This window comes from Zeus faber, assembly GCF_960531495.2.
Source record: "Zeus faber genome assembly, chromosome: 14".
In the NCBI taxonomy this organism is placed as follows: domain Eukaryota; kingdom Metazoa; phylum Chordata; class Actinopteri; order Zeiformes; family Zeidae; genus Zeus; species Zeus faber.
In genome coordinates this window covers 21,782,767-21,853,087 of record NC_137200.1, presented here as the reverse complement: position 1 = coordinate 21,853,087, position 70,321 = coordinate 21,782,767, and the positions used below count along the sequence as shown (strand labels likewise).

Below are 70,321 nucleotides of genomic sequence, written 5' to 3'. Positions count from 1 at the left end.
TGTCAGCTCAGGTTTTTTTTTTTTTATTTGTGAGAACCATGCCTGCACCTCGACCTGTTTTGGATTACGGGGCGGGGGGTGGGCATCGGAAGGGGTGGTGGGGCGGGGTCCTCAGTGCACGGCAATCCTAAGTGCCCCCCCCCCCCCCAGAAACCCGGCACTCGCAGGTGCACGGCCGCATCTGGATCGCATCTTTATCACCGCGGTTACGAGACCCAGCCCCGCTCCCCCACCAAAAAAATTTGAAAAGGCTGGGATTCGGAACATCACGGCCGTCTGAACAGCCAACATCTGCTGGACGAGGAACTGAGCCTGATCCCAAATATCACAGTGGTATTACATTTTGTCTGGCCCTAACCCCTAACCCCTAACTGTAACACAAAATCTAAACCCTAACCGAGGACCAGAGTGCTTCTATAACCACAACTGTATACTGTACAGCCAGCGTTTGAGGTTAATTTTATTTGGCAGAATGTGTTAAACAGGATAATAAAGAACTGTAACCCTAACCATACTTACCCTAAACCTACTGGCCCTAACCCTGTCAACCCTATTATCACTTACCCTAACCTTAATAACCCTAACTCTACTAAACCTAACCCTAATAACCATAAGAACCCTACTAAGCCTAACTCTACTAACCCTAACCCTACTATCTCTAACCCTACTATCTCTAACTCTATTAAGCCTAACCCTACTATCTCTAACCCTACTTACCCTAACCCTACTAAGCCTACCTCTACTATCTCTAACCCTAACCCTACTAACCCTGATAAATAAAAACATATAAAAAATATTCAAATAAGATTTAAAAGATTTAAAAGAAGATAACATGACTATTTGGAGTACCATCTGTTATGGTTTACCAAAATATAAAACACATAATCCTGACTTGTAGCTCTAACCTGAAGGCCCATAGTGCGTGTGTGCATAGAACCATATTCAAACATTGCAAAAGGGCCAAGTAAAAACAATTAAAATACATTGGTCCTGGTTTCTAATTATTTTCCAATTCAAAATAAAGACAACGTCCTCTTAAGAGACAATAGAGCGACTTCTAATCAAATCTCAACTTAAACGCTTTTAGAAACTGAAATCTACACAGAAATAGGAGAACGACTGGTTTGTATATTTGACTATTTTTGTTTTCGTTTTTGGTGAGGGGGGGCTACTTTTGTATACAGTTCCATTTACATTACATTTTTAACACACATCACTTTAATTTAGTTAAAAAAAACCTTACAATTTATATTTCTATATAGCAAAAGTAGTTTATACACGTTTTTTTACTATGTATACTATTTTATTTTAAATTGTAATCAGGATATGCAAAGAGGATACAGTAGTACTCAGGGCCGGATCATGGTCCCGTGCGGCCCCTGGGCAAATGTCTTTTGGAGCACCCACCCTGGCCCCGCCCCTACTGCTTTCCTATATTGGTGTCTTTCTTGCCTTCCCCCTCGCAAAATCATCAACTACATCGTAACCCTAACCCTGCGGAAGTCTTGGGCCACGCGCCGCCCGGCCTGATGCTTGGAGCTGGGCCCCGGGTCGTTGGCTCCACTGGCCCGGTCCATAATCCAGCCTTGGTAGTACTTTATGAAGTGTTAAAGAGGGTTATATCAGTGCACTGGAAATGAGAAGTACTTTCACTTTTAATACTTTAAAGTACATTTCAGACTTGAGTAGAAATGTCAATGTGGTACTTTTGCTTTTTACTGGGGTCGTTTTTGGGTCAGGGTATTTGCACTTTTAGTCAAGTACAAGTCAGCTTATTCTACCACTATAGTGATATATTAGTGATAGGGAGGGGGTGGTAGTACTTTTGGGGTACTTATTGGGGTACTTACAGCCATTTGATACCGGAGCAGAGCTGGGAGAGCAGCAGCACGGAGAGTGGCAGGAGGCGGGAGACGCTCCTCATGGTTCAACTGCTTTCCAGTTCAGACGGGGACTGGGGTACTGGTGGACTGGGGGTACTGGTGGACCTGGGGGCACTGGTGGACCTGGGGGCACTGGGGGGTTTGGGGTCTGAAGGGGTCAGTCAGAACTCTGCTGCATGGCTCTGGGTCTCCTGGAAGGACGGAGAAAAACGAATTTGATCACATTTGAAACGAACCTGGTGTGTAAAACTGGAAAATATTTTTTTCTTTATTAACAATTTAAACAGATTTAAATTAAATTAAATTATCCATTTGCGATCCGAAAAATGGGATTTATTTTTTATAATTATAATAATACATGAGCTGCAAGAAAAATCTGACTGTGAAAATTATATATATAACGAAATTGAATTAACAGTTGGAAAAACCATTCCATGAGCTATGGATGAAGTGGGATTCTTTTTGTAACACAATAAATTAACTTTAAAAAAGTTTTTTATACGTTTATAAGGTTAAAAAGCTGACATTGGAAATTAAACCTCTTTACTCGGGATCAAAAATCATTTAGAAAGTAAAGAAAAAATGATAAGTGACTAAAAAAGCATTACAAAATAAAATCAAAAAGTCTTTTTTTTTTTTTTTAACATCGTCTAACTACAGAAAAAGAAATATTGCTTTTTCAAAGTAAAAGCCTATCTTGGTGACCATGCGCGTACAGGTAAAAACCGTGCGTTCGGAGAGGTTTGATAAAGCATCACTTTCTGGCTTTGAATCGAACCACCTGAGCCGCTTTTTCCAGCTTGGCCCTGCACTTCGGACTCTTTCTTTCTATTTTGGACCCTTCCTGTCGTGACTTTTGAGGGGAGGTTTCGGAGGGATGCGGAGGTGCGAGCCGCCGCGTGGCCTCCCTCCAGCGGAGACCAGCGGGACACCTCCGGGCCCGCCGCGGGGAGATGGCGATCTCAGGACGGGCTTTATCGCTCTTCTCGGCTGATAAGGAATCTCTCTGAACCGCGCGTAAAAAAAAAAAAACGTGTCAGTCTGCAGGTAGATCCCCACGTCCTCATCCGTTAGGGTGCGTTTGAGTCACATCTCCCTCGCGATGGGCTGCAAAACCGGTGCTGGCTTTTGGGGCGATGACCAAATTTAGAAAACGCACTCAATCTTTAAAAAATAGAAAAAAGCTTTAAAAAACTTAAAAAGAAAAATGCCTTCAGTCGTAGTTTTGCAATGACTGTGTATAAATCTGCAACATAAATTAATATGTGATCACTTTTTAGATGTATTATTATTAGTAGTATTTTTTATAATAATGATTATTATAATAATAATAATAATATGAAATCATCATAACCAAACAACCCCAGAAAGACTGTGCTTCAATGAATAAAAAATGTCTAAAACGAGAAGTCTACTTTGCGTTTATTTTCCAGTGTAAATGAAAAACGTAACACAGTTCAACTTTTAAATGTCCATTTAGCGGGGATTGATTTGGTCCATGTCCTGCAGCTTCCTCTGGAGTAGTCAAATTGTTTAAATTAATTTAAAAAGAAATAAAAAAAGCGGATCTTACCTTGAACGGAGCTGGAATGGAAGTTAAAACCCAAACAGGGGGAAAAAAAAAAAAAAAAAAAAAAGTCTCAGTTCGTCCAAATATCCTTTTCCATGAAGCTCAGTAAATTAATCCACAGACGGTCCGTTGCTGCGGACAGGCCCCACGCACCGTGCAGAGTCCTGCGGCGGAGGGGAGCCGCGGCGCTAAATACTGTTGTGCTGCCGACGTCATCGCGCGTGACGTCACGCGTGATTAGCATAAGAAAGCAGACAGTGCCGACAGTGTTTCAACAGGAAAAGTGGGAGACTTCAGCACTCTTTCTTTCTCTCTCTCTTTCTTTCTCTCTCTCTTTCTTTCTCCTTTCTTTCTTTCTCTCTCTCTTTCTTTCTCTCTCTCTTTCTTTCTCCTTTCTTTCTTTCTCTCTCTCTTTCTTTCTCTCTCTCTTTCTTTCTCCTTTCTTTCTTTCTCTCTCTCTTTCTTTCTCTCTTTCTTTCTTTCTCCTTTCTTTCTTTCTCTCTCTCTTTCTTTCTCTCTCTCTTTCTTTCTCCTTTCTTTCTTTCTCTCTCTCTTTCTTTCTCCTTTCTTTCTTTCTCTCTCTCTTTCTTTCTCTCTCTCTTTCTTTCTCCTTTCTTTCTTTCTCCTTTCTTTCTTTCTCTCTCTCTTTCTTTCTCTCTCTCTTTCTTTCTCCTTTCTTTCTTTCTCCTTTCTTTCTTTCTCTCTCTATCTTTCTTTCTTCTTTCTCCCTTTCTCCCTCAATCTTCATTTCTCTCGTTCGCTCTTTCTTTCTTCTTTCTGTCTCTCTTTCTTTCTTATTTCTTTCTTCTTTCTTTCTTCTTTCTCTCTTTCTCCCTCTCCTTCTTTATTTCTCTCGTTCTCTCTTTCTTTCTTCTTTCTGTCTCTCTTTCTCTCTTTCTTTCTTCTCTTTTTCTTTCTTTCTTTCTTTCTTTCTTTCTTTCTTTCTTTCTTTCCCTTTCTTTCTTTTTTTTCAGATCCCTTCCTTACAGAACACACAGATAAGAAAGAATGTGTTTTGAAGGATTTCGACTTTATTTACACTTTAATTCAAATCTGAATCTGAGAACAAAGTCAAAATGTGGAGTTTTTTTCCCCAAAGAATTATTCGATTGAACTCAGAATTCTAACGGGGGGGGGGGGGAAAAATCAAAAATCTAGACTTTATTTGACTTTATTTAGACCTTTATCCAATTCTGAATTTGAGAATAAAGACAAAATTCTGATTTTTGTTCCTCTCGTCTCTGAACTATAATACATTTTTTTGCACATGATAATCTTTTTTCTTGTGTGTGGCCCCGAATCCTCTTCCGAAATTTATTGTCTCCCTCGATGAAGCAGTTTACGCACGCTGCATATTTTCTTTGCAAAATAGTGATCCTGTCTTGGAAATAGTAAAATGTTTTTTTGCGGTTTGTACTATTTTATACTATATTATAGTGTGATCTTTCTATCTGTTTGTGTATTGGTGTATCTGCTATGTTATTCCAGTTAATCAATATAAATATATGCTATAACACGTAAAGATATATATAATATAAAGAGATCATTTATCACCGTTACCACCATGAACTGCACAGTTTGACTTGGTTTGACTTACTGAATATATTTTTAATAAACTTTATTTAGCTTTTTCTTTGTTCCTCTTACCTTCTACTGCATGTTCTGTGTAAAAATAGAGAGTGAGTCCAGTTCCTTGTAAGAGTAAGCAATCTTAAGCTTACCACAATAAAGTCTTTACAAATACATCTATGGAAATACGTCTTTAAACAGCACAGGTCATAACTTGAACCTTATGGAGCAAACCGTCTATGATCTGGGTTGGGGAGCGGGCGGTAACAATAAAATAATTATAACCAAATCAAACAAACTACAGCATTCCGCTTCTTATTTTCATCTTGAATAAAATTAACTTTGTACGTTCTTACAGTTTATAGGCCAGGTAAACTTAAAAGAAATGTAACAATGAATTAACAATGTGTTCCACCACATGCTTCTTTTAACTGACAATACATGTTGAAATAAATAAATGAATAATAATAATAATAATAATAATAATAATAATAACATTAAAAAAAACAACACAACAGTAAATCAAATCACATTTAAAAAAAAATGAGACTAACATGCAGTGTTACACACACACACACACACACACACACACGTATACTTGGTTTAAAGGCTCTTTGAGAAAGAAGAACTTTAAAAACAAGGTATATGTCAATTTAAAAGATATCTACAACATTTGGGTAAATCGGGAGATCCATTTAAAATCTTTAAAAACTTTTTTCACTTCAAGTATTTTTTTATGACGACACAAAATTATGAGATTAATTATGAGATCCCGCCGACAATGCCCCACTGTCCTAGTAACTCTGCCGGTGTATGCAGATGTGTTGTTCTGATAAACTATATCTGCTGCACACATGCACACATACACACACACATAGACGCACACACACGTACGCTCACACACACACACACACACACACACACACACAAAATACACACACACAAATACTAACATCATAGACAGATAGACAGATATCCTCTAAAGTATAAATGTGAGTGTGGTCTCCTTTTATTTTCAGTTTTGGGGTGTATTTCCCTCTATGTCTATCCTCCGCTCAGGTCCTGGTTCCACAACCCGATGAAGGTCAGCGTTCAGGCTCGCTCCACTTTGAGTACAGCAGCTGCCAGCAATTAGTGACCCTGCTCTGCTGTTCCCTTCCTCTGGTGCCAGATCGTCTTCGACTACCAACCACGCTTCTACAGTAGCCTCCCTGTGCTGATCCCGTGTTTCCTGATCCCGTGTCACCTGTCCCGGCTGTTCCAGTCCATCCCGCTGCTGTCCGTCAGCCACCAGAATTCCCCCGCCAGCCTATCTGCCTGTTCTTCCTGGATTCACCTGAAGCTGCACCATTCCCCAGTTAGTAGCAAACTTCTGGTGCCTCCCGTGTCGACATTTGGGTTCTGTTGCTAGTATACCTCATGAAAGCACGACCTGGCCAAGAATGGATCCAGCAAACGCAGAGCAGCTTGGCGGTGCGCCCCCTGCTCAAGGAGTTGCCACCGGACGGCAAGAGCAGCAGCTGATTAACATCGCCGAGGAACTCCAGCAGTTGGCTGCACGTCACAACCGTCCTTTAAGTTACCTGATGGAGCAGTTTCGGACCCTGGCTGTCAACATCCAGCCATCTCAAGCCACGGTTCCAGTTACTACATTGGTCGCAGCCGTCTCTCGACCTGTCACTTAAAGATCCAAGTCCACCGATTGCCAGAGAGCGCCGCCTACCTCTGCCTGAGTTTTACGCAGGTGATCCAGGAACCTGCTGCTCCTTCTTCTCCCAGTGCTCCCTGGTGTTCAAGTTGTAGCCTTCCTCTTTCCCTCTTGACGGTTCTCGTATCGCCTATAGTACATCATCACACTCCAGGCTGGGAGAGCCCTTGTGTGGGCCTTGGCTGTGTGTGAGAGTCTTCCGGTCTGTTCCAGTCTCCACCTGTTCACCACCGTGATGAGGAGGGTGTTTGATAATCCAATTTCCGGTAGAGAGGCTGTGTGAAAACTCCTCCATCTGTGGCAGTTAGTGTGGCAAACTACACATAAGCCGCAGCGAGCACGCGGAAATCTGAGGCCCTGTTTTACGCCTTCCACCCTGGGCTGTCAGACTCCATTAAGGATGAGTTTGCTTCTCAAGAGTTTCCTCCTGACTTGGACTCCCTCATCGATTTAGCCGTCCCAATAGACAATCGGTTACGCAAGCGTAGGAGGAAGAGAAGATAGACATTCCCGGGGGCAACATTCATTCCGACTCAGCCTGTTAACCAGTCCAGCACCCCTGGCTCTCCTCACTGGCGTGTTCCTGCCCTTCCTGTCCTGGTTTGGCTCTTATTGATTCTAGGACAGATAAAAGTTTTTTGGACTTTGCTGTAGTTGAGCAGCTGGGCCTGAGCACCATTCCGTTGGAGAAGCCGTTGGAAGCCAACGCCTTGGATGATCAGCTCTTGGCCCTTGTTGGCATCTCCTGTCAGGCAACCACCGGGAGGAGATAAGTTTTCATGTATTTCAGTCACCTTACACGCTTCTTATTCTTGGTCACCCATGGCTTGAGACCCACAACCCACATGTTGACTGGACCACGGGAACCATCACTAGCTGGAGTTATTTTTGCCATGCCAATTGCCTACTGTTTGCTTTCACCCCCTCTGTTCCCAGTCTTTGGTTCCACGGGAGTACCGTGACCTGCAGGAGGTTTCAGTAAGCAGCAAGTGCTGTCCCTGCCTCCGCATAGGCATATGACTGTGCCATTGAGCTGCTTCCTGGGGTACCTCTGCCCAGCGGCTCTACAACATCTCCGGGAGGCGGGAGGCGATAGAGAGATACATCAAGGAGTCTCTGTTTATAGGACTCATCCTCCCCTCGGCCTCACCCCTTGGAGCCAGATTCTTTTTTGTGGCAAAGAAGGGCAAGACTCGCCGTCCCTGCATCGACCTCCGGGAATTGAATCTCATCACGGTGAGGAACAAGTACCGCTCTTAAATTCTGCTTTTGACTGTCTCCAGGGGGCCTCCATCTTCACCAGGCTCAACCTCCATAACGCCTATAACCTGTCCCAGAATTGTAAGGAAGACAAGTGGAAGACAGCTTTTAACTCTCCCCTCGGCCACTATGAGTATCTTGTGATGCACTTTGGCCTCACCAACCCCCAGGCTGTCTACCAGGTCCTAGTTAATGGCGTTCTGTGGGACATGCTGAATCTGTTTGTCTTTGTCTACCTTGGAGACAACCTGATTTTCTCCAGGTTCTCCAGTCTGATCAAGTCCTCCAACACCTTCCACCTCCAAATCCTCGCCATGTAGGAGCTCCACTGCCTGAATGACTCCCACACTGGCTCTTTGTAAAAGCTGAAAAGTTTGAGTTCCATGACCATCTGTCAACTTCCTGGGTTACATCATTGCTGAGGGCCAGGTAAAGATGGACCCAGCTAAGGTGAGAGCTGTATTGGAGAGGCTGCATCCAGACAGTTGCAAACAGCTACAAAGGCTCCTGGGCTTTGCTAAGTTTTATGTGAGATTAACTACAACTACAGCTGAGTTGCGGCTCCTTTAACTGCTCTGACTTCCACCCTCCAGGCAATTTCAGTGGACCCCAGAGGCTGAAGCTGTTTTCACCGACCTCAAGAACCCCTTCACCTCAGCCCCCATCCTCATGCAAGCCAGACACACTGTCCCACCTGCACAGCAAAGAGGAGACTATTTCCAGCCCTGAGACTATCGTGCCTGCTTCCTGCGTCGTTGCAGCTGTCACGTGGGGAATTGAGAAGGAGGTGGAGGTGGTTCGCTCAACAGTCCCAATCGGACCCAGGTACTGGTCCCCCTGGCTATCTGTTTGTTCCCGACTCTGTGAAGACTAAGGTGTTGCAACAGGCAAATTCCTCCAGACTTACCCTTCACCCTGGCATCTCGGTAGACGGTTCTGGTGGCCGTCTTTGGAGGAGGACAGAAAGTCTTTTGTTTCTGTCTGTGCCAAGAACAAGCCTCCCACCAAACCTCCAATCGTTATTGTCATGGACCGGTTCAGTAAATTCTCCCATTTTCTGCCATTGTCCAAATGACCCTCTGCCATGGAGACAACTGACTTCTTGGTTAAGCAGGTTCTCCAGATCCATGGCCTCCCCTGTGACCCGGTGTCAGTTCACCTCTAGTTTGGAAGGCCTTCTGTTCTGCTATTGGAGCCACCATCAGCCGGTGTCTTGGTTCCAGCCCCGGACAAACGGGCAAGAGGAGAGGGCCAACCAGGAGCTCGAGGCTACCGTGCACTGCCGGGTTTCCACCAACCCATCCACATGGTCCCCAGTTAGTAATAAAAACGGAAAAAAAAAGATACCTCTGTCTGCCCCCTGTGTCTGCATTTGGGTTCTGTTGCTAGTATACCTCATGACAAGATGTCATGCATGTGCGTTTTCTAGCCAATGATGAATTCCTCCCTGGATGGACTTAAATGTAAAAAAAGAAAGTAAATTACAACGGAGGAAAATTATGAAACAAATTAAAAATAATAGTTTGATTCAGAATAACCGTCATGTGGATATTGATAAACAGAACGAGTGGTCAACGTTCAACATTTAGAACCGGGATCTTAAAAAGGGGGTGAGTTCAGATCCCGATTTCACTTCTACTGTAGTTATAGAGGTGACTATAAGTATTTACATAAGATTAATAAATGAAATGTAGAAACAAAACATTGTAATATTATATAGAATAAAACACAGAATATGAATTAAGAATGAAATAAATAAAATTAAAAAGTTTAAAACAAATCAGAATAGAACTGTACTCTTTAAGGCCAAACGCTGCCGGCCTTTTTCCACCAAAGTTTGTCAGGTGGAGACCATGTGAGAATGCAATCACCCAGGGGACCCCCGTTGTCCCTCACGGCGGGGTCCGCCGCAGGAACAACAACACCCCTCCGTCTAATTTGTGCCCAACGGCCATTTGGTTTGCGGCCTTTCTTCTACTGTGCTTTGAGGACTTGGGGGTCTTTCAAGTGACAGATGGGAGCTGGGACGGCAGCGAGGACCCCGATGAGGGGCTGTTTATCTCTTCACCGGGAGGAGGCAGAGCTCATGAGGACTGGTGCTTCAAATGGAGGAGACGGCGGTCCTCACCACGTCCCGATTCCAGCTTTCATCGAGAAGCATAATAATCACCGAGAAACAAATTTGGAAAGCTGTCGATGCTATTGATATGCTGATGCTGAAGATATGGTAAGACCACGTTGGATTATAAACATCGACATTATGTTATGTACTTTAATATATATATATAAGCTTCTCTAATCATAGCTAGTGCTGTTATCACTGTAATGCTACTTTCTGTACAAATCCTATGTGGCCCATTGTACATTATTACAACACTGGGCAGGATACTATATATACTATACACTACACTACAAATATATTATAATATATACAATACACTACAATATACTACAATACATACTATACGCTACAATATACTATAATACATACTGTACACAATAATATAATATAATACATACTATACACTACAATATACTATAATATATACTACACACTACAATATTCTATAATACATACTATACACCACAATATTCTATAATATATACTATACGCTACAATATACTATACACTACAGTATACTATAATACATACTATACACTACAATAAACTATAATACATACAATAGACTATAATAAACTATAATACAGGTACATACTATACACACACTACATGGTGGCACATTGTTTGTTGATACATATGTTATTTTAAATTTGTATTCAATCTCGTACTGTTTTTGTTTTTGCTGCTGGAACATCTGAATTTCACCACAGGGATTCTTTAATTAACTTATTTTATTTGTATTTTTTATTCCATTTTTAGTCCAAATTGTTCCACATACGGAGCAGAAATGAGCAAAAAACTGAATCAATTAGATCGCTATCACAGACGCACAGACGTTCAAGATCCAGCGAGTGCACATAGCAATGACATGAGTTTGGTGTAAAGTAAAAAATGAACGGTTGTTTTAAAGAAACGTCGTGTAAAGACCGTTCCAGTTTGAATGAAAAAGACAGAATTGAAGAATATCCAAAAACCACAAACAACAATAATGAATTGATGTGCATTGATAATATTGAAAATGCAGATTTTAAGTTGAGAAGATGAAAATGTTGATGAAACATTAAGTGATAAACAACAACATGGAATGTTTATGAACGTGTTTCCATCAGTAGATGTTGTGCGTAGAAGGTATTAGAGCAGCACTTTGATGACATGTTGTCTGTAGCACCAGCAGAAGGGAACAACCCTGCACCATTATTTGGGAGATGAAACCACTGAAGCAAAATGTTTCCCAGTTCTTTTCCCAAACAACCATGGGAACGTTTCATGCGCGTTGTCGTGCAAGTTTGATTCACACCGATCTACATTTGTATCAGGAAATATTGATAAAACTTTACAAACTCACTCAAAAGTTGAAGAACATTGGCGTTACAGAGAACACAGTCACTTTGTGACATCATGAACCAACGCTGTTTAAATCCACGGTTAGTTTCTGAGTGGTCGTAAAACCTCGAAAAATTGTAACTAAAATTGTAAAAATTGTAACCCTGAATTCTGTGCTACGTTGCACAGAATTCAGGGAACTGTAATACATATCCAACACGACTAAACTGGACCCCGTGTATTGCTTCCTGCAGCTGTATTTATTTTTGTTATTGTTATATTTGTTTTATTATATACACATAATTTATCCTCTCCTCTCCTCTCCTCTTCTCTCCTCTTCTCTTATGCTGTAAATGAAATCCATCCTTCTGCTTCCCAAAGTGTGGAGACCCTCCAACAACTAAACAACTTTGAAGGTTAAAGTGGAAAATGGGTGTTGGGGGGATGACTCCATAAATCCCAGAATTCCATCGGTCTGTCGGTCACTTGAGGTGATGGGGATATTTCTTTCTTCCCTTTGGTGAATATTCATCCATATCATCAGTTTACTGACCACAACGAGCTAGGCTGATTTATCTAATTCACCGTGGCGGACCCAGCCACCATCAACAGAAACAGCATATTGATTAACACGTGCAGAACGCAAAATATATTTAATGGCTGTTTCTTGTGAAGTAACAGCTAAATAAAGTATCAGAGAGGGGGAGAGAAGTTTTTCAACAAAATAATCTCACGGATTACCACTTTAAACAAAGGAGCAGGGACTGGGCAGATGTAGTCTGGACAGAGACTGCTCTCTGAGGGCGTCGCTGGCGAAAAAACAATAGAAAGATTGTACGACGACATCTGTTTCTGATGATTCAGAGCTTTGAATGAGGTTCTCAAGCAGAGATCTAAACCATCTCAAGGTTTCATCTCAATCTGAGCAACAATATCAAATAACAGCTCTGCATACTTGTTGTTGTGTGTTGATGATACTACATAATTCTTGTTGATATACAGTATACTGTAATATTTATGTACTGTATGTCAATATATAAATGAACAAAGTCATTAATTCATTCCTCCTTAATTTGAGTCTCAATTTATCATTGAGGTAACCTTCATCTGCAATAATGTTATGATGGAGAGTTAGTTACAAATAATAATAATAATAATAATAATAATAATAACAACAATAATGATCAAATGAAAAAATGTTTTTATTATTATTATTATTGATGATAATAATAATAATAATAATAATAATAATAATAATAATAATAATAATAATAATAATAATAATAATAAATAAACAAAAGTGAAACACTGGATAAAAAAAATCTTTTGAAACAATGACATGCTGAGATGGGAGTCAAAATTGATCACAATCGACCTCCAATCATCGGGCCGATATAGTACATAAACTGAAAATTCTAAATCGGAAACACCAGGGATGATCTTGGCGGAGCATGCATGAAAAGCGTGTAAGAGGAGCGACTTCCACGTCTCAACAGAACAAACAAACCGAATGGCGTATTGAATCCCTGCTCCTTGCGGCCATCTTGCCCGTTTCCCTTCCTCCTCCACGGACCAATGTGGAGCTGAAAGCCTCCTAAGCCGCCCTGTCTCCACGCGGCCCCGGATCCTGACTCCCAGCAGGAAGACCTGGCTCACGGGTCAACGACAGGATGGGAACAGCTCGTAGGCAGAGAGGTCCCCCCTCCCGCCTCCGTCATCCCTCCATCCCTCCATCCCTCCATCCCTCCATCATCCCATCCGTCCTAGTTGATAAATCACACTACAGTCTCTCCCCCTTTCCTCAGACAGATGACCCTGAAAGTGGAAGAGGATTTGCGGTCCACCTCATCCTGGTAGGGGGGTCGGGGGTGTGGAGAACGTGGTCCGGGGGCTCATGGGGAGGTGGGGCGGACCACCACAGCGGGGACGAGCCTTCACACTGAGCTGAGCACCGACAATCAGGCCTTTGTCGTAGGGGGATCTGCAGGGAAGGATGCAGGACTACAGGCCTCTGAGTGGACCGGGAGGAACCGGAGGAGGGGTCAGCAGGCCGTGGGTCCTTCACTATTTAGGGAGAGGTGTGGAATACGGATACTTCCACGTGTTATTTTTGTTCTTTTATTTAAATATTTGTTATTATTTAAATGTTTGCATTGTGGTTTTATTTTGATTTTATTTATTTTTATATATTTTTATTCAAGTTTTTTTTAATTATATATTACATATGTATTTATTTTTTAACTTTAGATACAGCATATATGTATATTATTATATTATTATAAATGTGTATATTTTTTTCCATCAAACTTCTTAGGCGTGTTTTTTTGCTGCAGTAACACCTGAATTTCCCCACAAACAAAGAGGTTGCGGCATCGCGTAACCATGGAAACCGGTGAAGGCGATTTTTGGAGAGACGACGGATCTGTATCTTGCAGGAGTCTCTTTCGTGGGACGAGGAAAAGGAAAAGAAAAATGCAAAACAACCGAGCTAATTATTAAATGTGAAAACAAAGATGTTGAGATGCCGTGTGCCGAGACGGGTTTTCTGTTGAAATGGTTCTTGGGGAGATGAAAGATCTGGGAACAAAAGAGAAGTGAAAGGCCAAGAATATACAGTATGTCTTTGGGAGAGTGGTTACTACCGTGGACCAAAAGGAAAAGTTAAAATGTAAATGATGAAGCTAATTATTAAATGCGACGACTCGAGCCTGCGAATGTCGCTGGAATTTTGGCAAATTATTGCCGGCGGACAAAGACAGTGCAATACATTAGAACCAGATTAAATATTAACACTGGAAAAGCGGAAATAAACTTCAACTGAGCACTGGAAAATAGACCCCATAAAAAAGAAATATGGCATGTGGCACCGGGAGGTTTTCAAACGAAGGAAAAATATACTGTACACGCATCCAAATTTGGCCAGATATACTTAAATTCTACACTGGAAATGAATATGAGAATAAACATAAGTAAAATATATACTTATATCCTACACTGATATGAGTATTCATTTAAGTAAAAAATATACTTATAACCCACATTGATATGAGTATAAACATAAGGAAAAATATACTTAGAACTCAAACTGATTTGAGTATAAACATAAGTAAAAAATATACTTATAACCTACACTGGATATGAGTATATAAGTATAAACATAAGTAAAAAATATACGTATATCCTACAAATATAAGTAAAATATATACTAATATCCGACACTGGATATGAGTATAAACATAAGTAAAAAATATACGTATATCCGACACTGGATATGAGTATAAACATCATTAAAAAATATGCTTATAACCTACACTGGATATGAGTATATGAGTATAAACATAAGTAAAACATATACTTATATCCTACACTGGATATTAGTATAAATATAAGTAAAAAATATATACTTATATCCTACACTGGAAAGGAGTATAAATTCAAGTAAAAAATATACTTATAACCGACACTGGATATGGGTATATGAGTATAAACATAACTAAAACATGTACTTATATCCTACACTGGATATGAGTATAAATATAAGTAAAAAATATACTTATCCTACACTGGATATGAGTATAAATATAAGAAAAAAAATATACTTATATCCTACAAATATAAGCAAAAAATATACATATAACCTACAGTGGATATGAATATATGATTATAAACTTATATCCTACACTGGATATGAGTATACATTTAAGTAAAAAATTCACTTATAATCTACACTGATATAAGTATAAACATAAGTAAAAAATAACCCTATATCAGACACTGGATATGAGTATAAACATAAGTAAAAACTATACTTATAACCTACACTCAATTTGAGTATATAAGTGTAAACATAAGCAAAGAGTATACGAATATCCGATACTGGAAAGGAGTATACAAGCAAAAACATAAGTAAAAAATACGTATATCCTACAAATCTAATTTAAATATAAACTTAAATCCTACACTGGATATGAGTATAAACATAATTAAAAACTATACTTATAACCTACACTCGATATGAGTATATAAGTATAAACATAAGTAAACTATTTAGGTATATCAGACACTGGAAACGAGTATATGAGTAGAAATATAAGTAAAAAATATACTTATATCTTACACTGGATATGAGAATAAAGATAAAAAAATATATACTTATAACCTACACTTGATATGAGTATAAAGATAAGAAAAAATATACTTATAACCTACACTCGATATGAGTATATAACTATAAACATAAGTAAAATATATTCTTATATCCTACACGGGATATGAGTATACATTTTATTAAAAAATATACTGACAACCTACACTGGATATGAGTATATAAGTATAAACAGAAGTCAAAAATATACGTATATCCTACAAATATAATTTAAATATAAACGTATATCCAACACTGGATATGAGTATAAACATTAGTTAGAAATATACTTATAACATAGACTCAATATGAGTATATAACTATAAACACAATTAAAAAATAAACGTATATCTGACACTGGATAGGAGTATATGAGTAAAAATATAAATAACAAATATACTTATATCCAACACTGGATATGAGTATAAACATCAGTAAAATATATTCTTATATCCTACACTGGCTATGAGTATAAATGTAAGTAAAAATATACTTATATCCTACAAATATAAATAAAATATATATTTGTATCTTATACTGGATAAGAGTGTATGAGTGTAAACATAAGTAAAAAATATACTTATAACCTACACTTGATGAGTATAAACACAAGTAAAAAACTAGTTACATCCTACACTGGATATGACTATATAAGTTAAAACATAAGTAAAAAATATACTTTAACCTACACTTGATAGGAGTATAATCATAAGTAAAAACTATACTTATATCCTACACTGGATAAGAGTATGTGAGTATAAATATAAGTAAAGAATATACACATATCCTTCACTGGAGATGAATATAAGTATTCTACATTTAAGTATACATAAATGTAGGCTGTTTTTGAAACTCTAAAATGTAAAAATGTATTTAAATCTTTTACTTATATACTTAAGACATTTCTACTTCTGGATGAGCAGAAATAATGTACAATAGGCGGTCGTCTCCATTCAAAGTTCTAATCCGGGTCAAGCATTGACGTAAGTATAGTGCAGAATCAAGGTATTTGTTGAGCGTCTTCACCTCATATCCCATAATACTTAAGCCTCCACTGGCCCTGATGGATTCCTCTTACGGTCGGCAGAATCAAACTTAAAAGTTAACGTTTTACAAAACGATTGTATTGCTTGTGCGAAAAAAATTTTTTGCAGTAAAATCACTATATATTTATACAGAATATAGAGCTGATATGGCACATTTACATCTAGTGAAGACAAAGAATAAAGCATTATTAGCATAGTAAGAAAAACAAAAAAACTTTTCTTCACTATACATCATACATTCTATTGTTCGCTAATAAGTGCAAGAATTTATTTCATATATTATTTTACATAATTGAGAATATCAAATGAGAATATATGAATAACCAACTTAAATCAGCATTTGTCCGTTTACGATTTAACAGATGATATTTGGCTAATTAACGCCGTATGACCCTGGTAATCCATTCAAAAGCGCAATAAAAAGCGAAAATATTCTGGCTTGGAGACAAGCTCGACAAGCTATATATCCTAGCTCATAAATCCAAAGGATCTTTCTAAAGATTACTCAAAATATATACAAATTCAAGCGCTGAACCTCCAAGGTGGGCCATGCTGTGGAGTACCATGCAGGCACAGTGCCATCTACTGGACAGTAACGAAACAAAAAAGGGAAGGGGAAAAGTCTTTTAAGGAGTATTTTATTACTTTTTTGACAAATATATATATGAAGGTTTTCCTACACGGAAACATTCTTTCAGAGAGAAGGTTACAGCAAATTCAATTTCCTGTGGCAGCAGGAAGCCACATCATCGCCCTAACCATGTCTATTTGTGCCCAGGAAGAGAATGGTGCATTTTTATTTATCTATATTTCATGAATTTATAATCTTTGTGATTTTTAAAGTAAGTCTAGTCATTTTTGGTAGTGCTAAAAACAAACTCATGTTTAATGCCTGATGGGATTTTTCTTTTTTTTTAAAACATCTGTATGATAATCCAATGATAGTTCAGTAGGTTTTGCATAAAAAGGCACACAAGCATTGATAAACCTCAGTTGAGCATTGCTTTTTTTGGCAAGACATTGGTCCCAATGGGCAGTACAATTGTACAAACTACAAGGAAAAAAATCTAACAAAAAAAGGATTCCTTTGCACATGGCATAACAAAATAAGAGTTCAAAATATTTAGATTAATATTGTACAGAGATTTCTGGTTCAGTTCAAAACTTGGGACCTAAATAAGAGGCTGAGGAACGTTGAGTCAGGCGTGGTACTGCACAGATCCTCTCAAAACCGTCGCTACAGGTTCATACTCTTGAGGGGTGGAGAAAGGGGGGGGCAGGCTTCAACTATCACAGAGGGTGGAGTTCAGACAGGGACCTCTTCTCCTGCTGCATAAATCCCTGCAAGTTCCTTTTGCCCTGCCTGAAAACGCTCTCTTTCCTCGAGAACGCCAAAATGACCTGGAGTCTGAGCAGTGTCTCGATGTTGCCGAAGCTCCTGATCTGCGAGGTCTTGAGCGTGTCGAGCACTGTGGTGGGGAGGTAGCCGGCCATGGGGTCCAGCCACTTCTCCTTCCAGGACTTCACCTCGTTGTGGAGGGAGGCCTTGTCCGGTAGGTCCTCGCTGTACAGACGGAACACCAGGCCGCTGACCACGCTGGTTTCCACTTTGGACATGGCGTAAGGCACGATCTCTAAACACCTCATGGTGTCCAGGACCTTCTCCTGGAAGAGGTCGCTGACCTCCGCGATGGAGTGCTCCACCACCGTGGAGCTGATGGACTCTCTGTAGAAGTCACTGAGGGGCTCCAGCAGCACCGGGTGCAGCGTGGTGATATGCAGCCTCGAGGCCAGAGCCACCGCCTCCTCAAACCAGGCCTTGTGGTGGCCGTCCAGGTCGCCCTTCAGAGCGTCGAGGGAGGCCTTGACGCCGGGCAGGGTGTTGACGGCCAGCAGCATATCCAAGGGTTTGCCCTGAAGAGACTGGCTCAGTTTATTGGTCAGGGCCAAAACGTTCTTCTGCACAACCGTCGAGAAGATGAACTCCAAGTTTCGGACGGCGTCGAAGAACTCCCTCGCCTTCCGCCGCTCCGAGGCGTCGCCCTCGGCCCGCAGCTCATTGAGGCACAGCACCACGGTCTCCAGCAGCTCCACCATGGTGTCGTGCAGATCGTGGCTCCTGTCCCAGTTCTTGACGAGCCGGTCCCTCAGCTCGCTGCCCTTCCCCTCGTCCCGCTGGAACACATGGAGGATCATGTCTTCCAGCTTGATCATCCGCTGCGTGTCCGCCGTGAGCCACTGCAGGACATTCTCGATCAGAGCCGCTCCCTTGGCCACGTGGGCGACCGGGGAGGACCTGGCCAGCCAGACGTTGAGGGACACCGCCGAGCTGATCGTGCGGAGCGCCTGGGGGTATTTGTTCGAGATCACCAAACACACCGCCCTCATTTGGATGCCCACCTCGCCCACACTCAGCAGGGCCTGTCCCCGGCAGTACTCCATGTTGAGTCCCCATTTCTCGGACAGCACTGTCTCAATGGTGTCGGCCAGGACCGCCGGGTCGGCGTCGAAGGGGATGAAGGCCAGCGTCTCCTCACACTGGATGTCCTCCTTGTTGAGGTAGCGGATGCACAGGGGCACATAAAGGTCGCCGTTGATGTCTAGGGCCTGTTCGGTGATCACTGTGAAGAACTGGGTTTCCCAGAGCTCCTTGAGGATCTCCTCCCGCAGTTGCGGGTCGTAGAAGGACATCGGTTTCCCGGGTTCTTCATGGTCCAGGATCACATCAGCATTGGCCGGCTGCACCTCAGCATTGGTTGCGTTTGATTCTGCATCTCCCTTCAGGTTTCCCTCGTCAGTTCCTAGTTAAAAAAAATAAAAATAAAAAATATATAGGAGTCAGGTAATGTGAGTATATTGTTCAACCAGGCCAGCTTGTTTATTTGCTCATAATTCCAATTATAAATATAAAACTTGCTCATAAGTGCCTTGTATTGCATGAGTGTAGAGGTATATTAATTACACTTGCCTTGGTTCAATTTTAGTCCTTGGAAGGTTTTCATCACCTAAAACCCAATTTAAAAGTATTAAACAAAACAGCGGTTAAAAGTTTTCACATTTGTAACATAATTTCAACAAATATATTTTTATTACTTTGGCTTGACGCTCACCTGAGAGAGAGACAGACCACTTTCCGGATCGAGCTCAATGCACTTTTCTACGACCTCGGGCAGCCTCTGCAGCGCCTGCCGGTGCGTGAGCAGCAACACCCGGTCAGTCCTGTTGTACCAGCAGACGGTGTCCTCCAGGAGGTCCCTCATGGAGTTCAGGGTGGACTTCATCAGGTCGCACTCCATGCTGACGCTGGGCAGGACGGCCACCAGACGGAGCAGCAGGGTGACGGTGGGGTGGTTCTTGGCCTCGGGGTGGAGCAGCGTCTCTGATATAGATGTCGGCAGGGCCGCGTCCTGGTACTTCTCTCTCCAGACGGCGGACCAGGTATTGATCTCCATCTCCGCCGTATCCAGCTCAGAAAGATCAGTCAGGTATAAGCTGAAGGGCTTGTCCGTGGATTCGGGGAGGATGGGCTGCGGATTACAGGAGGGCAGCAGCGACAGGACGGACAGCGCCTTCAGGTGCTTCTCCGAGAAGCTGTACTTCATCTCCTCGATCAGACACTTGAGAAGTGGGACGCTGAGGTTCTCCCTGTAGTAGATCTCCGGCGACTCGTAGTTGTTGGATTCCTCCGGGAAGCAAACCTGCTCGGGTGCCATCTTGGTGGCCAGCTGAAACGCCTGCTCGAACCAAGGGGTGTGCACAGCACCGAGGTTCACCAGCATCTTTTCCAGTGTCTCAATGATGGCGGGGATTTTCTCTGCTTCGCAGATTATGTCGGCAGGGTTGCCGCAGCGGAACACAGTGCTGCAGTTACGAAGGGGGGCGCAGGCATTCTTCAAGATCACCAGCGTGACTATGAAATCCATGCTCCTCACGGCCGTGGAGAGGACCTGGGCGTGCAGCGCCATGACCCCGGGGGTGCTGGAGCTCACCGAGTCCAGGCAGCTGAGGATCCCCTCCAGAGTGTCTGCCAGGATGTCAAAGAAGTCCTCCCTCTTCTTCCACCGCGAGCAGCAGGTCTCGGGGACCCCTTCTAGGGCCTCCCTGGGGGTGTTCAAAAGCCCGTCCGCCACCTGTGCCAGTTGTCCCTCCAGGTCGGGGGACTTGTCAAAGAACAGCAGCAGGTCTTCCGCTATGTCCAGCATCTTGGTGACTGAGGAACAAGGCACACTTCCGGCCAGCCAGCAGGCCAGGCCGCAGGACTCGCTCGGCGTGACGACAGACAGAGGGTAGCGCTCGAGGAAATCCAAAGACATTTTCTTGAGACTTTGGCAACCTGAGCCCGAGCGCATGTACGCCTGTCCGCGGCACTGAGACATGGGCAAACCCCAGTCGTCTGTCAAGGTTTTAGCAAGAATCTTGGCCTGTACGTCGGGATCGCAGGTCTCGTCAAAAGGCAAAAACCCAATGAGCTCCACTTTTGGGGTCGACTCCCCGACGTACCTGACAAAAACTGGCAAGTGGGTCTTGTCATGAATCCTGATGGGTTTGTCCGTGATAAGGGAGAAGAACGGAGACTCCTGGAGCTCCTGGAGGATGACGTCCCGGATTCCTTTGATCAGCATTTGGACTGTCTCTGACTCGCCGATGCTGGGTTTGCCTTTGCAGTCACCTCCGAACCAGTGGCACATTCCAAGTTCCTGGAGGAAGAGCTCCTGCTCCTCTTCGGGGATCTCGGACAGAGCGGCCTTCTTCTTCCCTAGGAGCGCCGCCAGCCGGAACATGGTCTCCAGACTCTGACTGTTGTCGCCCGTGTGGCCGTTCTCATCGGCCGGCCTCACGTCCAGATCCTCGCTCTTATCGGCAGATTGCAGAGCCGGGGCGTCTATTGCTTCCTCTTTAACTGGGTCAACTAAACACGGAAGGAAACAGATACAAAACCTTTCAGTTCTGTGAAATCTAACAGTATATCTGTTAGCAGGTAATGTAAATTACCAAAATTCAGGATTGTCCAGAAATGTGCTATTTGTGTATATAGAACCTGAATTTTAAATCATTACATCTCCTCCTCAAAAGAAGTTTATGAGTCCTGGGACTTGTCTTAGACGTAAACTAAAAAGGTGCAATTCCACAAAATGCATGAAGTACTTTACCTTCCATGTTGTTTTCAGAGTTCCTCATAAGACTTTTGGTTTCTTTGTCCTGTAAAAGAAAAAACAAAAACTTAATTTTCTTAAAATATGCTCCCACCAAAAAATCTAACACTGAATTACAGGAAAACTCAGTATTTGTTTTTAACCTATAACATTTTTTTTGGCCATTAGAAGTCAACCTGCATAATTGCTATCAGATTTTTTTGTTAAATTCATCAGTATTGACGGACCAGCTTCAATGCCCGATCAATTCATATGATTTTGTTATCAATCACTCGGGTTGACTCCCAATAATGGAAAAATAAGGTTGAGGGCGAAAAAAAAAAATCCCCATTGTTTTCCTGAAGCGCATTGTGTTGCCCTGGTATGAAATGCGCTCTATAAATAAAGTGTGACTTGAGTGTAAGATTTGAAAGCAGCAGCACGCACCAAACAAATGGCCTCCAGGGCCTGAGGGGTGATCTTCAGACACTGGGTCACCATGCGGTCCAGGTCCCGGCTGAAGTCTGTGCCCACCTGCAGCATGGCCAAGCAGGGGCAGCGGTCCTGGGAGCTAGTGTTCCTCAGATACTGCTGGAACATCTTGTGCCGCATGGCGACCCCACAGTCCTCCAGTGCAGTGCTGGGCAGCACCGACATGATCCTCAGAAGCGCATTGATGTTCCCAAAGTACTGCATGAGTGGCATCCGCAGGGTGTGGAAGATGGAGTCCGGAATGGTGACGGACGCCACCTTGGTCTTCCAGGTCACCCTCCAACAGCAGAGCTCAGTGAAGAAGTTGTCGGCATCGGGAAGGTCGCTGCTGTAGAGAGGAGACTTGGACTTCAGGCTCTCGAACATGTAGCTAACTGTGACAGAGCAGGGAATCAGCGACAGGAAATTTAGGGCCTCTTTGTGGTCGTCGGAGAAGTGGTCCTTCACAGCCGCAATGAGGTTGTCCACCAGGGGGACGCTCAAGCCGTCCTTGTAGTAGCCGACCGGCTTGGTCATGCCATCCCTCGGCTGGGACACGTGCTCAGGCACCTCGATGGGGACCCGCAGGCTCAGCGCCATGGCGCACGCTTCGTCAAACCAGTTCTGGTGGAAGACCTTCATGTTGGTTTTCACTCTGTTCAGCGTGGCTACGATGCCGCCAATCTGGCAGAGCTGGGAGGCGGCGCTAAAGTGGTCCTTCTGGAGGCCCGAGCTCAGCTCCCTGGTGAAGGACGAGGCGTTCTTCAGGATCACCATGGCAACCAGGAAATCAAAGTCCATGATCTTGCGGAGAAGAACACCGGCTTGTTCAGACAAGGCCCTCTTCCACCGCTGCGGGTTGCCCTGGATTCTCTCCAGGCATTCTACCAGAGGCTCCAGCATCTGCACGAACACCTCGTAGGAGTCATGTTTCTCCTGCCAGAGGGAGCAGAACTTCCCCTGTAGCTCCTGGACCTTCTCGTAGCTCTCCCGGAGACCGTAGGCGATGACATGGTCCAACTGTTTCTCCAGAGCAGCACTGCTGCCGAAGAACATCATAACTTCCTCAAATGTGTCAAGCGTCCTCTTGATGGTGGGCACGGGGATGGACCTGGACCACCACGTGTTGAATGAGTAGCAGGAGCTGTGCGTGCTGATGGCCAGTGGGTACTTCTCTTGGACGTGGCAGGCGAACGCTTTGAGCTTGTAGGAGACATCGGCGGAGCCCAAGTAGGCCTGGCCCCGGCAGTACTTCAGGTCCAGACGCCACTCCTGGGTCACCACCTCCAGCAGGCGCTTCAGCAGGGCGTCCCAGTCCAGGTCGGCCTCCACAAAGCCCATCAGCTCCAGCCTCATGACGTCGAAGCTGTCCACAAACCTGAGGAAGAGCGGGAGGTAGTCCTTCTGTCCGAGCCGAACCACACGGTCGATGAACAGGGAGAAGAAGGAGGTTCCGACTTCCAAGAGGATTCCCTCCCTCACTGCGTTCTCACAAACGTTGAGGACTTCCCTCATCTCCGACTTGGACACGTACTCCACCTCCACTCCAACCTGTTCGGCTGGAGCCTCGCCGGACGGCCTGCTGTGGCTGCTGTATGCCACAGTCACCGCAGTCTGCAGCGCTGATTTGAGGGATTCTTTGTCGGTCTCCGCACACTTCATCTCCACTAGCCTCTCGGCCTCCATTTCTATGGTCTGGACCTCATCTTCGGCGTGGAGTCCGTCATTCTCTGAGGTTTCGCCTGGAATGCAGAGTCGAAATTTAATATCAAGACAAATGAAGAATCATCTGTGCCATAGCCAGCATCCAGTGCTCATAGAGGACAATCACAATCAGAATCTATTTATTCAGCCCAGTACATATAGGAGGAATTGTCACTGTAAGGACTGGTGTGTTGCTGTTCAGACAAAGTAAAGTGTCTGGAAGAAACAAAACAAGAATAGCCAAATAATTCAAAAAGCCACACATACAAAAAGCAATTCTATGCAAGTTAGGTTAAAAAGCAATATCTGGAGATAAGTGGCAGTATGGTTGTGGGTATAAAATATAAATATAGATAGTGTACAGGGTGAATAAATGTTTACAATAATATGGGCAATACAATTTGTTTTATTCATAATAATAATGGATAACAATGAATGAGTAGGTATAAAAAAGGAGTACTAGAAAAGCGGTAGTTTATAATAAGTAGTAACAATTTCCTGTAAGCTGCCACCCCTCTTGTTACTATGAGAAACTTCAATTCTTGCTCTGAAGAAAAAAAAAGTTTGGGAGTAGGTGAATCTACATCTGAACAATAAAACATAAAATAACAATAGTTTCTCACCTTTGAGTAGTTTCTCCTTCACAGCATCTGCCTATGACATAGAAAAACAAAGAGAATTCTTTAAAGCGTGATCTCCACTTCGTTAAGATGCATCGAGAAAACTGAATTCAAACTCACCTTCTGCAGTAGCTGCAGGATGTCCGGGTGCTTGTGCACGTAGCTCTCCACCATCTGCTCCACGTTGAAGTGGACGTCCTGGTTGACGAAGATGTAGGCCATGCTGCAGCGCCTCTGGTCCTCGGCCGTTGCCCCGAGGTAGGAGCGGCACCGCTCCAGAACCATGTTGTACTGACCGTACACGTCGGCCTCGGCATTGACGCAGGGCACAGTGCCCAGCACCCTGAGCAGGCTCTGCACGTTGGGGTAAAAGCCGATGTCCAGGATCTTCAGCGTGGCGAACACGGTGGTGGGCAGGATGCGCCGCTTGCTGGCATGCCTCCACTTCACCTCCCAGCAGCCCAGCTCCTCATAGAAGGTGTCGGGCCGCGCCAGGTTGTTGAGGTTGGCGTCCGCCACCTTGTCCCGGCGGATGCTGAAGTTGTGGTCTGCCATGTAGGATGGCACCAGCGACAGCCAACGGAGGATCCTCACCATCTCGATGCTGAACACCCTCTTCACCTCGGCCACCAGGTATTGCAGGACAGGCCGGCTCAGGGTCTCGCGGTACAGGTCCTCCAGGGGGCTCTCGGCTGTGGCCGGGGCCCCCTGGTCCATCACCTGCACACTACTGTCCGGCCCCGTGACCTCCACACCGAGCTTCTTGGCTCTGCCCACGGCGTCGGCGAACCACTTCTTGTGGAGCACAGCGATCTCCATCTGGTACTTGCTGACCAGCTTCAAGGCGTTGGAGATAGTGTACTGCAGGGTGCTGCTGATGCTGATGATGCCCTTCAGGCTGGAGTTCAGGATGCTCACGCAGCACAGCGTGTTCTTCAGGATGACCAGCGTGATGATGAAGTTGAAGTTCTTCAAGACGGGCTTGAGCTTGGCCAGCTGCTCGGCAGTGTCCTCCTCCACCTTGGAGATGATCTCATTGATGCAGTTGAGGAAAGGCTCCAGAATGTCCAGCATGGTCAGGAAGGCATCAGTACCGTGCTCCCAGTTTCCCCGGTATGACTCCTTGATCCGGTCCACCTCGCCCTTAATGTGCCCGTACGTGGCTTGGATCTTCCCGTCCAACCTCTTAGCGAGCTCTGGCGTTCCCCTGACAAGCGCCGCCACTTCCTCAACGGTGTCTGCAATCTTCTGGATAGAGGCCACCGGCATGCAGCGGATGATCCAGATGTTGAAGGCATAGGGGTCGCTGGGTGACAGCACCACCTGGGGGAACTCCTGCAGAACGCGGCAGGTGAGGTCTCGGATCTTCTGGCACATGTTTCCCGTCACCAGGTAGGTAAGTCCGCGGCAGTGCTCCATCCTCAGGCCCCATTTGTTCCTCAGCTCCGTGATGAGCAGGCAGAACAGACTCTCCGCATCCACATCGCAGGGCAGGAACCCGATGAGGTGCTTCTGAGGGAACCCGGCTACTGTGACGGACCGGATGAAGACCGGGATCTGCTCTTTGCCCTCGATGGTCGTCGCATCCTGCAGCAGAACCGAGAAGAACCTCGCCAGCCGCAAGCTGTTCTGGATCTCCTCGCGCATCAGGTCCTCGCTGAACTGGAGGATTTCCTGCTGGTCAATTCTCTCCACACAGACCGGGTTTAGGTTCTGCCGGCCCCTGGCGCCCCCCAGAGGCTCCTCTGTGTTGGCCTCGTTGATTGAGAACCCGGTGAGGGCCAGGACCTCCTTGAAGTAGACCTTGAGGATCTCCTTTGCTTTGGCGACGGCCGGGTCCTCCTGCGGCCGGTCGTCAGGCTGCGCTTCGCAGGTCATGCTGTTCTCTCCGGAGAGTTCGGACTCCTGGTTCTTTGAAGGTGTTTCAGTGTTTTCTGATTCGAAAAAAGAAAGGTATCGGTGAAAATGATATTTAAAGCCAAACATGTTACTTGTTGTTTATTTGCAGTTTCTTCAGGTTTCTTTTGTGGCTTTGTTGAATTTTTAGGTTTATATTCATTGTTTATCATCAGGTGGGCATATAATGGCCATTTTTTTATAGTTCCGTTTATTATAGGTTATTGTTTGGCTTATTTAAATTGTAAGTTTATATTTCGAATGCAGCTTTAGGTGTACAATGCAATTTTTCGGCAAATTCTAATGTTCTCTTTATTAATCTTTTTTTTTTTTACTTTTTAATGTGTGCTACTCTGACACTGCAACTTCCCTCCACGAAATAAAGCATTTATTGATCATTTTAACCTACATAATATATGGGGGGGGGGGGGGGGGGAGACAAAATATCATATGAAAACTTTGCTATCTAAAAATATGACGTTATATATGGTATAGGAAAAGTCACGCCAAGTTTATTTCTATAATTCCAAAATTACATGCTAACCCCTGGCCTTGACCTCCCCCTGGGGGAAAAATAAAGTTATCCACGGCAACTGCCAAGGAGACAATAGGTGTAATGTCCCTTTAAGGAGCCCGCTAGAAACACTAGACAGGTAACAATGAGGTTTAAATATTCAATGCTGGAAATATGATTTGAACCAAAGCTAAATGTATTTTAGGCAGTTTGCAATGCAGTCAGATCCTCCCACATGAATGACTCTTGGGATCCACTCATCTGAAGCTGTACCTGACATAGAACTATATATATATATATATATATATATATATATATATATATATATATATATATATATATATATATATATATATATATATATATATATATAGAGAGAGAGAGAAAAATATGTAACTATAGAAATATAATAGTATAATGTAACATAATCTACACAACACAAGTAACAATGCATTAGCAACTTATTATATTAATGGAAACCTATCATCTATTTACAATGTATATGTAACTTGCGAACTTGGGTTCAATGTAAAGCCCTCTCCCATACACATTATAATGGATATAATGTGTTTGGGCTACTTTTTACCTTTTGTTTTCTTCACAGAAGTGGGGTCCTCTTCCATCTGAAAGGATGAAGCAAGAGAGTTGAAGAAAAGTGGCCAATTAAAACAAAAAGTTATGTTGCATACATTCTTTTGAAAGACGTGCTTTAAAGCCCAATTAAAGGTTAATAATCCAATTAAATATCCCTTAGTAGGTGAGGCTTTAGGGTTTAACTGGGTTTCTGTGTATGACTGGCTTAATAATCAGTACAAAGGATTCAACATAAATAACAAACATCCAGAGTGCTATTGTATTATACTAAACAAATGTGAAACACTTACAGCTTCTTTAGTTCGTTTCCTGTTATAGGTCGCTGGATTGTTCGACGGCGTCAGAGAATCAAATACTGTTGGAATGGCATCTTCCTTTAAGACACAACTGGAAGTTCCCTAAAAACAAAAATATATATGTATTTAAACACTGAGCCTAAAGGTCACCTTCGGCCATATTCACATCCCTACTTTCCCGTTCACCGCAGGAAATGATGGTGTGGTTAGAGATTTGAAGTCGAACATTAGCATCACCATGGCAGCCAGTGATACGCTAGTGAACACTACTAGCTAGCGACAATAACACAGAATGAAAGTAAAAACAGGGATAGCTGGATAGCAGATATTTTATTCATCCATGGAGGGAAATTGCAGTGTCACAGCAGCTCGCATCAAAAAAACAGGCATTAATAATAAAGTAAATATAGCTGCAGGCAGCAATACACAGGGTCCATAATCGAAACCAATTACAAATTTTGGAGTTCCCATGCAACGTAGCATCAGTTTGTGCTGTCGCTCCTCTTACATAAGCATTACATCTGAAAAAGTTAAATTTTCCGAGTTTCCCTCAGCACCGACGCAGCATCAACTCACGTAAGGATGCGGTGAGTCCTGGTGACACACAGAATTACTAATAGATGAATAACACTTTTTGCGTGTCTACTACTAGCCGTCTAATACCTGTAGTCCACAGAGTCCTGCCTCACGGTGTCTCTGTGGAAGGAAATCACTCCGTGTGGAAGTTCCCAACACGGTTCTATTCGAACGGCTTCAACACTGCATGCCCCTCACAGATCCCAACTTTTGGGATTCAAATAAAGCTGCAAGCGAACTCCATGTGTGAGGACACAAACACGGAATATGTTTGAGACTGTTTTTGACCCTTTCAGCTACGACTGTCTCGAATGCCGCAAAATAAGGAGGGACACTGTGTTAGATGTGAGCAGGTAAGACCACACACACACACACACACACACACACACACACACACACACACACACACACACACACACACACACACACACACACACACACACACACACACACACACACACACACACACACACACACACACACACAGCCATATTTCCTCCAAAACAAAGCAATTAAAATCTCTAGATGTATTTAATTTACACTGTTTGCTGCTGTGTTCCACTGCAGAGAAGACCACCCCTGAAAAAAAAAAAAAAAAAAAACATCCCACCCACGTTCTCAAAGCCCTGTTTCGTTACAAAAAGCCTGTCGCTTCACGCACGGGAAATAATTTGGTAAAAAGTGGAGGTATGTGTGTAAATACTTTACTTCTAAAAAATAAATCTTGCTCTTATGTAACGGGGAGACTGCATTTTCCCTGTGACATTACGGCAAGGCCATAACCAATACACTTAAAAAGTAACAATAAAAAGAAACCTAAAAAATAACAAACAAATGTAAAATCTGCCAGAACTCCACACTGATTTGATTTATTTTTTAATCGTGGTATTGTTTCTCACCTGGCAGATCAGCGATGGCTCAAAGTGTTTTGCACAAACTCTGAACATGTTGTTGTTGAGCTGTTCTGGAGCTTCGGACACCAGGTCCGGGCGACTGCACCTCTCCAGCCACTGTTTGCACCTGGGAATTTAAGAAGTACAAAACTTTATTAAAAATATTAATAACTAAAACATAATGCACCATATCTTCCAGCTAACTTTTAGGTTTGTTGTATATTCCCCAGATTCTTTTAGGCTATTTCAACTACTTTTTGTAAATGTTTAGGTATATATGTTCTGTTTATCATTAGGTTTGTTGTATATTGCCAATTTTTTATTGTTCATCAATTACTTTTGATCATATATTTAATTTTTTCTATATTCTAGTTAATTTTGAGGTAATTTGTATTTTGCTGGTTTTAACTCAAACCCTATTAGGACTTCAATCACAAACCTGAACATTTTATCTTCTCACCAAATATTTAAAGACCAGTGAAATTATGAATAATGCCTTATCCTGTATGCTTTAAATATGATATATTTAAAAGAATATACAACGGTATATAAAAATGGCTACCCTCAATACAGTCATTCAATATCAAAACATACTTGCTAAGAAGGTAACTTATCAGGGTTGTTCCTTTCGCAGACACGTGACTTTTTCCAACTCAATTCTTAATAAATCATTACTTCAAATTTGTTATTTCTTAATATTCATATTTGGAGGCGGAAAACTGGATTAAAGACAAGAGTTTTTGAGGACCTGCAGACACAATGTGATGTCATGGGTTAGGAGATTTTAAGACCTTTAGTTGATCAGCAGAGAACATGGATACTGTGACTGTTAATGAAATGAAATTTTAAAAATGGTAAACTTCAGATTTAAGACGACTTATGGACTATTAGATATTAAAAGAAAACGGAAGGTAAGGACATTTTAAGACTTTTTGCCAAATTGCCAAACATACTTTGTTATGTTAAATGTGCAGGGTTGTAGAATTTACAGAACAGACATGGAAGAAATGGAGCACCCTTTTTATAAGCTGGTTTTATTTAGTGATAAAAGCAAGAATCGTTGCGTTGGCTTTAGCTTAGAACCGGGTGTTTTTATCTACATAGGGAGCGGGTACGCTCGACGGAGTCCGCCATGTTTCTTGTACAGTAGCCCAGAGGGTACAAACCGCTGGCAACACTGCCTCTAGGGAGGGCCTTTTTTCGCGTTTTTCGCCGCCACCGCCTCTTGCACGGGGGCCGCCATGTTGCGCCACCATGGGGAGGGCTATTCAGTTGGTTGCGATCCGCGACCTCGCCGCTAGATGCCCCTAAACTCTCCACGCCGCACCTTTAAGGACGTTAACGTTTCAATGTGGGTCACCAACCCGCCGCAACCTGCTAAGACGCGATTCTAGAAAATAAACACGCACCATTACTATCATCATTGTTGTGTCGTGACAAATCGCTGCAGGCTGATGCATCACCCACTCAAACTGGAAGCTCTGTCGGCTTCAGTTTGCCCAAAATGCGAACGTTGTTGCGGGGGGGGGAGGGCTTGGTTATTCCAAGGTTCCAGGTGGAGATTAGAACGTTTCTACCACTGCGCTTCTGGGAGCAGAAATAACAACAACCCGTCTCGCTTGGACTTTTCTTTCTCTCCCGCACACTCTGCGCCATTTTCCGCACAGTTGCTGTCCTCCTAGCGGCTAATGGAGGCTGGCTCGGCTCGGCTCCCGCTCCCGCTGCGGTGGATCCCCTGCGACGTGTGGGTGTAATGGGAGCTAAAAAAAAAAAAAAAGAACTGAAAAAGAACCCGAGTAAACCCACTCACCGGTCCGGGTCCAGGGGGAAACTGAACAGGGCCGCCTCGGAGCCCGGCTTCCCCCGCTGGGAAGCGCAGTCTGCCGCGGCGCAGCGCTCCGTCATGTCGGGCTAGTGTGTGTTCCTAGCAAGCGAGCTAGCTCGCTCGCCCTCTGGATGGAGGAGGGAGGCTGCTGGAGATCCTACTGCGGGTGAGCACGCCCGGCGGCCCGCACAGTCATGCCCGGGGCGCAACAACAGGCCGAGGCGTCGATGTGAACCGCGATGGCCGCAGAGAGGAGCCGAGCGGCGACTTATTTCATTGTTTCAGAAAGTTGCTGCTGCGCGGAGCGGCCAGCGTGCGAGCGGAGCAGGAAGTGACGTGCGGCCCGCCGCCTCCAGGGGGCGCGGGAGAGCCGCCGCCGGGCTTCGTGCTGCGTTCGCGTCAGCTGGGAATCTGCGGCGCTGTTTTTTTTGTCCAGGTCCACCCGCAGGTCGTTGCGTCGAGCTGGGTCTCGCGTACATTTTCTGCATTATAATTCCCCGGTTGCACTGTCATCGTACTGTTCCATTCATAAGTGCATACCCACAACGGCATACAGCATGGATTTCCCTGTACACGCAAATACATAATGGCTAAAATAGACGGTTTGTTGTACTGTGATCGGTCTTATTTTCACCTTCTAACTTCTGTTCGGAAGCCTGTGACTCATTTTCCTCCAAAGCATTGAGAATTGCTCTTGGTCGTCTGCATAGTGTTATGCCTGAGAACTCCGTAGCTTTTCCATTACAATGCATATATGTATGGAAGTATGTGTATGTATGTGACAAATAAACCTCTCTTGAATCTTTAAACGCAAAAAAAAATGAGGGTCTCAAAGGACCAGCCCACAAATTGGCCCATAAATGTATTTTAACGGCACAAAAAAAAATTGATAAGACTTTTATGATTGCTTGTCTATTTTAAAATACGTACCATGAGGTAATTCCCTAATGAGTCAGAGCAAAACAATGGGACATACCAGACGCCGTAATAACTTTTGGACATTGCTTAAAATAGTCATTTATTTTATTGAATGCCAAAAATATAGAACTTATGAAATTTCACTCAAATCCATACAAACCAAGAATAGTTGTTGGTTAGATCCTGCTAGGTTTCAAAACAGTCTGTGCCCAAATTCAACAAATTCAGATTTATAATACTTGTTTGAATGTATGTCAAGAAGTGGCTGAAATTGACTGTTTATTGTAGTCTGTATGACTTTTATTTTCTAACTTATTTTCCAAGGAAAACCTGAGGAAATAGTCAATTGTTTCTCCGAAATATCAAGCAGTTTCAATATAAATTCATGGTCGGTGGTACATGATGACATCAACTACCCAAAAACACCTTGTTTTCTTCCAAGTTAAAATTGCTGAAATATATACTGTGCAACATAAAATAAAAATGTATGCTGTTGCCCCCTCAAAGCACAAAACGTATCTCGTTAAATCTAGTCTAAACATTCTCACACTCAGGGTTAATATCTCCTCGTACAGCCACATACCACAAATGGAAAGTTTCAAAGTAAAAGTACTTCATCAGAAATCCAGTATTTTCCCAAAATACATAGATATTTTTCTAGAAGTGCCAGGGACAGAGATTGCTGAAATTGAAGGCGCTACATTTAATCATATCTACTGTCTAAATGTCCTCCCCCCCGGGGTAGGACTTCATGTAAGCCTCTACCATGGATCCCAGATCACGGCCAACATCTATGTTTACATTGACTAGAGCCAGACTCCTGGACCTGAGGTTCTCTGGTGTGTTCTCCAAATACCTATGAAACCGTCTGTATGCCAGGCTGCAGCTGTCCTCCAGGACCAACGACGGCAGGGTGCCAATCACCCTCAGCACCGCAAACATATTCGGGAAGAACTTCACGTCGGCCATTCGCAGCGTCTCGTGGACATTGGAAAGCGTAGGCTCCCCTTTGGCCTTCTGGCTCCACTTGACCCACCAGCAGTGCAGCTCGGCGGGAAGAGTCCCCATGTTGGGGATGTCGGCTTTGTGGATCTGCAGGCTCTCCTCCTTGGGTTCGGTGGTCTTGTTCTGTGCCAGCACAGCGGGGACCAGCGACAGGCAGCTCAGGGACTTCAGGTGGTCCTCGCCGAAGAGCTCCTGCATCTCCTTGATGATGTGGTTGAGCACGGGGACGGAGAGGTTCTCCTTGAAGTAGCCCTGAGGCTGCAACGCGGTGGTTCCGGATTCGGAGGGACACCTTTTCAAGGACGACCTCGGCACCCTGACGGGGATCTCTAGGGAGGAGGCCAGGTTGACGGCTTCGTCGTACCAAAACTCGTGGTAGACGTCAATGTTCTCAGAGACCTCGGTCAGCGACTGCAGCATGGGCTTGAAGTTGCTCGCCGCAGAATACGCTTCCGCAGCCGACCCCTGCAGGTTCTTCCCGAAGGCCCGTGTGAGCACCAGGGTGCTCTTCAGCACCACCAGGGACATGACAAACTCAAAGTCGGCGAGCGCTTTGGAGATCTCCAGAGCTTGCTGCGTGACGTCATCGCTCCACCTCAGGTCCTCGTTGTCGTGCACGCTGTCCACGCAGAGCAGCAGGGACTCCATCAAGTCCAGGGCCGTGTCAAAGGCCTCCGGCCTGGTGGTCCAGCTCGTGCGGCAGAGCTCCTTCAGTTCGTTCGCCTTCTCCTCCTTGTCCGGGTAGAAGATGGAAATGGCGTGCTCCAACTCCAGCTGGAGCGCGGGAGAGTGGATGAAGAACGCCTCGATCTTCTTGAAGGCCAACATGACGAGCTGGACTCCCGACAAAGCCGCGCCACCGACCAGGGAGATGTTCAGGGCGTGTGTTGACCTCGGGGTGAGCACGGCCATGGGGTACCTCTCTTTCAGTTTGGCGGCGAAGGCTTTTATTTTGGCGGACTGTGAGCTGGAAACAGCGTGGGCCTGACCTCTGCATTGGTCCATATCCAGGCCCCACTGGTCGGTCATTTCCGACAGCAGTCGCTCTGCGAGGGAGTCTCCGTCCCCTTCGAAATTCAGAAATCCCGCAAACCTTTGCTGCTGGAAGTTCGTCTGATCCATGTAGAGCAAGAAGACGGGCAGGTGCCACTCATCGGCGATCTTTGCCACATCACCGGTGACTAAGGAGAAGAGTCTGCTCATTTTGACTTGGTCCAGAATCTTACTTCGCGTCCATTGCTCGCACACGTCTATCAGCCGGGCGAGCTGGCCCGGGGAGCAGAACTCTTTGTCTTTCATTTCCTTGCTCTCGGGGTCGGCGTCGCACCTCCTCCTCAGGATCTGGTCGCCGGCGCTCACGCGGTAGTCCAGCAGCTCCAGCAGGTTGCTGGAGGCCAGGCTCTTGGTTTCGCCGTCGACGGGTCCTTTCACCGCGGGGACGTTTTGCTCCGCCAGCAGTAGAACGGCTTCAAACAGGGATGTGAGGAACTGCTTGTGCTCCTCTTCCTCTGAAGGTGCTTCAGTGCCGTCTGCCGTCGTCTCTGTTTGGCTCTTCCTGCCTTCTGCCCAAAAAAAATACAAATTGTTGCCATATCAGTCACTTCCTGTCTTTCAACAACAAAAGGTGCATGCTTTTTTTTTTTTTTTTTTTTTTTTTTTTAAATCATTCATTTTCGTTTATTGTTCATCTTTTATATTTAGGTTTATTTTTCTATTGCTCATTTTTAGGCGAATTGCATATTGGCTTCTTTTTTTTTTTTTTTATCCTTTTGATCCCTGGTATATTTAGCTGTTTTTTGGGTTCATTTTGGTAAGTCATTATACCAAATATGTATTATTCATTGTTAATTTGTAGGTTTATTTACATTTGATATGGAATTCATGTGAATAATTGAAACTGTATGAAATTAATACCCACTTTTCGTCACGTCATTCTCAGTTTCATCACCCTCGACCTGGCGTAAAAAAAAGAAAACAGTATAACTACGTGTTAATATACAGGTAATTCAATATTAACTGTATTGAAGGACTACCATGGTCCTGCTCATGCTGATTTCCTTCATTAAATCAAATAAATATATGGACCCCTGGACCCACCGTCTCTTTACTGCGCTTCAGCTGAGTGGCTTGAGGTGGGTTTGGCGCGTCGAAGATGGACGGAACAGCATCGCAAGTCAGCACCAAACCGACCAAAGTGTCCTGGAAAAAGAAAAACCATCCAAATACTAAATCTGGAGAGTCACACGGACGGACGCTGAAGAGGATGGAGAATAAAGTGAACCAGAGTCGACAAGAAATGACGTTAGCGCACACACCCCAAACACCCCAACCATGGTAAATGAAGAACCCCTTTCCCACTTGCGCTGAAAACAGTAAATCTACTGGCAACGTCCTGTGTTGGCGTCATGTGGGAACAGGAGCCGGCGACGATGTTTTACGGGAAAATGCCGGAACAAGTGTGAATGGAAGTGTGGGAATAGAAGTAGTAACATTTCCGTAAAATAGGGGTGGAGCAGAATCCAAATGAAGGACAAATAGTTGGCTTTTACGAATATTAAGCCGGGCAAAGAACGGTGGAGAACGTTGCTTCCCCAGAGGCAGAGAGTGTAGGACAGGTTGAAAATGATCACACTGGTTTAATAACTTTGGGTTTAGGATTATTGTGTCTGGGGACGGGGGCTCTGCCCCCTCTCAGTCAGCGGAGGGAAGAGTTTGCGGGGAGACTAAAAACCGATTTGGTTGCCTAGTCGTGCGTGATATTAGACAACTCTCACGTGAGAATTATGTTAATGTATCGGTTATAGTCATCTATGTGGGAACAGACTCCATACAGAACTTTTCTGTAAAGGAGGCTACGTCAGAATGACTACCTACTGCCTTTAATGGATATTTTTTATCCAGCAAAGTTAGTGATTCCATGTGGGAAGGGGGCTATGAAGAAGCCTCATATATATGCCCTGGTCTAAACCATTTAACTAAACAGTCACAGTCAGATTTCTTAATCTGGGTAATGATTAAGGACATTTTTGAATCAGTGTTGTAAATGTGAAATTAGCGCTGTCAATAACGCAACCCTCAAGATCTTTCCAAAACTTTCCACTCGGCTGAAATCTGACAGCAACACAAACAGAGGTCATCAATGTCTGCGATTAATTTATGAGAAGGGTATACAAACAAAGTAGACATTATACATCTTCAAGTGACAGTTACAAAAAAATATCTATCTATATATTTTTTTGTGATTTATGCAGCTCGGGAAGTTACTCACATTATTCTCAAAGGAAGCTTTTCCAAAGTGTTTCCCACAGAGTCTGTAGTATTTGAACAGCTGTTCGGGGGATTTGTCCATAAGATCGGAGCGGTTGCAGTTTTCGACCCATTTCCTGCATCTAAACAGAGGGGAAAAAATGGGACGAAGCCAAATGAAAATGTCCGTCTGATAAATTGCTAAGAAGGCAGTCACATGTCGGAATTGTTGATAAGCTGTAAATACATTTTTTTTAAAGCGCCGACTGATTGACAATGCTTCCTGTATGATGCTGAAGTGTGTCCTTAAATAAGTCAAAAACAAAAACGGAGACCAAATGTGCCACATGAGACATTCACACCGATAATTGGATCCCAATTAGGTCGCAGACCCTTTCATTTCGTCCGATGTCGTCTCTGGGATCCCAAATCGGAGAAGATTTGTATTGTTCGATATGATTCAGTGTCTATACTGTGATTAGGGAGACAGCAGTGGAATTAGGATCATTAATTATCCTCGCTACTGTAATGTCACATTCTTCGACAAGTGAAACAATTCAATAAAAAATTAACTATAAATGGGGAAAAATGGGCAATTTGAAATACAGTTACACGTGAGCAAAAACAAAAGGATTTGGCAACACAACTTAAAGCTCAGACGAAAAAATAAACCTCTATATCATCAATTCACTCCGTCAAATCTACATAAAATGTGCATCACTTCTCATGGCTACGCGGTTGCAGGCTGCCTCTATGATCACGTCTGGGATATGTTCCGCTTTATTACCGCTCTTCATCCTTTGGGAACCTGAACAGCGGCTGCTTGTTGAATTTGCCGCTCTCGCAGTTGAGTGCCGCGCATCGACTCTGCATTCTCGACAATCAAAGCGCCGGTGAAGTTATTTGAGACGCACTTGTTCACGATGTTTCGCAGGAGCGACTGGAAACACCCGCCGCTGTGGAGCCGGGACATGCGCACTACGGAAGTGCGGAAGGTAAAAAAAAAAAAAAAAAAAGGAAGAGCGCGCCGGCGCTTTATACCCACAATCCTTTGCGACGGCGAGTCACTATTTTAAAAAATGTACTGAAACCAACGACGTATTGGGAGCAACTACAGCGAAATCAGTTTCATTCACGTCAGGGTTGTTGTTGTTTTTTTTTTCTTTCTTTCTTTCTTTCCGAGTTGCACATTTTCCACACATTAAAAAAAAAAGCACAACAAGCATCGCTGTAGATTTTACAACAACAGGGAACTCCCGAGTGTACCCCAACTTTGCGCACTCCATTCGACACTCCAAATTCAACTACAAAACAATGTCAGAGGAAGAGGACGCTCTCCCAAACGCGATTATCGTTGAAACGTCACTAACGTTGTATTGTTTTATAGTCAATCATTTGTTACAATTGTTCTGGAGTTGAAATGAACGTCAGTCGACATTGTTGGTTTTTTGTTTTTCTTTCACATATTTTGTCCCTCTTGCGACGCGGTGTCCGTGACGTCATCAAAGCCGGCCGCGTCCACACGGCATGGCGGATCCCTGCCCGGGCGTCGGCGTGACCTTCTGATTCGCTGCATTTAAACAGCGTCTTCACCTGTAAACCAGGTGAGAACGGGCCTTTAATTCACAGCGGCGACGTGGCGGTTTGCCGTGATGCGCAGGAAGCTTCGCGCCGTGGTTGTGTGCAGATTATCAACGCGGCATGAGTTGTAGCAGCTTTAATTTGGGGGGTAAACCAGCTGCTGTCAAAACCGCCGTCTGCTCTTCACTGTGGATAATATTATTACTATTATTATTAGTAGGAGTAGTAGTAGTAGTAGTAGTAGTAGTAGTAGTAGAAGAAGAATTTATAGTAGTAAATCTTAAAATCACATTTCGATTCAGTCCGTTAAGATGAACCTTTCCGCACTGCACATCACTCCTACTAATAATATATACATACTCATAAATTGTTATCCATGCCCGTACATTATTGTCTACCAACATTTATTGGTCTTTTATTTATTGAAAATATTGTATTCATCCATCTGTATTTGTTGTTATCATTATTATTATTATTTTTATTACTATTATTATTACTTTTATTATTGATTTATGATGATCATCACAGCCATACTAGCACCATCATGCCACTCGAACAAACGATCTGTTGTAATTGAGTCTAAGCTCGCCATCCACAGGCCTTTCAGAATGTCAGTGAAACAGGCCTCCGTCCACGCCAAGTGGATCATCGGCAGAGTCATAGGGACCAAGATGCGCAAGACGGCCAAGGTGCGAGTCACCAGGCTGGTGCTGGACCCCTACCTGCTGAAGGTAGGTATGATGGACCACATGGAAATCGGTGCCATGTGTATCCACATCAGGGGTGTCAAACTCACAGGGTGTTTTATCAGGGTTCTTAGAAGGTGCATTAAATCCATCCTCAGAGATGTGAGCACCGGAAACCCCTTGAGAACAGCCCATTTTGTGCTGAAGTGCTTGGGGGGAGGGAGAAACGCCATCATTGAAAACCTGTGGTGTTGTCATCCAAATTGTAACATGTGAAAACATAAGCCAGCATGGTTGGAAATAGACACTTATAATAGTAGATGACAATGAGATATATAATAGATATACTAATAAAAAATAATAAAATAATTGACAATGAGACTAAGATTGTATTATATTTTGATTTATTAAGATCACATTTTAAATTGATTATATTTGTTTGGCGGGAAGTCCTTGAAAATTGAAGAGGGGGGGGGGGGGGGGAACTAGTGCTTAAAAAAACACCTGATATTTTTTCAGGGTTTTTACCAGGTCCTGTGTGTTATGTGCCCATGTTATACACACTGTGTACAGATACCCTATTACACACAACATATAGGGGAGGTTTATTGTTATTTTTTAGGTAAATTGCCTAATGTTTATTTTATTTGGTTCATTTTTTGGTTTATTGCATATTAACAATTTCATTATATATATTTATATTTATGTTATGCCTATTTTCTGCATATATATATATATATATATATATATATATATACACACACACACATATACACACACACACACCGATCAGCCACAACATTAGATCCACTGACAGGTGAACTGAAGAACATTTGATCATCTTGTCACATTGCACCTGTCAAGGGGTGGGATATATTTAGCAGCAAGTGAACAGTTAGTTCTTGAAGTTAATGTGTTGGAAGCAGGGAAAATGGGCAAGTGTACTCTGACTGGGTCAGAGTATCTCCAAAACACCAGGTCTTGTGGGGTGTTCCCGGTATGCAGTGGTTAGTACCTACCGAAAGTGGTCCAAGGAAACCCAACTGGTGAACCGGCGACAGGGTCATGGGCGCCCAAGGCTCATTGATGCACGTGGGGTGCAAAATCTAGCCCGTCTGGTTCGATTCCACAGAAGAGCTACTGTAGCACAAATTGGTGAAAAGGTTAATGCTGCTCTGATAGAAAAGTGTCAGAACACACAGTGCATCACAGCTTGCTGCGTATGGGGCTGAGTAGCCGCAGACCGCTCAGAGTGCCCATGCTGACCCCTGTCAAGCACCGACAATGGGCTCATGAGCATCAGAGATGGACCATGGAGCAAGTACGTGCCTGCATGTGCACAGTGTCGGTCCCCCTCTTGCTGCCAAAACTGCTCTGAACCTTGGAGGCATGGACTCCACAAGACCTCTGAAGGTGTCCTGTGGTATCTGGCACCAAGACGTTAGCAGCAGATCCTTTAAGTCCTGGAAGTTGCGAGGTGGGTCCTCCATGGATTGGGCTTGTTTAAGCACATCCTACAGATGCTGATGATGTAGAAGAAAACGTGACTGTTTAGACCAGGCCACCTTCTTCCATTGCTCCATGATCCAGTTCTGATGCTGATGTGCCCATTGTAGGTGCTTTTGGCAATGGACAGGGGTCAGCATTGGCACTCTGACCAGTCCCATACGCAGCAAGCTGCGATGCACTGTGTGTTCTGACACCTTTCTATCATTGCAACATTATCTTTTTAGGCAATTTGTGCTACAATAGATCTTCTATGGGATAAGATTAGGCGGGCTGGACTTGACTCCCCACGCGCATCAATGAACCTATGGGCACCTATGACCCTGTTGGCAGGAACACCCCACAAGACCTGTAACTTTGGAGACGCTCTGACCCAGTCGTTTAGCCATCACAACAGATCCTTACGCTTGCCCATTTTTTCTTGCTTCCAACACATCAACTTCAAGAAGTGACTGTTCATTTGCTGCCTAATATATCCCACCCCTTGACAGATGCCATTGTGACACGATGAGGTGTGTGTGTGTGTGTGTGTGTGTGTGTGTGTGTGTGTGTGTGTGTGTGTGTGTGTGTGTGTGTGTGTGTGTGTGTGTGTGTGTGTGTGTGTGTGTCTGTGTGTCTGTGTCTGTGTGATGCTGTATAAGCGCGTCGTGCCCCTAGTTTGCCTAAGTGATTTGTTTTTTTATTATCATTTTAATAATAAAGCTATTTCATTGCTGTGCTCTCTCTGCTGCAGTACTACAACAAGAGGAAAACGTACTTTGCACATGACGCCCTGCAGCAGTGCACGGTGGGGGACGTGGTGCTGCTCCAGGCTCTGCCTGAGCCACGCTCCAAGCATGTCAAGCACCAGCTGGCCGAGGTGGTCTACAAGGTGGGCCGCGTGGTGGACCCCTTCACCGGGGCGAAGGTGGAAGGAACCCAGTTTCTGGAGCCGCTCCCCGACCTCGCATGCGACCCGGAGGAGAACATGACGCTGGTGGAAAAGATACGAGAACTGGACATTTGTGCCGCCTCCTCCACTCCTGACTCCACGCCGACGCAGACACCCTGACCTTCATCTTCATTCACAACAACCTGTGACATTGTTGTTTCTGTTTCTCCCTGGGATGTAAATATCAGTACAAAGTGATGAGCGTCACTCATTAAAACTCATCACAACACACAGAGAGCTTTGTGTTGTTCATTATTCAAGGGAATTAGTGCCGTTACGTGTTGAGTAAAGACTCTGGTTCGTGTGATGCAAAAAAAAAATTACACTTTTGGATATACATTGTTTATTTAATGCTTTTATTTTCAAACCGTAAATTACAGAGCCCCTAAAGAGACACGTGCCAAACGATCAAACAAAAAAACATATATATTCTGAAAGTTGGACGTGGGGGTAAATCTATATGGAAGTTTTTATTGGATTAATAATTGCAACTCACAGAAGACAATGCACAAATATAAACAGGAAATCCACATGAATAAACATGTATTTTTTACATTTGTGCTGTGTAAAGTCATATCCACTAAAGATACAGAACGTATTTTAAGTTGACAAACTTTTTCACATAACGCAAATACGCCAAAGTCATATTTGCGCATTTGTTGAACGTGGTTTTTGCATATTTGCGGATCGCTGATGTCAGTTTGTGGGCCACGTGACATTTGTGACTTCCCTCCAATTTCTTTGCAGAATTGTGTCCAACCCGCAGCGCAGAGTTCTGGAGAAAAAGATCCGCAAATGTGAGGCGCAGTTACTAGCTACACCAGCAGGGGGGTGACATTCCCCCACATGAGCTGTCTGTCAAGAGTATTTAAAGAAAGTTGTAAAAGTCTATTTAGTACTGTATATTTTCACGTGTATTCCATAAAGCCCACTTCAGAATACTGCATTCCAGTGTATTTATACCACCACTAATCTTCCAAATGGTAATTTGATTTTGCGCGCCTACCTCTTCTACAACAGCCTGGAAAGTTCGAGTTAGAATAGTTTGCAAGAGCGCGATTACAAACACAACTAGAGGCTGTGAAGGCGAACTAGTGACTAGATGACTTTCGGTGTTTGGCCTGACGACGTGTAATGTCCCTAACAGCCTCTGTTGTGTCATTTAGCCCCTAGTTAGTAACCGCCTTTTTAAGACACGTCAAAGCTTCAAACTTCATGAGTGGAGTATTTACTGACGTATTTTATGTGGTAGAACAAAATGTAAAGATCTCTTAAGCTTGTGTTAATCACAGACCTTATTTGAGGCATCGAAACAAAAACCTATTCAAAAACCTAATTGACTTTGACAGAAGTTAAATGGAAGATAACTAATAATTACTGATTATTTCTGGGTTTTAGGACTCATTTCTGCACTGCACTATTTGGACTTCAACTTTCTTTTGTAATTATTTAAATAAGAGCCATTACAATATACAATTAATGGCATCAGCATGCTACTAACTGAGCAGCACATACAACATAAAAATTATATAAAATCATAATAATGACTTCAAACTAAAAATCATTCCTTCGGCAGAAGAAAAATAAATGAGGATAATCTAATCTAAGTGTGACAGTTCCGCCTGCCACACACCATCCAAGTGGCGTTTTCAGGGCCCTCCGACACAGAGAAAGACAATGGGGTTGAAAACACACCAGTTTTATTGTAGGGAGTGGGCAACGTGAAACAAGCCCGGAGAAGATGGACACATGTCATGACAGAGGCGCTCCCCGTGTGTGGGGATGTGTTTTTTACCTGATGCTCGTTGATTGCTCTGACGAGCAACAGGCGTACAGCCACCCTGAACCCGGGCCCAATTACCTAGACCCAAGACCGGTGTGGCTGCTTAAACCACACCACCCCCACACCACATCCTGTTTTTAGGCTATTGTGAAGGAGTTATTATCACAGTTTGAGGAAGTTGAGTCTGTGGAACTGAAGGACAGGCCAGGTTCTACTCCTGAGCCGAAAAACATGTCAGTTTATGATTTTGGTCTCAAATGTATTTCACTCACATTTATTTTACTTACTAATACGTTCATTGCTATTTGTTTCTGCTTGTTCCTCTATTCCAGGGCTTCAAAGTGGCCTATGCAGTGTTTAAAAAACTTTCCATTATTACAGCCGTTAACTCCCACCCCCCAAATCAAGCCGTTGGCGGTCAGTACAGGACAACGTCCGAAAGTAGTTGTCATCAATTCTTAAATCTGGAGGGGGGTGTTTGGGTTTTCCTCTCTCCCTCAACCTAACCATCATCACCTGTTGCCATAGTTTACAACCCTGACCCGAGAAAAACTCGGTTGACTCCTTCATGCAAAAATATGACAAGATTCAAGATTCAAGATTCAAGATTTTTATTTGTCACATACATATACATACTTCCATACATATATGCAGTGAAATGTAATGCAACGCACCCGGTGATAGCACACAATATGTCCTAGGAAAATATAAAAAAATAAAATAAAATAAAAAGTAGAAAATTCCTTTCTAATAGACCGACTAACTGACTCCTAAAACGTAATACAGTAAGTGGAATACTTATAGAATAAGATAAAAATATATAGAATAAAATACAATAAAAATAAATTGAAACAAAATGGAATAGATAGAAGGAATATGCCTATGTATATACAGATAAGAGGACAAGAGGATTCAAGATTCAAGAGGTTTATTAGTCACATACATATACATACTTTCATACATATATGCAGTGAAATGTCTCTGCAACGCACCCAGAGATTATGCACAATAGTTACTAAACGAGCGAGCGAGTTAAAAAAGCGGGCGTCCGGGTGAAGATCATTCATTCCTTTTCCATGTGATGTGAAGTCACAATGTTAAACCGTTTTGATAGCGTTCAACCTTTAAATCTTACATGTTTTATACACGCACGGAGAGTAGTTGTGGAGGGGGCGTGTACCAACGTGTACCATCAATGAAGAAATGCTGACATCACTTCCGTAAACAAGACAAGAGGATCCTTCGGTTTCACTTGTCTGTGAAAACGTTCATCTCCGTGTTGTTATGGATTACGAGAAGCAGGTGGTGGAAGCTCTAAATCATATTGCCGACCTTAATCTGACCAGTGCGATAGATCTGATACTGCCGTTATCCCGGACTGGGAGAACATTTCAAACGGCGGATTTCAACCCGAATGTGACGTTGAAACGGAATATTTTCAAGAACCACCGGAGGAGACCGACGATACGGCCCCTGTTGCAATAGTATGCGACAGCAGCGTATTGCGACAGTAGGTTATCGTGATAGTATCGCGACAATAATAGCTACAGTAAGCTGTCGCGATATAAACGTACCGCGACATCAGCATTTCCCGATAGCGAGGGCAACGTATCACGATAGCATGCGACGACAGTGGTAACATATCGCGGTGGTATCGGTATATCGCGATAGTGATCCATCTGTCTATCTATCTATCTATCTATCTATCTATCTGTCTGTCTGTCTGTCTGTCTGTCTGTCTGTCTGTCTGTCTGTCTGTCTAAATATCTTCTCGTCTTTCAGCCTCGTAAATTTCCTCAGCACTTCATCTTTTGGGTGATATGAGCTCATCAAATGGCAAATGACAACATGTAGCAATGATTAGAGGTTCCCAAAAAACATCCATACAGTCTCCACTCACTCATCGGACTGAGTTGAGGTCCCTTATCGAGGGGCTGAGCCTTTATCAGGAGTCAGCTGATGTTTACCTTGAAGGGCGGGGGTGGTTTGTCTAAAAGCCAAGCCAATTATAGGGCAGACTGCCTCAAAAAAAACAATTGAAAGGTCAAATTTGTTAAAATAAACAAGGTGGTGCTTCGTGTTTTTCCCCAAACAGCACGACACATGTTCTCCCCAGGGGGACCAGTAAATTAAATCATTGCATAATTTCAAGGCGTAGGTTAGAAGTGTCCCTCCTACGTCCATGATCCCCGCGGCAAAGCTTGTTCCTAATTATTAGATCACTGATGTGGTATTCAAAACTTGGTCTCCTAACATTGTTCTCTTATAATAATAATAATAATAATAATAATTATTATTATTATTATTGTTATTATTATTATTATTATTATTATTATTATTATATAATTGTAATAATGTATTATTTATTGATGGCAAAAATATAAAAAATATAATAACTACTTATAACAATAATTATATATATCTAATTATTGATTTTATAAACCATCGTACCAATGAAATGTCATGTTTATGTCGTGTCACAAGACGGGAAACAGCTGACGCGCTGACGTCACGTTCTGACGTCGTTGGGGGCATCCCAGTCAGTCGGACACAACTGCGTTTCCCTCAGTGAGACCCGGACGCCGTAAACATCATGGCTTTGAATCGAAATCACTCCCAAAACGGCGGCGTTTTAATCCACAACGGAGAGAGGTACGCGGGCAACACGACGACATCGCTACCGACTGATATCGTTTGCCGGCTGTTTTCTCATATTCCAAGTAGATATAGTTTCAATTGCGTGGCGTTAGCTTGACGCTAGCTGCTTTTAGCTCGCTGGCCTAGCATAACAATCGTCGCCGTAGCTGTTTGGTACGCAACTTAGTCCATGCGGTAAATATACCAGGAGCCATTGGAACTAAGCAAGTTAATGTCATAACGGCAGACAATGAGCTTTCCTCTCAATATTCAACTCGACGTCATGGTGGCTAAATGCAACAGTTTACTGGAGCAGGGAGTTTTAGTTGGATATGCAGGTCTCGCGTAACACAAATGAACACACACATCTGACATGCTTACTGTTACGTCATGTTCTCCATGTGATTCACAGAGCGACCATAGCTTCTTGTGGAGGTTCTTGTTGTGTTTTTGAGGCGGCTTGCGTCACGTTCCGTTGCGTTACCGCCCTCCTCTTTCCTCCTCCTCCTCCTCCTCTGCCTGTTGACCCCCCTCCCCATAGTTCACTAACTCCACTGCAATCTGCAACTCGTATGATCGTTACTTTTTCCTGCTTGGCCTTCAAGATATATAAATCCAGCCGTTATAATAATAAACCATTACCATGCTCCTTCCGCCCTGCACCCAAATTTCAACCAATTCTCTTCCCCTCACTTATCCCCTCCCCAGGATACTGCACAAAATTCCGTGTTAAGTGAAGTTTATCGCCGCTGCAATAAATGTGACTGCACTGTTCCTTGTCTAGCCGCACTTGTTTCCGTCTAGCATTGTCCGTCTCCACCCACCCCCACTTTCATTCTTCTCATCGGCCCCTCTTTACTTCCAGTACTGGGGCATCTTAATGCTGAGTGGGACCCTTGAATTTATACATTTGCACCCCTTTCCCTTTCTTTCTCCACCCTTCGGCTTGTTATTATCTTAAAAACCGATCTCATTCCTGCTCCCCCACCTCCTCTCAGTGTTTTGAAGGATTGTAAGAACGTGGAGCTGTCATTCAGTGATGTCACCTGCAAGACCGACCTACTGAAGGGGAACAAGAAGGGCAGTGTTTACCTCACGCCGTACAGGGTACGGCCATCACCACTCACATACGCAACATTTCAATTAGTCTTTATTTTATGCCATTTATCATCTGTTTACCCCCCCCCCCTCTCTCTCTAATGCAGCTGGTGTTTGTGTCCAGTAACACCAAGGACGTCTTGGGGTCCTGCATGTTCCCCTACTATCTGATGAAGGGCTGCAGCATCGAGCAGCCGGTCTTCGCTGCCAACTACATTAAGGGAACAGTGTCGGCCGAGCCTGGTGGTAGGTGGTGCCGTGTTCCTCCTTTCCGTCTGTTGATCTGCCCGCCTTTACATCCGTATTTACATCGGACTAGGGATGCAAATTTAAGGGAATTGCCTTAATCCATGGTTGTTTACCTGAACAAACAATCGTTGATTAATTGATCAATCTAATGACGTCGCCCGGGGGGCCGGCGCTGTGGCAGCTTGCGCGGTGCCACAAGGTCACGCACCTCTGAGGTTTTGTGACTTGGCGCGAGGGGCATTTCTCCCCATTTCATTTCAAAATAGAAAAGTTCGGGGCAAGACTCGCCAAGCTGGTTGTGCGCATATAGCAATATTTAGGATTCGTCTTTGCGTGAATTGAGGGTAAGTTGTTGAGCAACAATAAAGATATTGTTTCCACCCCAGCATTGAGAAGCTCCTGTTTGCTAGGCGCAGCGTTGTCTGTTATTTGTCGTCCTTGCCGGAGCCTCCGTCTAGTTCTACCGCTACTTCCTGCTCCACTGGGACTGCCCCCTGTGGCTCCGGTGAGGGACTGCAGCAGAGAACGTGCCAGCTTTAGAAGAAGAAGAAGAAGAAGAATCTTTAATTGTCACGCCACACAGCTTTTTAAACGCCCTCCACTCTCTGCGTGGGCGGGAAACTCCCGATGATACAGTTACAACAAGACCACAGATTGTTCAGTTACTTGTTTAATTTGAAATGTTATTAAATTCAGTTCTTATTAGCAATTCATTGATAGTCGATTCATTGTTAACATCCTTACATCGGACAGGCACAGATATGTCTACTGAAACAATGAGAGGTTTTTCATGTTTGACATGTTTAAAAACTGTGTTTTGGCAAAATCAAAAGAACGATTAGAAGGTCTCGCTGGGTCATCGCTAAGCAATAAATGTTTAAAAATAAATGGTAGCCTACCTGTAGTGTCCATAATGACCACTATTCTTACTGTAACTGGAGTGCTGAGCTACCATTGTGTCTTTATGATAAGGTGGCTGGGAGGGGCAGGCCAGCTTCAAGATGTCCTTTACCAGTGGAGGAGCCATAGAACTGGGACAGCATCTCTTCAAACTGGCCACAAACGGTTTGACCACTTTGATTTATTCATTGTTAAGTCCTTTCATAGTGCTAAGAGAATGCAATCTCTCTTTCTGAATGACGGGTATTGCCCAGACGACCAGTGCAAATGATTTGCTAGGAAGTACCGTGAACAGTGTGGGCGGATACAGCGTATGCCTGTTGTGAGGAAACCTCCCCACCTGTGTTTCAGCGTCCCGCGCTCGCCCTGCCCAACACGGCGCCGGCTCCTATGGCTACGCCTCTCCCGGAATGATGAACGGCTACGGCCCGCCCCCCGCGCCCCAGAACTTCCCGTACGCTCCTCCCCCTCCGCAGCCGAACGGGTTTTATCAGGGCCCACCCCCTCCCGCAGCAAATATGGGCTTCCCCTATCCAATGGTCGCCGCAGGTATGTGTTCTGATGGTTTTGAGTGTAATCATTTTGTCAAAGATTCTGAAATGTTGCATGGGATGTAAGTTTGGGATGGAGAAATGACTTTGGGAAAATGACTATGGCTAAAACCACCTTCAGCAGAAATAGCATCAACCAAGTTCTTCTACTGTGCTGTGGATAGATTTAGGCCCACGTCTTGTCATGTAACTATTACATGTGTGGGTTTTTCGGGCGTGACCTGCTCTTTTTCACATCCTACCTAGAACATCTCAATGAGATTTAGGTCTGGACGTTGATCAATTTAATTTATTGTAATTTAGCCCTTCCATTCAGGAGTAATGTCCTTATATTCTCGTGTCGATTTCTCTATTTACGAACATAATTGATAGTTCTTTTAATGATGGCAAGGCGTCCGGGTCCTGATGTCGCAAGGCATCCCCCAAACCTCGACTCCGCCACCACCATGGTTGACCATTGGTGGTGGGTTCACTTCTTGGTGTGCTTGGTATTTAATGCTCCCCAGATTACATCAGTCAAGTCATTTCTTTGGCAAACTTGAAACAGGCATTCATGTTCCTCTATTTTTGACCGGTCTTTCTTATGGTGTCAAAGGTGACACGTTTAGAAAATCAGGAAGTTGGAAATAGTCGTTGAGGGCATTGTATATTCCCCACTTCAAAGGTGGCGATATACTCAGGACAAACTTGACCTTTTACCTTGACGTTGTCTCTTTCCTGTGTGTTCCAGGAGTATACCCATCAGCTCCTTCCTACATGGCCCCACCTCCTCCGTACCCTGGACCGCCCCAAAACTGGGCCGCGCCCCCCGTGAACTGGACTGCTCCGTCGCCCGCCCCAGGTCTGTATATTTTCAAGTGTTTCTCTTTTACTCTCTCTCTCTCTCTCTCTCTCTCTCTCTCTCTCTCTCTCTCTCTCTCTCTCTCTCTCTCTCTGTCGCTGCACCTGTCACAACCAATCAGATCAGCTCAAAGTGAATCATATGGAAGCACGGTGGTAAAAAAAATAAACAAAGGCGGTGCTCACGTCGCATCCGCACCACATAGAAATGAGAAAAGACAAACGACCCCCTCGCCCCGGCTGTCTTCCTCTTTAGCTCCCTTCCATTCTGCGCCACCTCTGTATTTCAGCGGAGACGTTGGCAACACTGAAGAATGTATTCCACCAATACTCATAATAATTGTAAAATTTTACATTATATCCATATAAAGCTAGTAACCGTTTAAGAATGTTAATCCTATGTTAAAGAGACTCCCGCACATTGTATGGACAAGCTATATTCATTAAATAAGTGACTTTCGGTTAAAGGACCTTCATCAGGCAAAAGATTGGACCGGAAGTTTAGGCCGTGATTGCACACAGCCGTCACGGCCCTGAACTGGTCGATGTTTGTAGACTTCTCCTTTGGGATCCGCTCGCCTTCCACACACTTCCACTGGTGAGCAACCCTGCACCTCCCCCAGATCACCTTTAGGATCCCTCCAGAGCCTGCCCAGCAGATTCGGGCAGCGCTTGTAGAGCTTGTAGGGTAGCACCCGGGGCTGATCCAGCTCTTGACCTAGCGACCTGGATCTCCTTCAAAGTGGGTTCTTTCTGGTCGAAGTCTAGGGGTGGCGCTGGTGGACATACTAAGGACTATTATTGCCCCAGATCTCGCCCCCTACACGCGTCACTGTAGGTGTTGCTGAGATGGTTGTCCACTTCGACTTCGGAGCGGGCGAGCCGGCCACTGGGGTTTGCGAGAAAGGCAGCCCCGCTTCCTGACCATCTCCTCCCTCTGTCTTAAGTGCCACTCGGCTCCTCTCAAGGTCAGCGGTTTTCTTGCAGAGGATTCTGTGAAGCTCCTTGCTCCTCCTCGCTTGCCTCGTTGAACTACCACCTCATGCTCCTCAGTTCCTGCCTCGGCTTGTGGGAATCCTCTGCTCTAGGGATGGGCCGGGGTAAACATTTTAAAACCGATTCGATATGAAGCCAAACACCGGGCTGGACCGGTATACCGAATTTTTCCACTAGGTGTCGGGCTTGACTCAGCAGTCGCCCTAGAGTTGGTGGCGCAGGGCCTGTCAGACACTACTGTCTCCGTTAGTCCGTTTATAAACAAACATAATATTATGTCAATCACGTTGTCATACTAATGCACAGGTGGCTGATGTAGGCGACTATTTGCCAGAACGCCTCATAATGACAAATGCCGGTTCAGTCCGTTTGCATGAAACCCAACCGGTTTAGGCACGTACACCGGACCGGCAAAACTGGAAATCGACCCGACTCTACTCTACTCCAAACCTCTCGGTTTGGAGTAGAGTGACAATGACAATGGTCGTCATTGTCATTGTCACATACATACAGCTGAGTCAGGGGCAGTAACTATGAAGAGTTTGAGTCTCCACTGGCCATCCTCCATTACCTTCTCATCATGATCAATTCAGACTATGAAACTAGTTTTGTGATGATGTGATGATACGTTTTCATGATGCGCATGATATGCGATCATATCAAATGATGTCCCAGCCCTAGTGTACTCACTTTCTCTCCTTTCCTTCTCTTTCGCTCGATGTTGACCCGTCCAGATAACCCCAAAGCAGCAGAAGCAGCAGGCAGTGCTTATTACAACCCAAACGATCCACACAACGTCTACATGCCCATGGTAGGTGCCGCTGCAGCTTGTTCTTTAATGTAGTGTTCACCAGCGCCTCTTGGCGTTGTGTTGTGTGGAGTGTGTATTCAGTGAGAAAACATGTTTTTTTTATTTTATTTTCTTTTTTCCTTTGTAGGAGCAGCCTCCTCCGTATGCCCCGTACCCAAACACCCCCGAAAAGAAAAACAACTGAGTCCTAATTTCCATCACCACCATAATAACCCCCCTCCGACCTTCTCTGTGTTGATGGTGGATATGATTTGTTATGAAACATAGAGATGACTAAGACTATGTTAATTATTGGTCCAATTGGACAACCCATTGGACATTGGTGACGATAAGAAGAAAATAAATAAAATAATTGCTGATATTTTGGATACTTAGAAATATAATCAGATCTTTATAAATAATGGAGAAATGCTTTGATTTTTTTTTTTTTTTTTTTTGCGCGATTGGTTTGTTTCCATTTTTTTTTTTTTTTTTTATCAATACGCTAGTTAGTGACTCTGAGGCTTCTGAGTGTTAATCTTTTTGGTCACCATACTAAGGACTTTCTTTTGGTCTACATTTGCAAACGCCCGTAACCTAGTAAAGGACATCAATAACTCCAGAGTTGGAAATCATATAGGCAGTGAGAGGAATGTATTTTTTTAAAGAAAGTGGTTTCTGCTGCATTTTGTTGCAGTTTGTTGATGTTAGACAATTCCTATGCTTATTAACAATAGCAGATTGTGTTTGCTATTTATTTGCAGTAACATTGCTAGAATATTTCCTTCCTTTCCTTTTTCCGTTTGTGTTTCTGTTGTAAAGAGATTCATTATGAACTGTAATTAATCGTGATTCCATATACTTTGCATAACTGGGCGAAATAGCATTACCATTTCTGTAACTAACACAACAAGTACCATTCTACACACATATATATTAAAAATAAAAAGAATAAAAGTGTCTGTGTGCAATATTCCAGAGTCACATAACAAAGCTTCAGGCGGTGAGGGGGCTGTGTCTAACTAAGTAACTGTCTACCCTGCTCTGGCTTTTATTGTATTCATGTATGCAATGGGGGTGGAGGAGAAACCCAACACAGTATTCGACAAATTACAAATGGTGGGTTTTTATGAATGTTTGTTTCTCCAAATATTTTTAAAAGTTTGTTTTTGGGGAGAACTCACCACAAACCAGGTCGACCGTGGAAAATCCCCAGTGTTTCCCTTGTTTCCGGTGTTGTCGCACCCCTGTCTCTGGCAGCTGGACGTAGAGCGCGGTTTAGTCCTTGACACTACTTTAGAGGGAACAGTTTATTATTATTATTATTATTATTTTGTTTATATTCTGTCTGTTCAGCGTCCTTCAATTGTAAGTTAATTGATTTGAGTGTATTAGGAACAACAGTTAGCTTACTGTAATACCATTTTTACACCAGAATTAGCGGTTTACCTGTTGGTTTTTTTTTAACACGAGTCAACCCGCTAAAAATGGGCGATTGACGCCTTTCCCATTGCCAGTAGAAATGCTGTTTCTTTTTTTTTCTGGTGTGTCATGTTCGACGCTGCCACCAACAAACTGGAAAAGGGGCTTGTCATGGTTCCAGTGTGATTGGGGGGGACAGTAGATGAGACAGAAACTTAAACAACAACATCAAACTGTGAAACTGTTGAAAACTGAAAAACGGCTCATCACCCAGTGAGACTCGGTTCCCTTCGTTCCTGCAAAAGAGCCGTTCAAAAGTATCCGATCGTTCATGAACGACCCAAAACTAGGGTAGAAGCATCATGGAGTATCCATGGATTCACCGGCATCACCTGATGCGCAGTGTGCACAATGGTCCTTTGGCGGCGGCGAGTGGAGACGCTCCTCCTGTTCGGAGTCTGGCTTGGGGTGGTGCTGGAGTGGCCTGGAGCCCGGCGGAGAGCGTGGGGTTCCCTGCTGTGGTCCCCTCGGAGTGGTCCCCACACTGAAAACATTTCATGGTCCCCCATGGGGCAAAAAGTCATTAACTTCTGATTTTGGATTCTAAATTGGATATGCAATGATGGAATAATATACGGATATTCTTGTCTATATACACGCCAACGTCTGGAACTTTTATGCGCGTGGCATCGCACAGGTAAAGGGGCCAAAATGAGGGGGTCCACCCGCCAGTCCTGTTCACATCAGAGCCCATCAGAGCCGGAGCTGATAAAAACCTATGGCTGTTGTAGGGTTTGACCCGGGACTGAAACCTGGGGGTTACCTTTCCCACTAATGACAAATGCTGGATGTTACCGGGTGTTTGGCACAGCGGGAAAGGGGAATCACTCAAGTTTTATTGTCATAGGCGAAGCCATCTAGCTTCGTCCTTATTGGCTGCCCCTGCACACATGCACATCTTACTGAAAAAAATTGAATGTACCCATCAGCCTATCAGCTGTGGCCTGCTGCTATTATAGGACCCTCTGCCCGCTCTACTTCTCCCCAAAGGTCTTCAGCGACTCTAGGGAGGGAGACAGCAGGGTAGGAAAATCTAGAGGGCTTCACCTATGATCATAGAACTTGAGTTAGAGTAAGCTAACTTTCGCTCTATTTCACATAAGCTCTGCCCTCTAGCTTCATCCTTTTTGGCATGAGGCAAAGCTATTTGAGTCTACGCCCTGTTGTCAAGAGACAAGGCAACAGCTGTGCTGGTGCCACTGGCCGACCGATAGGAATAATAACTTCCAAGACATAACAGAGCAGTGGGAACACTGTTATACTCATACCCGGTTTCCCACTTAAAAACATTGTGACTCACCCCAACAGAGAAGATCTGGGATGTATCCGGACAAGCGGTTAAATCAACTAGGCGCTGGAACTGTCCATCCTCTTTGGAATTCTGGATGAGCAGGTCCGTGATATATCCAGACCGGCAGTTAAACCAATCCAGCTCTGGGGCTGTCCAACCTGCTTTGCATCTTGGACAAACGGATCATGCTAACTTATCCGCGTAATGCCGTTTCTGTAGGCACTAGACGCTGTGCGGATCACCGAGGAGGACAGAGATCCTCCAGGTACATCCAGTCGATAAATACGCATCCAAGGCGCAAATTGGACATAAGCAATGGAGACGTTTATCTTCCTCGTTACTGTGCGGCCAGCGGGTCTAGATGAATGCCCAGGTAACCTACCCATTGTCTGGGAACCAGACAGCTCTTCACCCAGAGGATGGCGAAAGCCAGGCAGGACCGATGTGTCACCAGGGACTCAGAGACAGCACAAGAATATTGTCTAGATAGATCAACATTCTCATACCTCTGCTCCGAAGTGCATTCAGTGCCGTCTCCACGCATTTTGCAAAGGTGCGTGGTGCTAGGGAATAACTGAATGGTATCCGCTGGTACTCGTGTCTTCTTCCCATAAAGGCAAAGTAAAGGAACCACTTGTGTGCTGGTGGGATGAGTATATGAAAATACACCTCCTTGATAGATCGATTGAGGTGAACCAGTCTCCTGGCATGATGTAGCACAGCGGGTGCTTTGTAGTCAGCATGGGGTACGGTCTCTTTACAATAAGTTTGTCCTTTTGGGAACCAGGGAGTAGTGGGAATAAATGGTTCCCCTCTTTAGCTGTAAGTCAGCCACGGCCGCGATAAGGCGGCCGCTGCCACGATAAGGCAGCCGCTACCACTACCATACCACTACCACTACCTCAGACATCACCGTATGTCTGAGGGAGGGAGGCGGGCAGAACTGCAGCGCGTAACCCCGTCTAGGTGTCCTGTCTAGCTATAACGGTAGCGAGCACCTGAGACGGCTGAAAGGCTGGGGGCCTGTCTTGCCCGAGGGGGGCCCTGCCTGAAAGGGAGGGGGCTCACCCCGGTGATGTGGACGTAGATGAGAACAGCGTTCTCAAGGGAGCCTCGCCCTGAAAAGGGCCGTTGTGGTGAGGCGCTAGCGTCGTTCATCTTCAGGTACTTTTCTTCAATCCTCAGTGAATAGTCGCTGAGGAAAATGGGGAGCAGAATGGCCGGCGCAGGGACCCTTAAGAGCAGCAGGCCCCAGCTGATAAGCTGATGGGTACATTCAAATTTTCAGTAAGACGTGCGGGGGAAGCCAATAACGACAAAGCTAGAGGGAAGAGCCTATGTGAAATAGAACTGAATGTTATTTTCAAATTTATTTTATTTACAATTATCTTTATGGTTATACATGTTTATTGCTGTGTTTATGAAATCCATAAACGAATATTACATCTACATGTACATAATTATAATAGTTAATTGGGCTCTCTGCACATCCGTAGTATGAAAAGCCTGGCTGAAACCAGAACTCTCCTCTCTTTGTCATTACGCCAATATGGGGTTACAAGGCCACTCAGTTACACTTGTTTATGAGTGTGGTGTGGGGATGGTGTGGTTTGAGCAGCCACACCTGACCTGGGTCTAGGTAACCGGGGACCCAGGACCGGGGACCCAGGACCTGACACCCTTACCTTTACCATTTCTAACCTTATACCTAAACTTAACCATATATAACATTATACCTAAACTTAACCATATATAACATTATACCTAAACTTAACCATATATAACATTATACCTAAACTTAACCATATATAACATTATACCTAAACTTAAACATGTATAACATTATACCTAAACTTAACCATATATAACATTATACCTAAACTTAACCATATATAACATTATACCTAAACTTAACCATATATAACATTATACCTAAACTTAACCATCTATAACATTATACCTAAAATTATAAGTCGTTCGACAGAAAGTAGTATTTGGGTGGAGCACACCTTTAAAACTATAATTCGCTCGGTGTCGGTGCGGTACTAAAACTGCAGCCTCCTCTATTGCAGGAACATGTTGCATTTCTGAATAAATGTCATTAGAACATCATTCCCTATCATTAAATTAAATTAAATTAAATTAAATTAAATTAAATTAAATTAAATTAAATTAAATTAAATTAAATTAAATTAAATTAAATTAAATTCTTGCTTTATTGGCATGGCCGTAGGTAAACAGAGGATACTGTAAGGTGCACACTGCGAAGAATGGAAGACCGCTCCAAGATGGCGGTGGTATTTACGCGTCTGGCTCAGCGCATCAACTCCAAAGTCAGTGGTCGTAGAATGAATATATCGAACGATATATTCATTCAATGTTCAGTTTAACTGACATTTTATTGTTCAAACGCTAGTCTCTACTCTTGTTTACACTTTTGGATGCACATTGTTTTGTTTAATGCTCTGAGGGAGAGCTTCAAAAAAAAAAACCACTCAAACAAAAAAGAGATGCCCGAATTTGCACGTTTAAATCTGCATTTAAACTGGACATATTGTTTTTGTCGAAACCCTCACGCTATGGATTGATGTATAATCAAAATTCCTTTATTTTTTATTTTTTAATAAACAACACAAACGAAAAAAAAGCTTCGGTCGAGCCCGTCGACTCCGATTACGTCATCCACTGACATCATCGAAGGACTGGGTCCCCGAGCCTGACCCTCCCCGCATCCCTCCATCCCTCCGTCCCTCCATCCCTCCATCCCTCCATCCCTCCGTCATCCCAATCATGTCGCACGGACCATTGTCGGTGGCATAACATCGAACGACATTCAAATGGTTCCAGTTTAATGCTCCCCCCCGCCCCCCGCCGCGTTTTTGGGGACCGCGTCGCTGCCGGAGCTGTAGGAAGCCCGGACCCCGGCGCTGCTCCGCCCCCACCCCCCCACCCCCTCCCCGCGGTGCTCGGATCTCCGCAGTGTGTGACGGCGCCGTCCTGGATCTGGGGAGAACCCGGCGCCGACCGGGGACCATGGCGAAGACGGCGCATCCGACGCCCAGCATGACGGCAGGTAGGCAGCCCGGCACCGCGACGCTTCCTTTCTTTTTCGGGGAAGCGGGGTTGCCAGGCGGTTTGTTCCCCCCTCATGGACGCGGTGGCTCGACGAAGCACGGAGGCGCGGATTCGTCGTTCTGTGCACTTGAGCCACGTTCAGGAAAAGGTCGTTTAAAAAAACCAATATGCGTTCAATGTGTCGCAGTTGGGATGAGTTCGTATTCTGATACTGTGATGTACACTGTCGTTTCGCAAGCGTGTTTCTTCGCGTATTTTTTTCCCATTAGATGCAAAGAAAAAAAATTAAATAAAATGAGAATAAAACCAAAATACAATTTAAAAAAAAGTAAAATAAAATTAAAAATTAAAACAGAAATTGTGAAATATATATTATATACAAATACAATCAATACAATCCAGGATGATTTATTGGTATGGGCATACGCTGATCAGCCACAACATTAAAACCACCATTAATAACACTAATGTTGTGTAGCTCCCCCTCTTGCCGCCAAAACAGCTGTGACCAAGACGTCAGCAGCAGATCCTTTAAGTCCTGGAAGTTGAGAGCTGGAGCCCCCATGGATCGGGCTCGTTTTTTCCAGCACATCCCACAGACGCTCCATCGGATCGGACCCTGACCCCGTCCATCCGCATGATGGAGAAGAAAGCGTGATCCATCGGACCAGGCCACCTCCTTCCATTGCTCCATGGTCCAGTTCTGATGCTCACGTGTCCATTGTAGGAGCTTTCGGTGGTGGACAGGGGTCAGCATGGACGCTCTGACCAGTCTGCGGCTACTCAGCCCCATACGCAGCAAGCTGTGATGCACTGTGTGTACTTTTTCACCAATTTGTGCTACAGTAGTTCTTCTGTGGGATCGAGCCAGACGGTTCACCGGTTGTCCTTCCCTGGACCACTTTTGGTAGGTACTAACCACTGCATACCGGGAACACCCCACAAGACCTGGTGTTTTGGAGATGCTCTGACCCAGTCGTCTAGCCATCACAATTTGGCCCTTGTCAAAGTGGCTCAGATCCTTACGCTGCTTCCAACACATCAACTTCAAAAACTGAGTGTTCACTTGCTGCCTCGTATATCCAACCCCTTGACAGATGCCATTGGAACCAGATCAGCAATGTTTTTCTGTTATAAAAATGTTATAAATGATCAATATATTTATGTTTAATAGTGGAATGGTTTAAGTAACAGATATGATGGATCACCATGGCTGCAACTGTGCCTCAATTGTACCTTGGTACAATGGAATTGATGAGATGCATTATTTAAATAATAATCAATAAGGTTCACAGCTGATAAATGATTGTTTGCCAGTTGTTATTTATACTTTTCACCTCTGAAAACTATTTGTGCAAATTCATCGCTCATGTTTGTTTCATGTTACGGTACATTTTACCCGGATATGCTGAAAGATCTTGTAGCTTAAGAACTATTGAATGGTATATATATATATATATATATATAGTCAATTTACTGTTTATCATTAGGTTTATTAAACATTTCCACTTTTTTTTAATCTTTAGGTTCATCTTTCTGGTTCGCTGTCACTTCATTTTCATTTTATTTTATTTTTACATTTTAGGTTATACTGTATTTGTTGTTGGTCATTAGTTAGGTGGTTTAGCATATATCGCCATATTTGTTATTGGATACAGTTAACTATTAGGCTATTGTATATTTTCACATTTTTGCATATATTTGCATTTTTTTAATTAAATTGCTTTATTATTATTATTATTATTATTATTATTATTATTATTATTATTATTATTATTATTATTGCCTATTTTTTATGTGACATGCTGTGACACTGCAGTTTCCCTCCAGAGAAGAATAAAGTATCCATCCCCCCGTCTATCCATCCATCCATCCATCCATCCATCCATCCACCCACCCACCCATCCATCCACCCATCCATCCATCCACCCATCCATTGTAGGGGGTGAAATGGTATTGCCCTCAAAACCCATCTTTTCTCCTTGGCCTCTGAATCCAACTGAGATCCATTGCTGGTCATGCACCTCCATTGTTTCCTGTGTTTATCAATCTGTCCGTCATATTTTTCATGCTCTATGCTCTAAATCGTCATTTCCGTGTTCCTAAGCCCTTCCTCTCTGCTCGGTTGTTCTCCGTCAGGTGAAGTATCCGCACCGTCATCACCGAACCTTCTGGCTGAAAGGCGATCGCACAGCAACGGACACGGCTCGCCGGCGAGGCTGGCGTCAGCGGGGAAGACGAGTAAGCCATCCTCCATCTTGGGGCCTTCTCATTTACTCATTTGAGCCGGAAAGAGGAAATCCCACGGAAGGACACGTCTCACTGCAGTTATATTTACATATTATGACTACCCTTGTTTTGAAAAGTTGTGGTGGGGAACTTACGACAAACTGTTTTGAAAAGCCGACGTTGAGGGAGCATAACAAAGGGCACAAGAGAGGGTGGTATTCAGCGCGCTGTGGGTATCCTTCCAAGGGCGACCTCCTCCATATCTCTGCACTTTGCTGCCGTACGTCCTTGGTTTCGCCGACCTGAACATTTTTTGAGCGGTTGCATAGCAGATAGCAGCCCATTAGGGCAGAGTTTTTAAACTGCGGCACACTGGTGGGGACTAGTGGTGAGAGGTCGCCGGGTATACCGTGAAAATGTTTCAAATTCCACTAAAAAAAAATAAAAAATAAAAAATAAATAAATAAAAATACATGGAAATTAGCATGGAAATTAGCTCTTGTGTTGCAAGATAAAAATTGCAAAGCTGCACTAATTCATCTTATTCACCCGTTCTAGACAGAATAAGCGGCTCCTGCACAACAAGTCTGACTCCGAAAGTGAGGACTCTTCGTAGGGATGAAAGGTTCGATTCTTTTTTGAGATTCGGTTCTGGACGAGCCACTCGGTGAAAAAGAGCCGTTCGATTTTCTGACCCTTTGTCCGTTCGGCTCAGTCGGCCTAGCGCCCGGTGAGCGAGGGAGGACCTCAGGTGAACAATGAACGAGAGTCGGCCGGCTCCGAGTTGGGAATGGAATTCTCACAAATTGATTCAGCCAAAAGGATTTATTTTGGGTCGAATGCAAAGAGTAATCCGGTCACATTCAATCTGAATTGTGCCAAATTCCTTCGCCGCTTTTGCATGTGGACATAATCCCAGCCCTGAGTAATCCAAGCCCCAACTCTTTTGCCGGAGTGACTCCCGACTCCCGCGTCATTTAAACGATTTGTTCCGAACAAATTGTTTCCGAGTCTTGCATCGCTAACCCTGAGCCGGCCATAATAATAAGGACAGTTCCACATGCTTATGCTGTTTTTTTAAGCGGTTGACGGGATAGCAGGGTGCCACGGGATTATTCCATTGTACAAAAGTGTCACGGGAAACACCGCCTTAAAGCTTCTCTGGAGCCGAGGTGACTCGACGATCGCCCTCGGCCCTGGTACCGACTCGAAGCTGCGGCTTGAGGCCTGCGGCGCCGCGGTCCCTTCTCACCAACGAGCTACTGAAGGTGCGTCCGCTCTCTCTCCGTGTTATGTTTCAGCTCCAGCCAACACGGAGAAGAAGCCTCAGCTGAACGGCCACCCCTCACCTTTGCACCCGCCGGCCGGGACCGGCAACCTCCCGGGTACACCATGTAAGTCTCACGGCTCTTGGCTTTCACACCAATGATACCGATTGGGTCAAATGCCTGTCTATGTTTTCTTGTGTCGTGCTTTTGTTTTTTTTATTTGTTATTATTATTTTTTTTTTTAAATATCCACCTTTCCTCTATACGTCTTTCAGATGCGGAAGGCTCCACGAAGACCGACGACAGGATGCGTTTAGCCAAAGAGAGACGCGAGGAGAGGGAGAGAAGCCTCGGTAGGCAACCTGGGCCTTCTTGCCACATCGGATTGCATCAAAGTGCATTAAAGATGGAGCAAGTTATTTTGAATTCCAAGTAAAATAAAGACATTTGTGAGATCAGGGTTGAAGAAAGTCCCAATCGGCCTGCGCTGCGAGCTCAAGAGAGCCTTTACTGAAAATGTCCGAGAGGTCCAACCAATCCAACCAGCTGGACCCTCATTTAGATCACCGATGAAGGGGGTCACGTGTACGGTGGCTTGGATTAAGCCCGCTTCACACCGATTCCGTATACGCACCCGACAATCGGACGATGCTCGTGGCCCTGGGATGAACTGCATCTGGGTTTTGCGTCGCACAATATGTCGGGGAAAACGGGGGAGCTGTTTTTTACCCCCCAGTACAACAGAGAGTAGTTTGCTCATCTGGACATTTACCATTTTTCCATGAATGAGCGTTTCAACCCAAACGTAGTTTAAGATTTGAGCGGTTCTAATCCATTTCACAAAATGAACAGTGCGGTTACCCATAATGCTTTTGTGCGCTGTTTAAAATCACAAGCTGAGAGCCAAACCTTGTGATAACGTCAGGAAGATAACGTCTGAGCCACTGACAAATTGCTTTGACAAAGTGGATGTTACGCTGTGCTCGAAATGGACCCGTGACCCATTTTGGAACCCACGGGTAAATATGGGCAATGTCTGCTTGTTTATCTCTGAGTGGTTACTTAAAAGCTCTGTTAGCGATGAAAGGTTCAGCTCTTTTTGGAGATTCTTCTCTTTACGAGTGACTCAGCAAAAAGATTTGTTCATTTTTCACACTTTTCCATCGTTTGATTCAGTCGGTGTAGCGAGTCGGGAGTGGAATTCTCACAAGAATCATTTGATGCTGTCAAAATTATTCATTTAGGAAGATTTCAAAGTGTGAATCTGTCACATTTAAGATAAGTTACTGTTGGAGATTACATCTGAGTCGAAAGTTCAGCCTGTGTGCCCGGCTGCAGTTACAGAGTCGCGAAGGAAAGACTCTTTTGCCGGAGTGACTCGCGACTTACGACTCGTTTTAAAGATGTGTTCGTTAAGAGGGAATCGTCCATGAGTCGTGCATCAGTACTTTGTGGTGCAGTTCCCTGTTACGGATACGGTCTGGTAAACCCAAATGCAGGACACAACAAGGTCTTAGAAGGAGGTTCAAGATTTAATGTGGAACAGGAAAAGCATCAGGGTCCAGGAACAGGCAGGGAAGCAGGATCAGGCAGGGAACAGGCCAGGAATAAGGGCCCAGGAACAGGCAGGGAATCAGGATCCAGGAACAGGCAGGGAATCAGGAACGGGCCAGAAATCAGTGTCCAGGAACAGGCAGGGAATCAGAATCAGGAACAGGCAGGGAATCAGGATCAGGCAGGGAACAGGCCAAGAATCAGGGTCCAGGAACACGCAGGGAATCAAGATCAGGCAGGGAACAGGCCAGGAATCAAGGTTCAGGAACAGGCAGGGAATCAGGATCATAGACAGGACCGAGAATTCAATAGACACACAATACACACAACCATCTGACGGAGACAGAGTGAATGGGGAACAGGTTAAATACAAGAGGAGTGACGAGGAAGGTGAAGACAGGCGGTGAGGTCGCTGACTGGGGACAGGTGGGCAGTGGCAGGGATGTGAAAGAGCCAGAGCAGGGCAGGATCCCGACATTCCCAGGACTTTGTTGTTTTCTGCCCAGCGGCCCGGGAGCAGGTGATCAGGGAGAAGGAGCGCCGGGCCCAGCTGCAGTATGAGCGCACCGTGGAGGAGCGCTGGAGGCGCCTGGACGAGCAGAGGCAGAAGGAGGAGCTCCGCCGAGCCGCCGTGGAGGAGAAGAGGAGGCAGCAGCTGGAGGACGACAAGGTCAGCGCTGTTTTCTCAAAAACAGTCAAGTATAGTTCTGTATTTCTGTGGTCATTTGATTTAGTTAACAACGTCTCTCGAAACTTCCCGGCAAACTGCCTGCCCTCTACGGACCTCTCAGAATTTCCGTTCAAAAAGACTGCAACTTGCCGAATCAAAATGAACAGATCTGCACACTTTTTTGATCAAAATGATCAAACCCAGAACTAATTCAAATTGTGCTTGGAGGGAATTATTTTCACCGGACATTATGACCGGAGAAATTTAAATATGTCGGACTTCAACAGATTTTCCTGGTCAAAAACCGGCAATTACTGCATAACGGAAACGCTGCTCCCTCTACCGACCTCTACCATCTCTACCCATCTCTACCGACCTCTACCGATCTCTACCGATCTCTACCGACCTCTACTGATCGCTTCCGACCTCTACCATCTCTACCCATCTCTACCGACCTCTATCATCTCTACCGACCTCTACCATCTCTACCCATCTCTACCGACCTCTACCGAACTCTACCGACCTCTACCAGCTCTACTGATCTCTACCGACCTCTACCGAACTCTACCGACCTCTACCAATCTCTACCGACCTCTACCGACCTCTACTGAGCTCTACTAACCTCAACCGACCTCTACCAACCTCGACTGACCTCTACCGAGCTCAGAGGACTCTAGCGACCTCCACTGACCTCTACCAACCTCTCCAGCCCTCCCTCTACCGCCCCCATTGGAGGTAGTTTAGGGTAGCGACCTCCACCGACTGCTGTAACCTAATGTACCGTGTGTCCAGGAGCGCCTGGAGGCCCTGATGAAGCGATCCCTGGAGCGCAGCCTGCAGCTGGAGCAGAGGGCCCGACGCTGGACCAGGGGACCCGGTGCCGCGGGAGCAGGTCAGTCACGAGTCCAGAACGTGCGTGGACGGAGACGTTGGTCTGGCCGATGCCGGTACGACCCTGATGGTCAGCAAAAGGTTTTCGGGCAATGTTGCTAGATGACCATGGGAACTGTGATGATGCTGTGTGCGTGTGTGCGTGTGCGTCCTCCTGGACTGCCCGTTGCACACGGCTCGGGGGCTGAGTTGTGCATGACGTGATGGTTTGCGGAGGCGGGATCAGCGCCGTGCTGGTCCGAATCGCTCAGTAAGGACCAAGGAAAATAATATGTTCTCCCGCTGGACTCGGTGGTGGCAGAGGATACAATCAACAGGTTTTTTTTGGGGAAGGTTTCAGTCTGTTCAGGCAACAAAGCCTGGTTGTTCTCACCTTCATACCACTGATCTGGAACGCAACGACAGAGGCGGATTTTAGGACAGTGTGGGCGTCGCTTAAGCAGGGCTGTCACGATTACGTCATTAGTTGGCGATGAGTTGTTGTGGAAGTAATTTCAATTGACATTTTATGACGATGAGACCGGTTGAGATAAGGCACTTTGTTAACTGCCGGAGGGATATTCAGACGCTAAAGCGAAAAACAACGCAGTCGAGAAAGAGTTAAAAATTAAGAGATAAGAAATATCTACACAATTTAACACGCGCTATGCTAACTAGTAGCATTATGCTAACCAGGAGCACTATGCTAACTACGAGAGCTATGCTAACTAGTAGCACTATGTTAACTACTAGAACTATGCTAACTTGTAGCACTATGCTAACTACTAGAACGATGCCAACTAGTAGCACTATGCTAACTAGTAGCACTATGCTAACTAATGACTAGTGAGCCCAATATGGGCAGGTTAGTCTACAGTAAGTAGAGGTTACAGTATTGCGGCATTACTAATAAAAATTTACGTCAGAAAGGTGTCACTGACAAATTGCTGAATTTGTTTTGATCATTTTATGCCACCATCCCAGTATAAGCCTGTAACGGTGTAATAATACGCATCTTCCTGATGAAGAAGAGCCATTCGTTGATGTTGAACACTGGAGCATAAGCGTTTGGGCCAGGTCATCTGCCTCAACCCCACTAATGGAAACGTACCTGATTCACATTTATATTGTCAAAACATTTACCAACATTGGCTTAAAATTGGCCTTCATTCAATTTGGATGGAAACATGCGATTGCCATCTTGCAAAGCATGAGGGCGGTCAGCTGGAATGAAAGGAGGCGACGGGGCGGCATCCCTGCATGACGGAAGACCAGGCCGGCGTCAGGTAAACGCTGTCGCTAACGCTCTGCTTTCTCTGCTCTGCTCCGCCCGCCGCCTGCAGGTGACAGCCAACATGCCCCGCCCCCTCTCTGTGCCGCCTCCTCCGCCTTTCCCCACGGCATTGCCTCCCCCCTGCCTGCTTCCAGCGAATCTGGTAAAGTCCCTCCCCTCCTCCCGGTCCCACTCTCCTCCTCCATCCCCTCGTTCCTTCTGCTCCGTCGTTCCGGGAGCCTTTCCCTCTGCACGACTTGTTTGCTGTAACCAGAGCCTTTGCGGCGTCGTTCAACTGCTTCCGTGTGTGAATTTGGGTGGATTGTGAAAGCTGTGACATAACTCTGTACGTGTACGTATAGGCTGTGATGTGTTAATTTAATGTAATTATCATTATTAAATAATATATAATTATTATTATTATAATTTTAATACTAATATGAATAATAATAATAATAATAATAATAATAATAATAATAATATTATTATTATTATTATTATTATTATTATTATTATTTTATTGTTGTTAAATTATATTAATTTATCACATTATTATTATTGATTTTATTATTATCATTATCATTCTTTTTAATAGTCCTACTTTACTGCGGTTCATTTCCGTTTGGAGTATTTTGGTGTCATGTGGACTTTAAAATGTCGGCCAAAAATGTGGGAGAGTCAATAATCAATACTGAATTCTTTCGAGACAGAGCATAAAGCCTGTGCGCAGGGAGGGAAGTGGCCTTAGACGGACGTACGCACGTCGAATAATAACCAATGACAAAAAGCAGCTGTCTGACAATGGAACCTGTTCGTGAAGAGAGAGTGGCGTTACGCCAGACCCCAGCCCCCAAGGAGTCGGTGGGAAGACCCCTTCCTTGGACCCATGTTCCCCTCCACCACCTTTTCTCCCAATGCCATTGAAGTGCCACCAATTGCAACCGTGCCTTACAGTGCACTGCACTGCTGCCTCACAGCAAGAAGGTCCTGGGTTCGATTCCCGCCTGGGGCGCTGTTAGCACCGAGCTCCAGCGGGTTATCTCCCAATTAGGGTCCTTTCTGTGTGGAGTTTGCATGTTCTCCCCATGCTCACATGGGGAGAACAACGTCAGTAAGGACCCCCACCAAAAACATGCACAACGTCATCGTCTGACCAGCGATGGACATATGGAACCAGGTCCCCGGGCGCGTCGTCGAATGCTGCCCACTGCTGCCCACTGCTCCTGGCTGCCCCCCGGAGGAAGGACAAGCCGGGATGGGTCAAATGCAGAGGAGCCATTTCACCGGCCACCATCCAAAGCATGTGTGTGTGTGTCTGTGTTTGCATGAATGCATGTGTTGTTGTGGTGTGCTGTGTGACGATTAAAGATTCTTCTTCTTCTAAGAGAAGGGGGTACTCAGCTGAAAAAAAGATCTCAGACTGGGTACACTACTAAAACAAGTTTGAGAACCACTGGATTAAGGAACCCCTTTATTAGTGGTTCAACATGGCCGACTAATGAAGTACGGATGTGCACTAAAATCACATTGTATGTCGGTGACCTTTCCAGTGATGGTAATACAAGTGTTTGCCAACCTTGTTTCTGCTACGGCACATTATTTTAAATGAAACCATCCCACGGCGACACCACGTTCCTGTTAAGACACTTGTATATTAATGTTTCCGATAGTCAGTGACGCGAGACTCGCAAACGATTCGCTCGTGGCGAACAAATCGAGATCCACTCCGGCAAACGGGTGACTCTTCGACTCGCGAAGTGAAAATAATCACTGAGGACTTAATTAAAGTCCGAGGCGACAGCGGTCAAGGCGTTTGGCACAATTCATGTGGAATCAGACTCTTCCGCCAAAAATCACTACTTTTTTACAGAGTTAAAGGATTCTCGTGAGAATTCCATTCACATCTCAGAGCCGACGACTCTTCTGACTCTCGCTGACAGTGCGTTACACCAACTGAACTGAATGAACAAAGAGTCGGAAAACCAGGCGGCTCTTTCACCGAGTGACTCGCGAAGAACCGAATCTCAAAAAAAGAGTCCAACCTTTCACCCTATGAAAATCGTATGTTTTCACAGTGGCAAAGAGAATATTGTCCACAGTGTTTTGTTATTTTTTGTGATCCGTGATGCCAGCATGTGTGTGCTCATTGCAGCCCGGTCTACGTCCTCTTGATTTGCTGTTATTGATCCTCCCTTGCTCTTACGTGTCTCTCGTCGCTGATAAGGAATGGGGTTTTTGTTTGTCTCGTAGCTCCCTGCAGCCCCCACAGGTCTCCGTACCGGGGCACGCTCAACCCGGCGGACCACAACAGGACAGGACTTCACGGTGGCTCCCAGTCCACTCCCAACACCCCGAAGGTCAGACCTGAACCTAGCACCACAAACGCCAGAACCTAACACCCAAAGCCTCGGCCATTCCGGCGAAATTTTGCCTCAAATGGACGATTCTTTTCCCACTCAAACTGGGGGCCCTAAATTCGGGAACCCATGCGATCCGCATTAACAGCCAGCTGGGACCCCCCTCAAAACACTTTGTTCCAGTCCAAATTCCGGTCCCCAGGCTACGATTTTCCAAAGTTCGGTGACCGCGTAGCAGGTGATGCTTTTCTCCATGACATTCGGGAACGTGTTTGACATTCGGGAACGCACCCTCTGACGCGCATTCACAACGTCAAAATGTTCCCATTTGTTGACCCCTGTGTCAAAAAAATTCACTGGATTTTGACCCTTTATACTTGAGCTAGAAAGTTGCAACCGTTTCCAACTGAAAGTTGGTGTTGCAGTGAAGAGCTGACATGAATTTTGTGGCTCTGGATGCATGTTAAGGTGGCTAAAAACCTGCACAAAGGTCCAATGGTAGGCAGGTGTCCCTTGTGTCAAATTTCACATTTGGGTTAGGATTAGAATGCATGGAATTGGAATACATTTGTTCCCAAATGGACATAGACATAAGGAAACTGAAAGGTCAAAAGGTCTTGTTGAAAAATAATGTGCATATTTTCTCAAAGATAGGTCCTAGAGACCCCAGACAGTGTGGGCGGGAATAGAACAAGGCCACATGACCAAATGCCCTCCACGGCATCGAGACAAAAAGAGATTTATTTGGAATGATAAGTGAGAATGGTGTGAGGATTGACTTGTTGTACAGCCCCTGTGAAAGTTGAGCAGATTGGTGACACTTTTTTCTGACAAACAATATTCACAAATATTGACCCAAATGTCAAAAACGTTCCCAATTGTCCAAAATGTTGCCATTTGTCAATATATATATTCCATATGGACAATAATAACAGTGATATTCAATAATATTTGTCACCACGGTTTCCCCAAAGTCAGAGGAAGTCCGCTTCAAAAATGGTAACACATGCCATATATCCCATCTGGCATCCCATCTGAACATTCACATTAATGTGTAATACCAAATGTCAAAAAGGTTACCGTTTGTCAAGGTTGAACACAAACAGCAACCTCAGGAGCTGGTGCGTCGGCGCAGTGCACTCCCATATGTCTGGGAGGTTCCCAATCGACGCCATTCAAAGTGTCCTGAACGTCCACCGCACTGACACCGTGTCACATTTTTGCAGATGTCTGTGAGTTCCCGTTCATTCTTACTGACTGGGGTGTGGGGATGGCGTGGCTTGAGCAGCCACACCTGACCTGGATCTCGGTAATCGGTGGATCCGGGATCAGAGCGGCTGCGTACCTGTTGCTCGTTGGTTGGTCTAACGAGCGACAGGTAACACCCCCATCCCCACACTCACTCGGGAGAGGAGCCCTTGTGATGACACACCTCCATCTGCTCCCGGGCTAATTCCACCTGACCCACTCTCTCCAATTAACTGGCGTCTCCAACTCCGTCTTCTGTGTCTCTGTGCCGGAGAGGCCCTGAACACGCCACTTGGGTGGCGCGTGGTTGGCGAAACTGCCACACTGGCAGACGGGAACTATTCCCTTACGCCGTAGCGTGGTAACCTAACAAAACATAGTTTATTCATTCTTGCTTTTCGTCTTTCATCTTTTCTCGTTTCAGAAAGAGCGTCTCCGCAGGGAGAGGAGGACGGCGTCCCCGGCGTGCGGCAGTTCCCCCGCGAGGAGGGCGGGATCCCCAGCCGGCGGCAGCAAGTACTTCACCTCCGCCTCTCCCTCCACACCCAAGTGAGACCCCTCCACACGGGTGTTGTCGAAAACAGAGACGGGACAAGGCGATAGGAACACAGGGATCATTTTGGGAGGGGGGTTAGGAATGACAACTGCCCGCATTTTGTCACGACTACTCGCGGTTATTGAGTAGAACTGTTTGTGTTTGTGTTTTGTTGTGTATTTTTGAGTCTCTACTCTATTATTCTACACACGCTATAATATTCATTGTGTGTGGTAATGTGTGGCATACCCCAAGTCCCGGATATCAACAAAAACGTTTCAATATACATTTTGGCTTAATACATTAGGCGTAAAAGCCTATAATATAAGATATACATTTCCACATTTTATAGTGCTAACGTTAGCAAAATAAAGTTTATTTTAATGTACATTTAGCAATTTAAACATGTCAGCTCTTGCCCTATTTGGGAACCAAAACACCAGACTCTGTCACAAATACGGTTGATCAGTGTTTTTAAACCAGGTGTGCAGTGAAAACAAATTTTATTTTAAATTTAATTCCACTTAAAAATAAAGAGTGGGAAATAATAATTTTGCGTTGCAAGATCAAAATCTCAAGGCTGCACTAATACATCGAATTCATCAGTTCCAGCCGGAATGGCAGCTCCGGCAGAACCACTTTCACTCTGAAAGCGAGGACTATTCGTATGGATGAAAGGTTCAACTCTTTTTTGAGATTCGGCTCTTGACGGGTCACTCACAGTAAAAAGAGTTGTTCCATCTTCCCACTCTTTGTTCATTTGATGGCTGTGGCTGAAGTTGTGTGTGAAATAGCCCAACCCTTGAATTACAGTGTAAGGGGTGCCCACATACCTTTGGCTATGTAGTGTATGTCATTGCTTCGTCCCTGTTTTTATCTGATGGTAGGTTGGCGTCCAAGATCCGCCCCCAGTCTCCGTGTGCGCTCGGCGGGTACCGCTCTTCTCCTCCAGCGAGACGTCGTCCTGTCCCGTCAGCCGACGACACCAGCGGCGGCGGCAGAGGAGACGTGGACAGGGTGGACGGACAGCGCGAGGGATCCAAAGTCAAGTCCTGCGTGAAGAGGAGGTCCAACATCCACCGCCCCGACTCGCCTTCGCCGACCGAGAAAAGCGCCGAGAAAGAACATGTGGTGAACGTCGAGACCGGTAGAAACACATCGACGGAAATTTTGGATAAAGGTGAGATAATTGGAAGACATATTTCTTCCAAAAACTCAATAGGATTCTCCAGGTGAAAGGAGACCTATCATGCTTTTCCTTATTTCCTGTCATATATATAATGACAACAATGTCAGCTGTTCATATTAGACTGTAAAATGTACCGCGTGACTCTGTTAACGCGTTAACTTTGACAGCCATAATTATTTTATTTGACAGTTTTGACTTTAAGGCTAGTGCTGGATCTAAATGACTTAATAACTAACTAATTATTTCCCTTGTGTTCATGTGTGAACCATTCCCAGGGTCGCCCACTGGCAAGGCAGTCGCCGGCACCACCAATGCCGAGGAGGCGTCGAGACTACTGGCGGAGCGCCGGCGCCAGGCCCGGGTGCAGAAAGAGATGGAAGAAAAAAAGCAGCAGCAGGAAAAAGAAGAAAGGTCGAC

The 70,321-nt window shown here is 44.6% G+C and overlaps 6 protein-coding genes across 6 annotated transcripts in view; 3 read left to right on the top strand and 3 right to left on the bottom strand.

The window, feature by feature from the left end:
- Positions 1–3,538, bottom strand: part of wnt11 (wingless-type MMTV integration site family, member 11) — an 11,452-nt gene extending 7,914 nt beyond the window's left edge. The window contains exons 1-2 of the mRNA XM_080013125.1: positions 3,457–3,538; positions 1,851–2,074 (exon numbers count right to left, since the gene is read on the bottom strand). Of these exons, the coding sequence (XP_079869251.1) occupies positions 1,851–1,924 (74 nt within the window). The 5' untranslated portion in view covers positions 1,925–2,074; positions 3,457–3,538. The remainder of the gene's footprint in view (positions 1–1,850; positions 2,075–3,456) is intronic.
- A 13,728-nt stretch (positions 3,539–17,266) lies between these two features.
- On the bottom strand, positions 17,267–31,457 carry LOC307239943 (uncharacterized protein). The gene is made up of 11 exons (XM_080013519.1): positions 31,132–31,457; positions 29,328–29,448; positions 27,847–27,954; positions 27,549–27,585; positions 24,673–26,486; positions 24,556–24,586; positions 22,205–23,970; positions 21,776–21,824; positions 19,736–21,534; positions 19,594–19,630; positions 17,267–19,426 (listed from the first exon to the last, which is right to left on the bottom strand). The coding sequence occupies exons 1-11, from the start codon at positions 31,224–31,226 to the stop codon at positions 17,916–17,918; spliced, it is 7,368 nt and encodes a 2,455-aa protein (XP_079869645.1). The 5' UTR covers positions 31,227–31,457; the 3' UTR covers positions 17,267–17,915.
- A 694-nt stretch (positions 31,458–32,151) lies between these two features.
- thap12a (THAP domain containing 12a) lies at positions 32,152–37,209 on the bottom strand. The gene is made up of 5 exons (XM_080013117.1): positions 37,103–37,209; positions 36,338–36,458; positions 35,167–35,268; positions 34,988–35,024; positions 32,152–34,631 (listed from the first exon to the last, which is right to left on the bottom strand). The coding sequence occupies exons 1-5, from the start codon at positions 37,186–37,188 to the stop codon at positions 32,785–32,787; spliced, it is 2,193 nt and encodes a 730-aa protein (XP_079869243.1). The 5' UTR covers positions 37,189–37,209; the 3' UTR covers positions 32,152–32,784.
- A 603-nt stretch (positions 37,210–37,812) lies between these two features.
- mrps17 (mitochondrial ribosomal protein S17) lies at positions 37,813–41,693 on the top strand. Its single transcript, XM_080013130.1, has 3 exons — positions 37,813–37,919; positions 38,495–38,627; positions 40,822–41,693. The coding sequence occupies exons 2-3, from the start codon at positions 38,505–38,507 to the stop codon at positions 41,137–41,139; spliced, it is 441 nt and encodes a 146-aa protein (XP_079869256.1). The 5' UTR covers positions 37,813–37,919; positions 38,495–38,504; the 3' UTR covers positions 41,140–41,693.
- A 3,642-nt stretch (positions 41,694–45,335) lies between these two features.
- Positions 45,336–51,366, top strand: wbp2nl (WBP2 N-terminal like). Its single transcript, XM_080013127.1, has 8 exons — positions 45,336–45,454; positions 46,438–46,546; positions 46,645–46,783; positions 47,759–47,851; positions 48,038–48,235; positions 48,968–49,078; positions 50,808–50,884; positions 51,012–51,366. Exons 1-8 carry the CDS (start codon positions 45,396–45,398, stop codon positions 51,066–51,068), a joined length of 843 nt encoding a protein of 280 aa, XP_079869253.1. The 5' UTR covers positions 45,336–45,395; the 3' UTR covers positions 51,069–51,366.
- A 5,303-nt stretch (positions 51,367–56,669) lies between these two features.
- Positions 56,670–70,321, top strand: part of map7d2a (MAP7 domain containing 2a) — a gene marked incomplete at its 5' end in the record, with an annotated part of 17,308 nt that continues 3,656 nt past the window's right edge. Inside the window, 11 exons of the mRNA XM_080013518.1 lie at positions 56,670–56,709; positions 58,851–58,952; positions 60,242–60,334; positions 60,484–60,561; positions 62,269–62,432; positions 63,225–63,324; positions 64,646–64,738; positions 66,826–66,932; positions 68,605–68,729; positions 69,603–69,895; positions 70,180–70,315. Coding sequence (XP_079869644.1) covers positions 56,670–56,709; positions 58,851–58,952; positions 60,242–60,334; positions 60,484–60,561; positions 62,269–62,432; positions 63,225–63,324; positions 64,646–64,738; positions 66,826–66,932; positions 68,605–68,729; positions 69,603–69,895; positions 70,180–70,315 — 1,331 coding nt within the window. The remainder of the gene's footprint in view (positions 56,710–58,850; positions 58,953–60,241; positions 60,335–60,483; positions 60,562–62,268; positions 62,433–63,224; positions 63,325–64,645; positions 64,739–66,825; positions 66,933–68,604; positions 68,730–69,602; positions 69,896–70,179; positions 70,316–70,321) is intronic.

What these genes read in the sequence shown, in the direction of transcription:
- LOC307239943 (XM_080013519.1), bottom strand. Translation starts at nt 31,226, where the DNA reads ATGACGGAGCGCTGCGCCGCGGCAGACTGCGCTTCCCAGCGGGGGAAG. An exon ending in TTCTGTGAAGAAAACAAAAG is followed by an intron (nt 26,487 to 27,548) that starts GTAAAAAGTAGC and finishes TTTTCGAATCAG; the next exon opens with AAAACACTGAAACACCTTCA. An exon ending in AGGACTAAAATTGAACCAAG is followed by an intron (nt 19,427 to 19,593) that starts GCAAGTGTAATT and finishes TTTTTTAACTAG; the next exon opens with GAACTGACGAGGGAAACCTG.
- thap12a (XM_080013117.1), bottom strand. Translation starts at nt 37,188, where the DNA reads ATGCAGAGTCGATGCGCGGCACTCAACTGCGAGAGCGGCAAATTCAAC. An exon ending in AAGCTTCCTTTGAGAATAAT is followed by an intron (nt 35,269 to 36,337) that starts GTGAGTAACTTC and finishes TTCTTTTTCCAG; the next exon opens with GACACTTTGGTCGGTTTGGT. An exon ending in TGAAGCGCAGTAAAGAGACG is followed by an intron (nt 35,025 to 35,166) that starts GTGGGTCCAGGG and finishes TTTTTACGCCAG; the next exon opens with GTCGAGGGTGATGAAACTGA.
- mrps17 (XM_080013130.1), top strand. Translation starts at nt 38,505, where the DNA reads ATGTCAGTGAAACAGGCCTCCGTCCACGCCAAGTGGATCATCGGCAGA. An exon ending in TGGACCCCTACCTGCTGAAG is followed by an intron (nt 38,628 to 40,821) that starts GTAGGTATGATG and finishes TCTCTGCTGCAG; the next exon opens with TACTACAACAAGAGGAAAAC.
- wbp2nl (XM_080013127.1), top strand. Translation starts at nt 45,396, where the DNA reads ATGGCTTTGAATCGAAATCACTCCCAAAACGGCGGCGTTTTAATCCAC. An exon ending in TTAATCCACAACGGAGAGAG is followed by an intron (nt 45,455 to 46,437) that starts GTACGCGGGCAA and finishes ACCTCCTCTCAG; the next exon opens with TGTTTTGAAGGATTGTAAGA. An exon ending in TTTACCTCACGCCGTACAGG is followed by an intron (nt 46,547 to 46,644) that starts GTACGGCCATCA and finishes TCTCTAATGCAG; the next exon opens with CTGGTGTTTGTGTCCAGTAA.